The 72,089-nt window shown below is 41.9% G+C and overlaps 1 protein-coding gene across 1 annotated transcript; it reads left to right on the top strand.

Annotated features, from left to right (window-relative positions):
- The first annotated feature begins 502 nt into the window (after positions 1-502).
- NUAK1 (NUAK family kinase 1) lies at positions 503-47,176 on the top strand. Its single transcript, XM_053978441.1, has 7 exons — positions 503-805; positions 23,692-23,812; positions 34,094-34,245; positions 35,542-35,607; positions 41,413-41,532; positions 41,837-41,969; positions 43,041-47,176. The coding sequence occupies exons 1-7, from the start codon at positions 503-505 to the stop codon at positions 44,192-44,194; spliced, it is 2,049 nt and encodes a 682-aa protein (XP_053834416.1). The 3' UTR covers positions 44,195-47,176.
- Positions 47,177-72,089: the final 24,913 nt, after the last annotated feature.

Consider the following 72,089-nt stretch of genomic DNA (forward strand, 5'->3'; position numbering starts at 1 on the left):
GTTTTCTGGAAAAACTTTCCAGATCTATATTTGGTGCAGGCTCTCTCGAGCCCCTGCCTGCCGTCCCTGCAGGTGCACACGCCAGACCCGCGGGGCCGGGCTGAGGCGAGGCGGAGCACCGGCCCCGGCCCCGGCCCCGCGGGGCGCAGGGGCTCAGCCCGGGGCCGCGGTGGCACTGGGCTCGGCCCCGCTGAGGCGCGGCCCGGGAGAGCCGCCGCGGAGCCCCGGTCCCCCCGGCGCACAAAGGATCGCCCATCGCAGCGGTCCCGACAGCCGCCGCCCCACCCGCGGCTCTCGGGCGGGGCGGGCCGGGCGGAGGGGCGGCCCCACGCTGGTGCCGCCGCCGGGGCGGGCGGCGGGGAAGGGGCGGAGAGCGGGGGCGCCGCCACCGCCCCTCGGCCCGCCCCGCCCGCCGCGCCCCGTGGTGCCGGCGCGGGCGCGGGGCCGAGGCAGAGGCGGCGAGGCCGGTGGGGCGCTCACACCGTGCCCGCCGCCGCCGGGCATGGAGGGCGCCGAGGCGGCCGCCCGCGGCAGCAGCAGCCCCAGCCCCGCGCAGCCCCGCTGCTCCTCCTGCGGCCCCGGCCCGCCCGGCGGCGGCGGCGAGGCGGCAGCGGCGGCGGCGGCCATGGAGGAGCCGGTCCGGGTGGCTCCGTCCCCGGAGATAACGGCGGCGAGGAAGCAGCAGGGGGTGAAACGGCATCACCACAAGCACAACCTGAAGCATCGCTACGAGCTGCAGGAGACCTTGGGCAAAGGCACCTATGGCAAAGTCAAGCGGGCCATCGAGAGGTTCTCTGGCAGAGTGGTAAGGCAACAGAGCGGCTTCTCTCTGCCTCTTTCTCTTATATATACTTTTATGTATACAGGTATATATAAGATCACATTCCAACGCCGATTTCGGAACAGCCCCCTCCTGTGCGGGGCTGGCGGGTGGTGCCGAGGCGGAGACCCGCTCAGCATCCCACCCGTGCCTGTGGTCCTCGGCTTTGTTCAGAGTGCCAACCCTGCAGAGAGACTTTCATCTGGGAGGAGTGGTGGACGTACTGTAGTAGCACATTGGTACATTTTGAAGGGATGTGTTATTATTGGAAAATTAGGGTGACTTACTGTTATTTTCTGTTTTCTTTACTTGCGCATCCACTGTGACTAGTTTTTTCCCCAGTGGAAATTCACGTTTTGGAGAAACCTGTCACATCCCCTGGCTAACCAGCACTGCTCACAAAGTACTGTCAGAAGGGAAAACGTTTGCTTCTCTGGTTAAAAATGCTGTGATTTGCTCATACTTTTGTGAGCTGAACTTTGCTGACACCTAAAAAAATTGCAGGGACTGCAGCCCACCCCATTGGTTTTTATGATCCATTTCACCACTCAGCTGTGCCGGCTGGCTTGAGACTTCAAGCAGCCCGGGGATTGTCCAGCAATAACTCAGCTTCAGCATTTCCTCACTGGTGCAGTGTTCCAGCTGGGCACAGAAATGCACTTGAAGCAATGTACACGTTAGTCAGAATTATTGTCATTTTTCCTTCCCAGAAATACGTAACAATCCACAGAGGGCAGACGATTGAGAGGCAGGCATTGTTGTGTTAAAGAAATAGGGTGTTTTCTACAGAGGTCTTTGTGCTGAAGTGCACTATGTGAGTTTTCACTAGACTTCCATCTAAAAGCAAGGCATTTCCCCGGTGACGTTACATTTACCTTTCCCTTTTGGTTGCTGGGGAGCTCAACACGCACCCAGAGGCAGAAGGATCTGTAAAACAGAAAATGAAATTTCAGATGCTATGACTTTAATAAGGAACACTTACTTTGCAACTGAATATCTTTGTGTCGACAGTGAAAATGAGAGTTCCAGCCAAGTTGTAGAGTCATATCATATATACTTTCAGTTTATTAGCTCATTTGGAGGCTAGCTAAAGAGAAACCAGAGATGGACATCTCTGCACATGCTCACTCTAAGTCCATGATTTTTAAAGTTTGCTGTCTTGGCTGTTTTACAACTTCAGGCTAACAAAAGCTTCAGGGCTATATTATATGCTAACTATTATTTTTAAAGTAGATTAGTTTTGAGTTGCATTATAAAATGTAGTAAATAAGCAAATAAGAAAACATCTCTTTTCAAGGAGTTGAGAAATTAACAAAAAAAGGGTGGCAGTAATGTACCATGAGATTTGGCTTTGGAAAGAGCTCTCACAGAGGAAAGGATGTAGAGTAGATAGATGTGTGTCTAATCTAACTTAACACGCTAGGTCTTCCCGTATTTTGCTAACTGTCAAGCTCTTCAGCTGCACAGTTACAGGATACTTTGATGTTATGGTCTGAACTGAATTCATATGGCTAATGCCATCTTGAAATGGAGAGAGTGAAAATCAGAATACCTATGCAATCTTAAATGCAATAAAAATGTAACATTTGCTGTATCAGCTGGTATGTAGAAGCTGAACAAGTCCTTACCAGGGTGTGAGTTTTTTTACTGGAGTAATGCAAGCCTTGGCGTGTGGCACTTCCTAATTATTAACTAGTCTGCAGGCCAGCTCTGGTGTAACGTGTCTATTTGAACTGTAACATCTGTGAGTGTATGTAAAATATCCACAGTTTGTCTGCTTGCAGAATAAAAGCTAGTTGTCAGGAATCCAGCCAGATCTCAGTGAATGGAAAACGCTTCTTGTTTCCTGACAGTTCCCTTGTCTGGCTGTTACAGTGAACACTGATTCCTTTCCATGGGTGAGATAAGAGAACTGATAGGAGATGACTGAGAGGGGCAGCTTTTCTTTGTTTTTTCCACCCCTCTTTCTCTTCCCTTTCCTCTTCTCAGTTCTTATTAGTGGCAGTGTTTGCATTATCCATGAGCAGGTTGGACCAGATGCTGCCGTGTCCAGCAGGGGATGCACGGAGCAGGGGATGTGGGTGGCACTGCTAGTTGCACTATATCCAATGCCAATCCTATTGCAACCGGCAGCAAGAGTCCTAAGGGTGCTCTTGCCCAGGCTGTTTGCTTCCTATTCTGTTACTGGTTTAGCTGATCATCACTTTCTTTACTCAGTGGTAGGCAGGTATTTGAAGCTGTATGGTAACAGATTGCAAAGCTGGACCTTGTGTTCCCATTCATCAGTGTTGTTCAAGCAATTCTCCTGTTTAGCCTTTCCACTTCTCTTGTCTGTCAAGAATTTCTTTAGCTGCAGGGAATTTAATAAAGAGGTTTGCATGATTAGCCAGGCTTTTAATGTGAAGCACAAACTTTGCATTTGTTGTCATCTGTATAAACAGAGTTTAGAAATTAAGTAAACTGGCAGGTTTGGGTAAATAAAGTAAAACCAAGGTGAGAAGACAGTTCAACGCAAAGTACAGATGTGCTTTAATCCTATGCCATTGGAAATCAATAGCAGGATTTCTGTTGACTTTAATGAAAGTAGTATTTGGCACGTGTTAGCAGGTTACGGGTTTATTCAAATTGTTATTCCTCTTAACTTTTAACTTTATTGTCTTTCCTTATAACACAGTGGAACGTGATCATAAAGTTTCCTGCCATAAAGCTCTGGGGTAGATTGTATGATACATTTGGTTTGTTATTGGAAACAACTTAGATGAATTTGTGCATTAGTTACCACAGTGACTACAGACAGTATTGCATGCTGCATGGAGCAGTTAAAATATTGCCCAGTATATGATGTATGAGGTGCCTAATTTTGCCAGCAAGGTTTCTTCATTAGTGCTGTCTCAGTATACACAGTTCTAACTTACAACATTTTAAATTAAGGCACCTGTTAGCAAGTGGAAGGAGGAGGAGATGATATCTCTAGCTTGTGAAGTAACACTCATGTTGATGTTTCTGTGGGTGTTTTTTCCAGTTGTCATCTTGCACATGTTAAACCAAAGAATGGAACTTCTGTTCGTGTTATGTAGTCAATGTTTGTTAGCCAAGAAATCCACAGTTATGCTTATTTCAGCCTTATTTAAGGTGTGTATTGACCACCTCTGGCTGATTCTGTGTGTGGTGCACGAAGATGGTAAATGCTGCTGGATTCTTCTTTGAGTAAATTATTCCACTGGAGTAAATACTCATTAGAATGCAGATTTAGATTACAGATAGGCGTTTTCTGTTTGCTGTTTGCAAAAGCCAGGAAGTTTGTCTCCCTTTCTCTCCCTAGGCTGCACTTGGGAGGCAATGGGGAGTAGCTGCAGGAGCCTACCAACCCTCCTCCTTCATCTCCCTCTTTCTGCCTGAGCCACGACATCTTTTCTTCCTCCTCACCAGCAGGTGGAGGAAGCACTATTCTCCTCCAGCCGTTCCTCCAGGAAGTTAATTATTTTGGGAATTGATGACAAGCAGCAGCCCAACATGAAGAACAGGCACGTGGTGCATATTTGGACAGGCATGTTATGTGTGGTGGCTGCCATGTGTTATTTATCTCTTTTGCATAATAAGTGCAGGTGGAAGGATGTTGCCAAATGAAATTGGTTTCTGGATCAAAATCTTGTGAAAAACCCTCAAACTTTAAAGCAACCAATTTTGTTATTTACAACTGCAGTGCAAATCTTTGCTTTGAAACAGGTCTGCTTCTTGATGAGTTTGAAGGGTTACACAGGGTCTTTGAAACCTGGAACAGCAACAGATTACATGAAAGGAGGACTTTTGCTTTGCTGATTGTATTTCTCCATATCATGACAAAACCAAAACATGAATATCAACAATGATAGCTCTGTCATGTCAGTAATTAAGACCCTGTTGACCATGCAACCACTTGTTTGGAGTGTGGTTTTTAAGGGTTCCTTTTAACAGGATAATAGTGTACTTGTGATTCACTGAGAGCAATGAAAGCCAGGTAAAACATTTGTTCTCTCACCTGTGCTGTCAATATCACAGAAAATGTCAGTATCCCTCTCAAGCATGTAATTTTTTTTTATCTTTAATAATATATTTCCATTTTTTCCCCTGAGAATTTCTTCAGTTAGCACTTAGGTCACTGCTTCATATTTATTTTTATCTTGATTGCACGGTGTGCATCTTCTGCAGGATAATGTCCAAATCTGACACAGAATCTGTTTATTTCTTTTGAAATTCTTTGCTGCTCTTACTAAGACATCTTCCTTTGTGGCAGACGTAGGAATAAGTATCTACACAATGCTCCTGTGATGTGAAGTGTCTGTACAGTACTTTGCTTAGCAGGTTCCCGATTCATGAATGTGGCTTCCACAGCTCTGATAATACACTTCAATTATAGTAACAGTAGGTTGTATTACTACCCCATTTTATACATGAGAAATGAAAAACTTGCCAATTCAAGCCAAAATCAGCGAAAGTTTCAACTAGTTTTGAGTGCACAACCAAGTACCTGATTCGTCCAGACATGTAGACTATTTAACATCAGGGTCCTGTGGATGACACCCTCCTCTTGCAGAGCTCAGCCTGTCCTGCCTCCTGGCCTCTCTCTTTACCCGAGGCTTTTGTCCCTGTGTGACATCCTGCATCGGTCTCCATTCCTGGCCCTTTTGTACTCCGCTGCCTCCCGCTTTGTTGTGTGTGCCAGAGCGGTGACCCGCGCAGGGCGTGCGGCTCTGCTCCCTGCTCCCAAGCTGGCAGCTGCCAGCAGGATCTGTGCAGCCTGTGGTGGCTGCTGTGGGCACCTCTCCTGCCATGCTACACTCACATGGGGCCAGAGGTTCTTCAGGGCAAAAGGGATTTTTGCAAAACATATCGCCTAAATCTTATGCATGTATGTATGTGTGTATGTATGTATTTATTTATTTCTTTAAGATGTTTAAACTGAGTTCCTTTAGGGACTCGTAATGTGACTAAATCTGGACAGTGTTTTCATGGTGCTGAAGGCGTGTTAGTGAAACTCGGATCATCCTCTGCATGCATGGAAATTCTAGATCTGGAATGAATAGAAGTTGGAAAGAGTATATGGGTTTGAAAATAGTTTTGCTGGTAATTTGTTATTTGTTCCACCCTTAGCTAGTGGATGTGTTCTGAGATTGTGTTTAAAAAAAAAAGCAGCAAATAGAAAGAAACACACGGAATTATTCTAATGTAATTCACAGTGAATATTTTGGGCTTTATTACCATAGGAGTTACTACCTGCTTGTATCAAATTGCTGCAGTCTTCATAGAAACACTTGGATAATTGAAATGCCAAAGACCACCTTAACATTAAGGGGTGCAGACAGAAAAACACTGATTATAGCATGAAGGTCATCAGGAGAAAGGCACTAGAACAGATTACTAGTTTTCTGCACTGATTATTTCTGTTGGAGAAGCAGATTTGTTCAGGGAAGTATGGGTCAGTGGTATGAAAGTCTGAATTAATGACTAGCCAGTAAGGGGTCATCTGAATATATTAGTTTGTCAAGTCTTTTACCAAATTAAAGAACAGCATGTTCTTTGAGCTTTGAGTGAAGATCAAGTGATATCCTTTCAATGATGTTGCACTTCCTTACAGGTGAAGAAATTAAAAACTTCCAAGAGACTTGCCTTATTTTTTTTTTCTCCTGCATTAGATTGAGCAATTTTAGGCAGATAATTAACTTCCTGTGTCTCAGTGTATTCCTTTCTGGAAAGGTTAATATGAGAAAGTTAAACTAATGAACAGGGCTCATTTTGGCTTGATGCATACATAGTGTGATTCCCTCTACATGTGAAATTTCACAACAGAATTTGAGCCAATGTTTTTAATGCAGCTTTCAGCTAAAAGCACTATAAAATGCCTAAGTGTTTTTACAAATGGTTTCATAGCACTATGTGCTAGAGAACACAGGAGAATTGAAATTGCTTGTACAAAGTCTTTCATTAGATATTGCTAAAATGTACTGCATTTTTTAGTGGCATGTGTTCTAAAAAATATTATTATTTTTTTAGGAACCACAGTGTGGATTTGCCATGTGGAGACAGTTATTGTATATATTGTAGTTCAGGGTCATACATGTTGAATAAAACTGTGTGGAATGTGCAGTTCTTGTGAACAATTGTTTATTCTTTACAGAACTGTAATTGTAGTTAGTCTGTGTTTTGTCTGGTAAATAAGTAACTAGAGTCTCTGCTGGAGTGAGGAATTGGGAGGAGGTGCACAGTGGCCACAACAGTGCCAAGGAAGAATGACACGTGTGGGTTGAAAACCAGCTCTGGATGTATCAGCCCTGAACACCAGCAGGTGAACGTGTGTACAGCCATGGTTATCCAGATGTAGAGTCTATAGGACACGTTTCCAAAAGCTGTGTACCAGGCATTCAGAGACTGGTTGATGACCTTTGGTTTGACACAAGCACCTGCCTGGTTCTAGTCTCTCCCTCCTGTACCACACTAACGTACTCCCTATCTACATGAACTGGGATGTTGATGTCAAAGAACCTCCTCTTGCTGTGCAACCGTGCTCCTCTCAGCAGGACACTGTTCTCCTTACTGTTGTCTTGTAAGTTTTCCTCTAAAAAGCGGGACCAAACGATGTTTTCTGCCACAGCTCTGAATGATTCTCTGAAGCCAGAGGTGCAGGTATGCCTCCAGGCTTGGGGTGGGATAGGAGCTCACAGCATGGATAGCAAAAGCCAGTGGTGGCTCCTCAGTGTGCTGGCCAGAGCCTCAGCATCTCCTGACCTGGGTTAGGCTGGAGGCTGCAGCCAGTGCCGATCTTGGATGTTCTGCATTGATGGTTTGCACGCCATCAGTGATGGGCACGTTCACATGGGAATCTCTGACCTACAAGAGCACGTCCTTCTTGCCTCCTCAAGTCAGGATTTGCCCCTAAATTGCCCAGGTGTGCACCAGATACTTTATAGAAAAATCTCTTGTCATTAGCACTGATGGGTCAATGTACTTAGGATATTTGATACGTCAGAGGAAATGTCTCAGATGAAAAGGTTTCCAACTAAATATGTAAATGATATTTGTCAGTGTTTCCCTCAAATACCTTCCAGCAGATGTGAGTACCATGTGTGTCCATTTAATAAACTAAACTGAAAATAATTTCCACTTTGATAGATATATGGGGAATAGCTGGGGAGGGCGGGGAGTGAACTACAAAGCAAGGTAAAAACTGCATATGTGTGTTGTTATATTTGATGACCAATTCATTAAAGCCATAAGTGCATCCAGGCTTTCAATAGTGTTCTCCTGCTGTTGCTTCCTGTACTCCCTGGCTACAAAATCAGTTTCTGTGGCTCTCATTTGTCTTACCCACATGAAAGACTTCGAGCATCTGCAAGTTATGATTTGAGAAGTATCTGCTTTTAAACAGAATATATTTTATCACCATGTCTTCACAGGCAGCATAGTACGTTGTATAAATTAGAGGATCCTAGACCTTTGAACACTTGGAGGCTGGGTGAGGTACTCTGTGTGTGTACTCTGTCTGGCCATTCCCCTCAAACATCCTGGACACACACCAAAAATGCCAGATGTTCAGTAGATGTGGAGGCCCTCCTGTAACCTTTGCTGTGTGCTGCAAAGCATGGAGGGGGAAAGGTTGTAACCATCACTTCCATGGTTCTTGTACTCTTATTTGAGCTCCATAATTTCTATATTTTCAACTACAGACCATGGGCCAATCCTCAATTCAGTCTGTTAAACTATTGCATGGTATAAGCTCATTGTATCCCTCAGCTCTCCAAAGATGGATGGGACTTGCTTAGCTCTGATGGTTTATGAACCATCAGTCCTTAAAGCTGCCATTGGTCCATGCTGTGATGGAAGTCCTGGGTCTTACTCAAGTATGGACTTTTCCAGGCTCTATCCTTACCAATGTAGGAGATAATAAAATACTTTAATGAGTTGTTCCATTCACTTGAAAAAAGCCCAGTCACAGAGCAGCTATGGGACAAGGGGTTGGCGTGGCTGGCATGTGTGAAACCATCCCAACCAGTTGTAAGTGAATGCAAACATCACAAAATAAATATAGGTCTTGTTTTTAATAAGTATTAAGAAAACTGCAGCTGAGACTGCTGAGCTTAGCATGCTCCTAATGTAAGTGTTAATTTCTGGATTCCTCCTCAGCCTTCTCACTGTCAGCATTTCCCACTTCACCTCACCACACCATCATCTTGGTGCCTGAGAGCCCTTGCTGCTGAGTCCCTGGACGCCAGCCTGGTGAATGGGAAGGTCTGCTGCGCCTTGTGTGGGGCTGACTGCCTCTGCGACGGAGCATCGGTGTTTGGCAGGCAGTGCTTCCCCTGTTGCCTTGCCTTTCTGGGGAACGTTGGTGATCCCAGAACCCCTCAGTGACTCTGGTGCAGCAGCCGCATGTGGGATGACTTAAGGCTGGAGCAGTGTCTTTGTTCTGAGGTCTGGCGGCTTGAGGGACGTGCAATTATCCTAATGTCTGGCTGGGCTGTGGAGCTGAGTCAGCATGTTTGGCCTTGAGCAGCACTGCCTCAGAATAAAGACACTAATTAAGGGACATTAGGCTTAAAAAAAGAATGATTTATTGTTCCTGTGAAAAGATACTAAGTTTAGGGACGAAATTTAGCTATTCCTTGGTAGATGAGAAAAATTGAGGTCCTGCTGTTGATGGAGATCTCAAAGCCTTCCTATCATGTTTCCTGTACACAATAAGGCATTTGATCTCTGATGGTATTTCTAATCTCTATTAAATGCCTGATGGTGAAAGATATCTCCTTTTATTTGAGGTACAAGTGTTATTTTAAAAATGAATGTAAATATTTTTTAATCACAAAAGATAGCAGTAAGGGTTGGGTAGAAATACTTTTTTGAGCTGTGTGGTAACTAAGCAAATGTTTCTTTTTGTTAAACGGTGCTTTGTTGTTGACAAAAAAAGGTTAAGTCCTTTGCACACAAGTCTGACACGGGAAGACAGCAAAGCATTTGTTAAAGAAATAGCTTCCAAGGCATATGTTCAGAGCTGTCACTTATTTGCATATTTTTGCCACTCTGCACAAATCAAACATTATGGCTTCCCCAGCAGAGTGCAGCTCAGGAAGGAGGAGCGAAGGCACCTGGAGATGCCTGGGGACAGCTGGTGTGGTGGATTCCGCAGGGCAGAGCTGCAGGCTGTTTTGGTGTAAGAAATAAAATAGCCTTTGGGAGGGCAAGAGGGGAGAGTGCAACCTTCCCATCTGGTATGTGCTCTAATGCCATGTGGTCTGGAACCTGGAAAATTCCTGTAAATACCTGCTGGAGGCAATGCAGGCTTAGCTGACTTGTGTAGGGATGTAACTGAGAGATGTTCGCATTGCCCTCTTGGGAAGATACCTTTCTAATCAGGACTATACATGAGCAATAGCATCCTTCATGCTACTCTTTTGTCATGTTTTTCTCTTCAGGGCACTAAAATGAGGTGAACCAATTAAATGGTGATCTGTGGGTTTAAGCCATAATTCCTGTAGGAGCCAGTTGTTACAGCCATGCTTTGGGCTTCCAGAAGGGTGAGTGGTTTCCTTGAGGCTCATCTAGAAAGTCTGTGGTGGAGCCACGGGGAGAGAGCTGAGGTCGGCCACAGCTCCAGCACTGTGTTGAGCCATTCCTTGTGTGGGTATAACCATCTCAGAAAAAATTGCTCTTAAAATGAATGTCCTCTTCCATGGCTTTAGTCACACTTCGAAGTGATGGTGCCAATTTTTCAAAAGCCTGCCATCTCTTGTGCCTTGGAGACAGCTCATCACTGTTGAGCACCACCTGATACAACTCAGTTGCCGTTGTGTCAGCACAGCCTGGGAAGAATGAGGGCCTTTAGGCTGGACTGTGCATTGCATTTGCATCTAGGCCAGAGACTAGCCATCCTTTTCAACTGCAGGGTTTTTTTCTGTATACAGTTTGAGAGTTTTCTACCAGTGTTTCAGTAAAACAAAGTATTCCTTCTCTCTGTCTGGCATTTTATTATGTATATGTGATAGGCCTCATTTTGGGTTATGCATTGCTCACAAGGAATTCATCAGGGAGAAGGATTTCATACTGTACTTCAGCCTCTTTCAAGCCTTTCTTGGATGAAAGGAAAACCCTGCAACTGTGAATGTAACTGGTTATCATTATTGGATGTCATTACTCACTCACTCTGAGCATAAAACAAAAAAATTGCATCCCCTATGATGTACGTGGGTAAAATGCTGCTCTCAGTTGCGTTAACACTTGTAAGCTGAAGAGTAGAGTTTGGCCCTTTGTTTCAATTGAAATATTTGTTTAACACAGGCAAGGACTAAATAATACACTTGAAAGTGATTTGTGTTATTGTCTGTAGAGCAGAGCTTGTATTTTATGAACTGGCTGATCATAAAGACAGCATAAATCATGTAAAGCATTCTCATTTGCCTTTTCTTTCTTTCTCTTTTTTTCTTTTTGCAGATGGGGCTTGTAGAGTAGAGTTGCAGTCAAATGTCTGCTCCAGGAAATTTTAGTTGAACTGTGCGAGTCCATTAAACAAATGTAATGGATTTTTGGAAAGAAGAACTGCATGTTTCAAACCAAATGTTTTACACAGAGAACATCTGGTTAGTTCTGGACATTTGTATGTAGAGCACATCAGACAGCAGCCGTAGTGAGTTCATCTGGGAGGTTGCCTGGGATGTAGTTGTAGGATATGACAGTTCAGTTGTTATGGAGAATAATTCCTATGAAGTATTGCCATAAACTGAATGTTTGGCACAAACAGCTGTATCTTCCTTTTATTTCACACCCAATTCTTCTTATCTGCCCAGCAAAACTCTAGATGCTGTTTAAATGACCCAGTAAATGCTGGCACCTCAGAGCTGTATTCAAGCATGCCCAAGGAGGGGAAATGAAGCTTGCTCTGTGTTCAGGGAAGCACTATGGATTCCTGCCGTGGGCAGTGCAGCACGAGTGAGCAATGAATGCAATATGTGCAAATGGTTTGTGGGGTTGAGTTGGAAATGATCAGTATTCCACTGGTATTGTGTGGTGTTGCTTTGAGCAATGTGAATATGCAAAACTGGTGAAATGCATGTAATTAGCTTGACATTAGAGTTTATTTGGGCTACTGGCAGAACTTTAACCTGGGTAAATTAGTAAGTCTGCTTTTATTTCACAGCATCGGAAATAATGTATTTCCAGGAAATGTAGGAAATGTAGAAAAATGTCTTATTTGGGAGTTAGTTCTTAAATTATTTCTGCAGTTTAACTGAGGAATGTGTGGTTCAAATGAGATTAAAGTTGTAATTTCCAAAGTAGCAACGCAGCTTCCCCTTTCAGGATTGTTTAACTAAAAAGTTAAACAAAGTGGGTTAGGCAGTCTCTTGGTCCGGTCCCTTGTGGACAGCAATTCACATTATGCAGCACTGCTTTAATAGTCCTGCTCAGTCTGACATGATTTGTGGTATTTGCTGAGATGAGTTTCTGGACCGAGCAGCATGAAAGGGAATTGCTCCTCACTCTGAGGAAGGGGGTATGTCCAAGTCTGTGCGAAGGTCACTGGCAGGGTGAAGTGGGAGGCCTGGGCTGCTGTTGTTACACTACCTAGCAGCTTAGCTTCTGGCAAGGGGATCCCAGAAATACGAGTTCTAACTCTCGGTTGTTCAACTGACTCCAGCTAAAACCCGTGCCAAAAAAGGTGTTTGTGCATGTTGAAGAAGGGGGCAACAGTCCTGGAGCTCGCAGGGTCTGGGGAAGTTCTTAGGCAAAAGCTTTCCATCCTGAAAAATAATTGCTTTGTGCTTTTTCCCTTCCAAAGTTAAGTCTCCTCATAACTACTTAGAACAACTACCTGCAGTTGTGAACTCCTCTTCTAGCGGGGAAAGCTGGAATTATGCATTTAAGGCTGCAGAATTGCTCGATCACCAGCCACTTAATTGTAGGAAAGTGTAATTCATTCCTCACCCTCTCACATCCATTCCAAGCCCAACTAGCTTTAGGGAGCAAGAGTGTTCCTGTTCCTGTGTTAGTCTCTCTCCTGAGCCATTAGGGTGGCCCTGGTAATTTACTTTCAATAAATAGAAGGGCACAACAGGGGGTTCCTCTACCTTCAGGGGTGTAAATATTTCTCAGAAATCAGAGACGGATGGGGAAGAAATCTTAGCAAACTCCTTTCCTCCTGCTGTAGTAATTCCACCACATTCCGTCATAAATTCTAAGACAGTCCCTTCCCAGAAGGGACCATTAAATAGGCAATGTCCAGGCAGAACAGTGTAATACTGAAGCACTGTGTTAACAAAAATGAGTTTAATATTGCAAAGTGATCTGTAAGCCCTGGAGCAAAATAATCTGGGTGAAGCTTTGATACATGATTGCCAATCTTTTTGTTTTCTAAGAATATTTTTCCAGATAGGATATGGATTTATGGTTTGCTAGATTTCCACTAGGAAGTGGTGTTTATATTTTGATCCACCTTAGATCAGTTTAAGAAAGTATACTAGATACAGGTGCTTCTGATAGTTCCACGTCATTAACCATTCCAACTGTGCTGTTTAAACATATCTGTGCACCCTCCATCATATAATTTCTGTGGCCCACCGTTTTTGCACAATGCATCCTTGCTCATCAATGTAAATCAAAAAGACTAAAGTCTATAAATTCAGCTTTAAAAATCTCTTCACACTTAAAAATTCCATTCTGTTAATTAGGAATTTCAGGTGGTCAAACATTATGGTGTTGGGTTTTAATGAGTGTTGTGGTGCTTGAAAGTGCAGACATTTCTTTTAAAAAATATTCTTCCCAAGTTTTTTCCTTGTACTGTTGTAATTCTTGTGGTGAAACAGCACTTCCCTTTTTTCTCTGAAGGACTGTAGAACTGGAGAGCAAAATCAAAAGATCCACACAATACCAGCTGACTTCACATTTCTGGTGGAAGAGGCATTGTAAAGATGTGCAAAGCTCTCAATGATTCTGAGGTTTCTCTGAAGTCACAGAAGCTTCAGTGAAAAAGAGAGAATAATCCAAGTTACATTTATTTATCCACAACTTTCTCAAGCAGAACGTACCAATGAATGAAAATGTGCTGCGAGGTGGCTTCTTGGGAAAAAACTGGTTCTAAGAGTTCAAACAATGTCTAACCTTCTTCCTTGTTTAATGTGAATTACAGCCTTGCACTGATGTAGTGCCTTTCACCTAAACCTGTAAAATCACTTCAGAGACTCTGCTAACTGCTAAGGTTACCATTATTTAGCAACACATTGTAACAGTTTGCAGCAGTTGCTTAGAGGGTGTGAATAACCCCATTTCCAATTTAAATTATTGGAGGAATTACAGGAGACTGTGTAATTTTCAAACTGGAACTAGATCCAGGCACCAGGGCTTTATACCTGTCTTCTTAAGAAAGACATAAAGGCTTTTTTAAAATGACATAGCCAAGATCTTGGTTTTGTGTTTCATCCCCAAATTGATGCCTTGAACAGTGTGCGCTCCTACTTTGGAGGATTACTTCAGTGTGGTTCACTGCTTATTCACAATGAAAAAACAACATTGAATTAAAGTCCCTCTCTGCTGCCTCAGGTTAGCATTTTGCATTACATCAGCAGCTGTGGTAGCTGTGAGATCAAGCCCCAAAATTACTGTGAAATCTATCTTCCAGTTTTTAGAGAGTGGATCTGTAATACCCATGTAACATTGAGAACAGTGAACTTGGGGCTTGTGAATTCTTTCACTCCTCTTTATCCTGACTTGCCAGTAATTTAATTAGTGCTAAACAGTCTGCACACAGACTCACAGAAGTTAAAAGACTGACACAGGATTCTCTTTCAGGGACTTTTCCTCTTTTGCTCATGTGCTGGATGGAGCTATGCTGTGTTTGGAAGTCGATCAATAATGATTGCACAATTCTAACCTCATTTAAACTATGATATAAACAGACATGATAGAAACGGATGCTACCAGTTTTTTTCCTACTTAAAAATGAAGTCAGCTTTTTTTTTCTGCCTTTTTCCCCCCTGCCTCCTTTTTTCCCCCTTTTTTGTTCCAACAAAACTGTAACCTGGAAGAAAAGCAATTAGATTTTGTGAAATCCCAACTCTACACTGAGCATTTGGCTTCGGTAAATGTGGAAGCCAAAAATAAACATCTGCTTGGCAACTTCACTAGAAGTTAACTGTAAATGCAGTTTTCATCTTTTGAGTGAATGTGGCATTCAGGGCTGGTTAACATCTATTAAGGAGAATGATCCATAGTTGAGGCTGTAAAGCATATTTTTTTCTTTTTTTATTACAGTTATGAACCTCCATTGCCCTGGGGAAATCCCTTACCCCAGTTTCTTTCCAGATCTAATTTCTTATGTGCCAAAGCATGAACTTTTCTTGAAAATTTGAAAGTAGTTGGATGGGATATTTGTGAGTTATTAGACATTGGAAAGGAGATGATCTTCCATCAATCTGTGCATGATATGGAGGATATGGGGTTACATTTAGAAATGTATTAGAGTAAATATAAGCACTCTTTTCTCCAAGAGGATGAAGTCTGCACATGATAGGCACTCTCCCAGGATGCCAGACCAGCCTTGGGCTCCAGTCCTGACAGAACCACAGCTGCAAACATCTTTAATAACCTGGTCATGTAAGACCTCTTCTTTTCAACAAATCTTCTGCAACCTCTGCTCCTGCCACAGCAAATTTGTTGTACTGTGGTTAGGGAGGATTGAAGAGGATGCAGATTTGTGCTTGCATGCTATTGGGACAGTGGGGAGGGGTGAGAAGGGGCAACTTGAGGCATCACTAAGTGAAACACATCATTATTGCTAGGGATGGTGGTTATTTGTAGGATGTTTCTTCTAGAACTGAACAGTGCTATGACTTAATACTTGAGTAATGTGGTGTAAAAAGCTTTTGGGAAGGGAGAAGTTTTTCAGTATATTTCTGACATATATGACTTGAGGCAAGGATTCTCAGCATTAAATGAAGAAAGGTCTGCCAGGAAAATTTGTCAGAGAATGCACAGTGTAAATATGCCAGGCTTTTTATACATAGCTGAGGGTAGTGGGTACCAGACAATGGAAGGATGCAAATTTCCCAGTAAAGCAGTAGTTACTCAGGAAATGTGCTCACAAATCCTGATAACAAGCACCGTATGCGGGGGTGAGGAAAGAAGTGAAGGAAGGGTGTTGTATGTTCCTCCTGGCACCCACTTTATATATGTACAGTATAAATGTGTTCATCTGGTACCTTCTACTGCTCATAAAAACTTGATTCTACAAATATCTTTCTCTGTGAATAAAGGGGGAGCTAGAGGGACTATATGATCCCCTTGCTGAGTGTTTGTGAATAGTTAATTCCTCTTCTCCACTTGAGAATCATCATTTATGATATGATAGCAACAACTATATCCAGCAGAACCAGAAAAGGAAAATTAAGGTAATCATACCTTCATTCTCCCAGAGACAGTGGCACATTGTGCCTCAGCTTATACAAACCGAATTTTGATTTAACATTTATCACACTGACTTGGGACTTCTAGTGCCTTGGCACAAGAGTGAGTTTCTCTACAAGTAGTGACATCAGCTTTGTTTTTTAGAAATATAATCTGCCTGGTACGTTGTGAAGAGGGGAATGAAACAGGGAGATGCTGATGTTTGATATCTGCTGTTACCATGCAGAGTGAGGCAGCTGTAAAAAATACCTTTATGTCATACAAGCACATGGACCTGAGAGGTGCATCGAGGCACGTGCATCCTTGCCCTTTATGTGTGCAGCTGCTGGCTGGCAACAGCAATAACAGTGCTTTGTCCTTGGTAACATCCATGACATGAACAACACGTGATGGAACAAAGTAATGAGCAGAAGCTGAGATTTAAATCAGCAAAGGCTCACTTGGGTGCAGATGGCACCGGTTACTGCTTTGAGCAACTCTCCTGATTACTGCATAGTTTGCCAGCATATCAAACAATACAGTTGGGCTGCTGATAAATAATTAATAAGGATTTTGTTGAATGCTTGTCTCCCAGGCAGTATCACCATGGAGATGATCTGGCTTTTAGGATGTGAAAACTAACAATCTCTGAAACAATGGCATTGTGTCAACCTTACTCTTTCCCTGAAAGGGAGAGCTCTCAGAGATGTCTTAGCAGATTGCAAAACGCCAGGCACTAATTTTGCTTATACTCACAGTGGCCTTTTGTCAACTTTTCAGTGACTGCGTGAAATGTTTTCCATGACTGTGCAGAAGCTTGTTCTTAGAATTACATGTCCTGCACGATGCTCTTTAGTGCTGCATCTGGCTCACGGCTGGAATCTCAAGATAACTTTTTTTCAGCAAATGGACACAGCAAAGGTATAAATCATGTGGTAGGAGGCTTGCAAAAAGAAGTCCTCATGAGCACACCTTTTCAGAACCCTTTGGATGCTTCATTTCCCCATAGGAATATCTGTCCATGGATCCGTCTTCCCACCTGGAAGGTCCACAGGCCAATTAGACAGTTATTCAGCCTGCCCCCTACGTTTCCTTTTTCTCCTTTGCGCAACCTCTGGAAGTGCCATTTCAATGCAACTACATTATCAGCATCCCTCTCCTTATCATTTGATTGCAGCCACCTCAGGGACCACATAATTTTGTAGCTTTGTTTCTTTTCCTCTTGAGCTGGTGACGTCTGGGCCAAAAGCCATAGGCAGAGACTCCCCTGGAAAAAACATTATGTGGTGCCAGACTTTATTCTTTCTTACTTGACTCTGTGAAGCTGGAGAGAGAACAATGTACCTTTTCTCTCCCCACCCCCAAACATCCTCTGCTCTCCCTTTCTCTTCCTCCCCTGGTTGATCAACCTATTCTTTACCTCCACACCCCATTGGCACTTGGCACATTGCACTTCCCACCTTCGAGTCTCAAAGAAAGGAAGCAGAGCTGTGAAACTGGCTGGGCTCACCCACTTCCCATTGCTGGGTGGGGATGGATTCAGTTCACAGCTTTCAGAAAGGAGAGTTTTATGTGTATTTAACCTTCCCCTCCCTCTTCACCCAAAGAAAATGTTTTTTAATCATTTTCATTAAGCATATTTTCTGATATATTGCTCAGTGGCAACAAACTGGTTTCCCTTTCTCAGGGAACCTTGCACTCTATCCTGATGCTGGTTTTTTGACTCTCCACAATAGTATTGCAAGAGCTCATTGGAATTTGTTCGAGCATGGGTGGTATGTACAAGTGCTGGAACCAGCTTAAAAGTCACAGCCTCCCTCGGTGGAAAAACACAGTTCATATCTCACTATGGTCCTAAAAATAGCCTTGGTAGATAATAGAGAGTGGAAGATTGTTTTCAATGGGTCTGAATGTACTGCATGCAGAAATTGCTGGGGAAGGGTCAATGGTTTGTGGCATTTAAGTAGTCAGGCTCAGCTACAGCACTCACTGACTTAAAAATCTGACTGCGCTGTGGCTAGTTCTACCTTTATTTATATTCACGCAACTCAGCTGGAAATGAGGCAAACTTAGGTTCATTAGACTAAAACAAACACATGAACCAACCTCCTGAAATCAAGTGAAACAGATTTTCTCTTTGATAAAAATACAGCCTCTTTTTGCTCAGCTGTAAACGATGATACTAGCAGTGACTCAGCAGACATGGAGATTTGATATGGAAATGGGCACCTACTGCCATGCCCTTTGCCAGATGTTTAGACCTGGAGATACCTTTTTGTACACAGTGGTCTTGATCAGACTCTGTAAAAATAAATTCTACCTGTTTGCTCTGCTAAGCAGCCAAGAAGCTTGAAAAGGAAGAGAGACATTTCTCTCACAGCTACGACTGAATGTACAGAAACCTTTACAACCATCATACTTTTGAAGTATTTATAGTTCAATTCCAGTTATTTGTATGAAACAAAAGCAAAGAAGCATGAAGTGTGTTGGAAAATACTTTATAATCTCTCCACACCAGTTCAGGGAGTGAGTATAAATCCTCTTTCCAGCAAATGGAAACCAGTAATTTATTGCAGCCTTGAAGAAAGCAATTTATTTCTCTACACTTCCTGCCCAGCACAATCTGCAAGCTGACTCATGGAGGGATGGGAAGCCAAAAGCTCTCCTCCCTCTTTCCTATCTGCTTCTGGAAGGCAGAGCAGCAGTGAAGCTGGGGCTGTGCTTGTGCAGAACAGTTTGGAAGCGCCTGGCAGCATTAGAGATTCACACCCCCTGCCTGTGCCATAGATTTTAGAGAGGGTATTCTCTTTACCTCCTTCTGAGCAGAGACTGGTACCAGAACTGGCAGTGCAGGTGGAGGTGCTTTCATTCCATCTCTGATGATCTTTCTCTCCCCCTGACCCATATGTGGGACCATGCAGCCATCAGAGTTGCAGAAGATACTGGGGATGGTTTTGGTGCACACAGCCAGTAATGATTGCCAGAGGGAAATTTCACATGGCCTAATTTTGAGCTGTGACCTTGGTGCTCATGCATGTATTGAACTTTGCATGTGTGAGCTGTCCCGCATGTGTGAGCTCACATGTGTGAAGTTAGGCATGTGCTGAAGTGTTTTGCCAGATTGAATACTGTGTCTATAGGGGCTTTGGGTGAACCTGAACCTGTTTTGTTGGGGTGAGAGGCTTTAGATTTCATTATTAGGAATTTGATATGTTATTCTCTCTGAGTGCAAGGTCTTGGAATTATCTGAAATTCTCATTAAGACAAGAAGCTAGGAAAAATACAAATTCCTCCACCAGTAATGTTACTAAAAATACTATAATTAAATTATCTAAGTCTTAAACCCAGTAAAATATATTGAAAAGTGTGGTAGAGGTATAAGTACAGTGTTTTGAGAGTACCAAAGGGACTAACAGCACTTTCCCTGCAGATATTGAGCTGGAATATTTGGAGTAGTTAATATAGCTGATGTAAAAAAGAGTGTTGCTTTTTCTGTACTCTTGATTCATAGGCTGTGACCCTTAATAAATTTTGATGTTGCTCACAGTGAAGCCGCTGCTTTCAGAGAAAGCAAGAAAGCAGGCTAGAAAGAAAGAAAGAAAGAAAGGAGCCTTAAGAATGAACAAACAAGTTCTTTCATAAGGTATTTCTCAATGGACATTATTTCCTATTATGCTGAAGTTATTCAGGTCCATCATGCAGCAGTCCGGTAAATGGGGTTTAGAAAAATTGAGCCAGCTCTGTCTGGTATTAAAAGCATAAGCACTCTTTGAAAATGTATTTTCTGGAAGATATTTCTGAAAGAAATGAATTTCATGAAAGAAGTTATATTATTGATATTTTAGAATACCTGGAAGGGAGGCTTGTTTTATGGTCAATACCATAACATACAGCTAGGGGTCTTATTTTGCGCAAAGATATGAAAACAATGAAACATGTAATAAATACCCGGAATGTGATTGTGATTTGTGATGTTTCCATGAAATACTGAATAAAACCCAACTGGGCTGCTCTCTTGTTTGTGTTATTTTTTTCATATCAGTAGACTTGAGCCCAACTATTCTTGCTGACATAGTCTGAGCAGACTGGTGTAGCTGAAAGACTTGACTGGCAGAAATCTGTTTCTTAGAAGGGAAGAGCTGGAATGAAGGCTGTCCTGCTCCATTAATCCTGCTCTGGGATGCCACCTCTGACAGTGACCGTCTGCTGATAGTGATCACTCACTGTTTGGCCTTTAGGAGCAGGTTACCAGCAAGGCTGTGCATGGCTGGTAGCCTTTGAAGTGTGGAACCTATCCACTTGGGGATTGTGCAGGCCACCAGGCAGATGACATGTGGTGAAAAGTATTTTTTGAGATGCCTTTGACCCTTTCACTTTCCTGACACCCTTTTTGAGGAGAAAAAGAGCAATTGAACATGGGGAAAGGTATCAGAAATCATCCTTTAATAACCAGATGATTTATTGAATAAGGCACTTCTGTGGTGTGTTGCACAGTTTGGGAGGAAGAGGCAGGCAGCAATTTCTGAGATGATACTGTCCTTGTTTCCTTTAGGAGTCATGTTGCCTTTCTGTTTTGATTTTCTCATCTTCTGAAAGTGGATAAATTGTGCTGTTTCACCACTTGCTTATCAAGGTTTAACTAATAAATGGTTACAGCTTATGTGCTGTGCAAATAGACAGTGATACTACTTTGTTAGTGCATGTGAGTAAACCTTTCTTACGTGCGAGTGCTTGCACTGGTAACGTACAAGAGGCACTGCCTCCAACGCAGCGCTCTTGCTGTGTGTCAGGATTGCAGGGAATGGACTGACCGTGGCCAGGTGGATGCTTAGAGCTGCCCTGGCTCCACTGACACCACTGGAGTAAAGATGTTTCACACCTGCCAATTGCCGTTCCTTGTTTCCAAGTGCTGGTCACTGTGATGTGAAGGAACTGAGTGAGGGAAGAGAAAGTCTTGAATGTTAAAACCCAAGAGATGTGTTCAGCATGTATTCTTTCCTTATACTGGGATGAGACGTTGCAGCCTGGATGTCACTGACAAAATCCCAAGTACTTTGGCTGGGCTGTTGAATTCTACCGCTGCAACTGGGAAGTGATGCTTTCAGGAGAGCTTAAGTACCATCTTTGAAATTTGGGTAAACTTTTAGTAATAGCCTTTATAAATTAAGGTGCCTTAATTTTCAGCATGGGTTGTGAGAGTGTAAACTCTCTGGTCCTGTTAAAAAATAAGTTCCCAGGCAACACATCTGTTTGCATTAGAATATTGATCCAAACATATATTTACAAAGTGCTTCCAGACTTTTCAATCATGTTTGCATTTTTGTATGTAAAAATATGTTTTCTTATATACAATTATTCCACAGAGGCCAGTTACAGTAATTATGGGTAGATGTGCAAAAGTCCTGTCTCTGAAGCTCACAGTCAAGTTATCAGGAGATTGGCATGTCCTCTGGGCTGCTGTTATTACTTTACCAGCCATGAATGGGGAAGAATTTGCTCCCTGTTGTATATTTGACAATGAAACCCTTCTTAAATTCTTCCTCAGAGCCAAGTACAAGGCTGTCTTTTAATAAAAAGTGTGTTTTTACCCATGTCTATATTTATTTCTTGTAGGAATGCACATACTGCTCCAAGAGCCACCCACATCCTTCTGTATGCAGGGTGTATTTGCATTTGCAGTCAGTCCCAGTGCAAACATGGGAAGGGGAAAAATCCAATGTCATCTTTAGAGTTGGTTGCCTTTTCCATCTCTAGAATTACTTGGAGGCTATGTTGGTCACTCATTCAATTAAGATCTGTTGTATTACCTTTTCTAGAAATATGTGCCATGTAAATAAGACTATAGCTATGTTGATACTTTTAAAATCTCTATTCCAAATGTTTAGGTCAAGAGGAAAAAATAATTGTTTTGGTTTTAACATGCAAATAATTTTGTCCCTTGACTTCTTTTTGTTCTGCTGTCCCAAAGTAGGGGAGCACTTGAGCAAGAGCTTAATTTTAAGCACGTGCAGCAGTCTTTGGGAATTCAAGGGGATGGGGCATGTGCTTAATGCTTTTTTGAACAATGTTGCTTTTCAGAGTTGAAGGCTTTGTAGGAAACCTGATCCTTTAAACAGGCTCCTGTTTATGTACATTTCAATTTTATAATATTGTAAGTTTTTCTCTTCTTTCCTCAATATCCTCAATGCTACATCATATAATGAAAACAATACTGGTCATGCCACTTGCAATTACTGAAGTAGGCAGTGAATTTTTTTTTTTCTAGAGTAACTGGGGAAATAATGTAAATCATAGATTAACAAATGTTTTCCCAGGAGAAGTCCACAGTAGTTGGCTACAAAGAATGACACAAGTTTGGTTTACCCATAAAAGGGTGGTCATCTCAGCAGGTCAGTGATGTTTTTCAAAGACATATTGTTGATTTTAAACTAGCTGATAATTTATTCCCTGAACTCTGGCTTAAAAAAACAATGCAGGGTAAATATTGAGTACAATAATGGCCATGCTGCCATTCAGTTTGCACAATGCCCTCACCTTCCCTCTCCCACCAGCTTCTCTGCATTGTTGCTTTCTGCATTTTTCATAGGGCATGAGATGACCTCCACGATTATTTATGGGGGTGTTCAGATAAGCCCTTTTTTCACAGGCAACACACATACACACACTCACAAGGACTGTTATAATTTGAATTTATATTGCAAGTTCAGCTATCACTTCCTCTGTTCCCACCCTGCCTTTTGGAGAGAAATCCAGTCACATGATATGCTTGTGAAAAAGCCTGCTGATTGAAGAAGGATGCAGGAAGGATATGGTTTTGCAGTGACTGCATAAATGTTGTGTAGGACCTGAAGCCTTGGGTTTATATGAGGACGAGTTTAGATGTGAATTTCAAAGATTTATTTATTCTGATTTTTGAATAAGTCATAACTCCTGAACAGTTTGCCTGCTTTAGAGAACCATGGACTAACCTGTGTCAATGGGATAGTTTATGTATTAACATGGATATCAACACATAATCAGCACCCTGGATTTCCTGCCTCTGTTCCATCAGAGATCTCAAAGTTTTTTTCAAAGAAATTGTCTCAAAAGTTTCTTTTCAAAATTGTCAGATGCAATCATGTCTTAGCAAATGTACTTCCCACCAAAATCTCCTGGGGAGTTTTGCCATTTGCATAAGGAGAGTACTTAGGCTAGCACAGAGATCTTTCCAAAAGATGCTGTGTTCCCCCTTATTGAAGTCCTAAGACCTGAAGAGCCAAAAACTTCATGTCACCCATTACACTGTAATGACAGTGTATTTATTGTTATACAGTGAGGGAGCTGGACCATGGAGGTTTGTATTTTAAGGGTTTGTTTTGGTCATTCCATGTTCTGCCAATATCTAACATCTGTATTTATTTTTTAACTCTTCTTAGTGGATTAGATGCATCTGTTCAGTTCCAAGAATAATGCTTGATTTCCTGCATTTATAGGTTGCAATAAAATCCATTCGTAAGGACAAAATTAAGGATGAACAAGATATGGTTCACATCAGACGGGAGATTGAGATCATGTCATCCCTCAGCCACCCTCATATCATCACCATATATGAAGGTTAGTGAATGTGATTTTCCTCCCTGACTGTTCTGTTACGTTCTTGCAGACCTGATGTTCGTGCTTCTTGAGATCGTGCACCAAACCAACCCTTACTCCTTGTGTAACCCATCCCTTACCAACGAGACTGCCTTGAGCACTGCTTCCCCTCTGAGCTACCAGTGTTTCACAGATGCATAAACCTTTGCTTGGAAGAGCTGCTTCTTGTGTGAGTTCACTGTGTCAGTCACAGGTGGGAGATGGTTGCATGTATCACCTCATGTCCTTGTTCCCACTGCACAGTTCAGTTTCATTTCACCCTCACTCATGAATCAGTCTGATGTCTGTTTCTGTTCCCAGCCCATTAACCAGTTTCCTTATTTGCTTTTTTTTCCCTGGACTGCACAGACTGCTCTTATCTGTTCTAGGACTTGGGTCCTCCCTACCAGCCAGTTCAAGTTGCTAGTTCTGTCATTGCAACTTTTCCCCCTGAATCCCAGCATCCGCTTCCTGTCCATCTCTGCACACTTTCCTGTCAGTCTGGTGGCTGGCTTATAATTCCTGTTTCCTTATCCTGTCTTCCTCCTTTGCCTCCTTTCTTTCTGGGACACGGCTAGGAAGATTTGCCAGTTTGTTTATGTCCCAGCACTAGCTCAGCAAGTCAGGCCATGTGCATGCTAAAAGACACCAGCCAAAAGGCCTGTTGCTGCAAGGAGGGAGGCTGCATGTTGGACATGGGATGTAGATTCCAGAGGTTCAGAGGGACCTGGGTCAGGCAGCCTTGTCCCTGGGGATCACCCTTTTTCCTCTGTGAAGAACAGGAAGCCTGAATTTAGCCCTACACATTTCCATAGCTGGGAGGTAAATGCAGAAGGTGATGAGATGTATATGGCAGCTCTGCTCTGAGAGTTGATATGACTGATTAAAACAAGGACTGTCTTGGCGTACTGTTACACTATCGCATATTGAGTTATTCAAAAGCATGTTCTTGTACTTGAAAAGAGATGAGTATCTGTCTTTTTATTGAATAAACTCATAAAAGGATCTGGAAACAGAAAAGGGGAGGGATGCTGTGTCAGCATGTGGGTTGCAAATGGAACAAAAGTTACTTCAAATATGGATGGGAACTCAGGAAGAAAATAATATTAAGTATGCTGTGGTTCTTTGACCAGTTGCCCTTCTCATCCTTTAAATAGTTTTTACTGAGTTAAAATATTTGTAAAAGTGAAAAAGATTACAGCATTTTTAGGAAGCAGACACTAAGTCCTGTGGGAGTAAAACTTCCCTCTCTGGCCTTGCGGAGGGAGGAGCAGTGCTTCTGCAGTAAGAGCAAGTTGAGCTTCATGATGGAGAATTCATCTTGTCTGAGGAGGATGAGCACCTATGTCAGGTTCTGGTGCATATTCCAAGCAGTCAGAGTCAGTATTTGGCCTGTAGCAGCCAATGCTGTAACTTAAGATGTGGTAGCACTGGGAAGATGCGTGGTTGTGCAGCTGAACCCACAGGAGCTGCTCAGAGGTGAGGGTGTGACCTCAGGGACCCTTGAGTGTGTGCTTCTCTTGAAGCTGAAGAGTACTTGTTGTGAAGTTAAGGGACTACTACATCAAGGACTGAAGTATTTGTATCCTCTCAAAGTTGGACTTTAAACACATAGATTTTCCTCTTGAGTGATGCATAAAGAGTGATAATATTGCTATCCCTTGACACAAAATGTTGAAATCAGTAAATCCTAAGAGATGGGCTTAATCTCACTAAAATTAAGCAATCCAACATTTCTGCAGTTGGTGTATGCTACAAGTCTAGTGTCCCTCTCTAGTCAAGAGAGTTCAGCATCTTCCCAGGGTGGTTGGCTCCCTCCTGGGAGACGTTTTTTCAGATAAGTGGGATAAATGACATATTGGAGGCTCCTGTTGGAGTCTAGCTGACTAACTTAGATCAGATGCTTAACTTTAGGACTGAAGCCACCCTAGAGATATTTTACTCCTATCTCACAATTTTTTACTGCCACTGCAGTAAATGTTTCCTGACTGCTACTGCACGTTGAACACCTCTCTCTATAGGTGCCAGGTTGCACAGATGTACGTACCATGGACAATGCTGGATATCCCTGTAATAATCTTTGAAAGCTCTTTGTACTGCATATACAAACATGTGTTTTCCTTAAGTAGGGTCTTATTTAGGTATCCTTTTGACCTTCCTGCTAATAGCAATTAACCTCTGAATTTGTCTACTTGATGTAAAGACAACCTTATCTTTTTTTATTGATACCAAGCAAATTCAGATGTGTGGAAACCAAGCTTTCCAATTTAAAGGTACTTCTTTGTAACCTAATCATAAGGCATGGACCTTGCCCATTACTGCCAGGGCAGATGTACAGTTGTGACTAAAGAAATTCCATCCTCTCAGCAGGGCTGTAATTGGCAATCTGTCGAGTGTGGCTGTGAGGGAAGTGCTCCTTTAAGTGACTTTAAACTCCTTGAAAGGAGCCGGATAAATGAAGTCAGCTTTGCTGGCAGTGTTCTGATTTCAGCACATAAATTTTAATTTATAGAATAATGCCTCTGTCCATTCATCTGTCTGTCTCTCCCCTGCCCCTCACCCTTCCTTTGCCCTATTGCTTTTTTGCCTTGAAAACTCCAGCATTTTATAATAAAGCCTTTGAGAGCTAACATATTTTTCCAGGGGTAGCTTGAGTGCAAAGTCTACCTCATCTGGCAATACTTTATAAAAGTTAAACCAGGGAAGGAACATTCTGCAAACATTTAAACATGTGTTGGGCCAATCATGAGGGTGAAGTTACACTTGATACATTTAGGAGTGAGCTCTTGAGTCTTTGTAGTGTGAAGTACAGTTGTCTGCACGACTGTTTCTGTGCTGAAAGAGTTGTCCTTGGTCAGCAGAATCATACAGAAAAATCTGCCCTTTTGCAAAATGTACTTAAAGGTGAACAGACTATTAACTAACATGTTTGTAGAAATAGTTTACTGAAGATCTTCCCTGGAGAATGAATAAACATTAGGATCAAAATTTGGTGCTCGTGGAACATGATGGCATTAACATAAACGAGTAACTGAAGGAAAGTGTGTGCTGAAGTGCTCTACTGAACTGGGGCCAGGATGCTTATAAGAGTGCTGCACACTTTACATTAACAAAGCACAAAATATGGATCTCCCAAGTTAGATGTGCTTCTTTTTTCTTCTAGGTTGCATTTATGGTACTCTTAAGAGAAAGCAGAGAGATTCTCCATCATATGTCTGCCAGTCCACAATGGCTTGAGCTAGGTTGCATGCTTAATCAGGAGACTGGTTCAGCTCTACTTTCAAACCCCAAAGGCAATAGGAGATAATCTGACAGTGTGTAACAGCAGTGACATAGTATTCCAGGATACTCACTGCACTTGCCAAATACATGTTCAATCTCACATTTTGTGCCAGACGTCATGCAACAAAGCATAAACACACTTGGTGTCTCACATAGGCAACATAGGCCTATCTCCAGTATGGGAAGCTGTGTCAGTCAAGTCACCGTATCATTAGCAAAAACAGCTGCATTGTCAGAAATCTGCCTGTGTGGCAGCTGTTAAAGGTGTGTGGACACAAGCCATTGCTGAGGAACTGCATCCCTGCAGCAGCACTGGCTCAGACAAGTGTCTCTGCCATCAGCTGCGTGTGGACCTCAGGGTGGGGCAGCAGCCGGGGGCCAGGGTGGCAAAATAGTCACCTATCTCAGGCTGTGACAGTTCAGAGCAATCCCAGCCTCTGTCCAAGCCTTTGCTATCTCCTGGTTTTCTGACATAATCAAAATAAATTTTGGTGCCTAATGACCCCACCCTTTCTGTGTGCAAAACACCTGAAAAAGCCACAAGTCCCTTTAAACATCACGTGAATGACTGGGCTTTAATCAAAAATGTTGGAAGTTGGAAAGCTGAAATTATTCTTTTTTTTTTGGCCAAGAGAAAGTACTTCAGTAGTGATACTTTTTAACCACATTTCTAATTGATTTCCTCTAATTATGTAGGCTTTTGACCTTTGAGTACTTTATTCTCATTGTTTTCAGTTGATAACATCCAAGAACATCAAGTAATATTTCAAGTGTCTGGAGATGCTAATGAAACAAGAATAAACAAACTTAACTCTTTAGTTACCATACCCCAGCTTTATGAATTTCCTGCCATTGAGGGTGATCACCTAAACAGCACTTCATCGGACATGACATAAACTCAAATGTGTGAGATCATGGGCAGGTCCGGTTTAAATGTCAAACTGATTGCCAGCAGCGATGGAAATTTATTTCCATCTTCCCATTTACACAGTCCTACCACAGCAATGTAAATATTTGCTTCTCTGAAGTTCCTTGACAGTTTAAATAATATTTAAATAAAGGGGAGTTGGTGCTTGTATTCTTTGCTGAAACAAAGACAATTAATGTAACATGTTACTGTGGCCAAATTAGCAGCTGTCATTTTTCCTTCCTTCTAAAGAGCAAACCATCATAATCGGCATATCCTCAGTCTTGCTCTGTGAGAAACAACCTCACCAAGGATAATAGTTCCCATTCTGAGTTAATCTCCTCACTGGGGAGTAAATTATGGCATGCTGTCTGATTTAAAAAGATTATTGCATGATCTTAACTACATTCCTTTAATTTAAAAAGAGATGCAATTTGGCTGAATAAGGCTATAATTCAGGAAAATAATTTAACACAAGTTTAGCATTAGAACACATACTTTATGTCTTGATATCTTCAATTATAATTAAGCATATGCATAAATTTATGTGTATGCGTATACATGGTTTTCTCATTGGACCTGGGATATTTTCATGTCTGCTATATGCTCTGTTAAAAACAGTAATAAAATACTACTACTACTAAAAAAACAGCTAAATAAAAATTATGCCAAGGGGCTGTAAAACAGTCAAAAACACAAAAGCTGAATCAGGCTGAATTTCTAAGGTAAAGGACAGTTTTCAGTACTCGCATGGCTTTTTGAAGAATAATTCAAGGCTTATTACACAAGTGAGGTAATTGGGTCATACATGAATTTTCTGAATGAAAAGGTTATTCTAGTCTGCATCTCCAAAATTAAAAACAAACTCGCTTGTTCTTTTGATTTGGCTGACCTTTAATAAAAGAGCATTTTGTAGCAGTGGAAAGGTACTTCTGTCTGCGGCTGTTAGGAGAGTAATAAAAATACCACTGAATGGAAAGACACCAGATGGAAGGAATGTCAACATACTGGAACTAATTTAGGAGATTGCTCTGATAGAGAGCAAAGGCATGAGGAGAATTCAAATGGTTCCAGTGCAAAGAGATTGGCCACCCCTCTTAAACTAACAAACTAAAATCCTTACCCTAGGGTTACATGTAAACCAAATAGAATCAGCCCACAAGGAAATAGTCCTTTTGGGAGGAGGGGAAATAATCCACCCCCCTCAGCACTCACTCTGACTTCAGTATTCTATGAGCTTGGAGGAAGGGCAAAAGCCTCCTGCTTTTTTTTTATTTTGGTAGTAAGTCAGTCCAAAGTGAGCTGTCCTAATAGAGAGGTGTACAGTGTACCATTAAATCTTTCTGACTGATGTTTGCAAAACTTGCCAATCTGGGCTTTCAACAATTTTACGGTGAAGCACATCTTAGCAGAGAAGAAATGTAGTGAGTGTGTTCATTTGGTGTCAGACTTGTCCCATGAGTTTCAGAGGAGGTGACTTTGGTGTAGCTAGAGGGACAAATTTGGCAGTAGGATTGAAAAGAAGAGTGCTGATGAGCAAGAGGTCAACCAGCGCTATTTGGAAAATGGGAGGCTGTAGATAGAAGCTGAGTTCATAATTTCACAGCCTCTAACTATAAATAAGTGGAGAGATTATATGCAAGAGCTATTGCTATAGTAGAACAACCTGCGAAAGAGGGACAGGTTGTTCACATAACAAATTGTACTTTGTCTCAGATATGTCTTTGATAGCGAAAAGTGAAATTCTTTCCCAATTTCACATTTATGTTCTTCAAGGAACTTTGAAGTCAGCAGATTTGGTTTCAATTATGAGCCTGGAGGTATAGACTTTTTCTGTGTCACTTTTAAAAAAGAAACAAACACATTAGACTTAAGGGCAGGGTTTAAAGAAAAGTAAGAAATCTTTGACCACTGTATCTTAAGCACCCTTTGCTGCTTGGGTTCCCAAGGCTTTTGGGGTGACCAGGCCAAACCCCACAACCTTGTAGCCCCCTGGAAAATGCTGTTTGTCCATGTTGCTGTGGCCAGTGTCCTAGTCCTTTGCTCATCTCCTGGGGATACAATCATGTTGTTCCTCACACCTTGAGGTTCATGCTGTTCCTGCTCCTGATTCCTGATGTGCTCTCACACTGCTGTCCCTGCTTCCTCCCCTGTGGCCGCATAAAGTGCGGTCATCTCCAAAGTCAGTCTTTCAGTTGGCAGGCTCTGTCTGCTGAGGAGTAGTAGTGATTTGCAAGCACTACTCTGCAGCAGTACTTGGCCACCATGGCTGAGGCAGTGCAGCAGCCCTCCAGCTACATCAAGGTCTTGTTGGAGCTCTCAGAGTAACCCAGCTTGCAGAGTGGTGAAAATAAACACAGTGGCTCAGAAATAGATGACGCACAGCCGGTAGCGAGCATTTCTCTTGCTGCTGTCCCCTTTAATAGGTGAAGCTCGTGCCTCTGTCTAAGCAACCCTCCTATCTTGATTCCTAATTGACAGGCCATCTCCCCTGCTATCCACGTCTGGGTGTTGGTACTGACAGTTTTTTGCTTATCTAATTTGGCTAGCCATTTACAGAGTATTGATGATTTGAAAGAAGCTAAAGCACCCCACCTTACTCATACACGGTCTCCTTCCCTTGACCTTGCTTAGGGCTGAGGAGCAGGCTTATATGACATGACTGTCCCAGAAGTAGCAAGATTTGGGAGGTTCCTGGGGTTCAGCATCCTGCCAAAGCCATGCTTCTCTGCTGGAAGTAGGTGCAGGCATACTTCTAGGTGGGGGTGAGTTTCAGAATGAATATGCAGTAGGATGGCAGGTAATAAATCATCTGCAGCAAAAACAAAGAGTGAACCAAGCAGTCCCAGAAGCTATATGGAGGCAACCCGTCCATCATCAGCCCACAGGTTACAGCCCAGGTGCTAACAGGGCAGTATATTTGTTACCTCATTATTCTTTGCAGTAGGTGAATCCAGCCTTTAATTAATGCCCTCTTCTCTTCCGCCAGCCATTGGCCACAAGGCTTTCTTGAGCATATGTTTATAAAACTACATGCTGTGCTCAGAAGGGAAATTCAGAAGTGCCTGTGTGAAACCTGCCTGACATCCTAAATACTACTGTGAAAATTCGTGGTGTACTTGGCTGATAGTGTGAGACTTGCCAGAATACCACCTTGACACTTGCCTGATAGTCTTGACCACTAAATTCCTCTTTAAGGCTGTGTGTGTATAGACATAAATCCCCACTGCCTTTCAACCTCCTCTTCCTTCAGCTGCAGCTCTCATTTTAGATATTTTGTCTGCTGTTTAGTTCCCTCTCTGTGGGAAATAGCTGTGTGCCCACTCCTGAGGTTCAGCTGATACAGTGGAGGTGCTCTGACATGAAATGACGCAGTTGTAAAAAAATACCTCCCTATTCACCTCTGCTCCTGGGTAGAGAAACAATTTGCTGTTTAATTCTGTAATTGTTCAGCTATGGTGATAGTGAGGAGGCCTCTGTAATGTTACCTAAGTTTGAGGGTAGTTTCCCTCTCAAAATTCTCACTCATGAAGAAAAATGTGCCAGTAAACTGAAAGCCAAATACGAGTTTCTGGAACAATTCTGTACTCATTGATTCTAGTATGGCTTTGTGACAAAAGTTTGAAATTTGGAACAGGGATTTATGCTTTCCTAAATTCAGCATGATGGTATTATGTCAGTTTCCTAGAGGGTGTAAGAGAAAATTTGAAATGGAAAGTGCCTTTGAATGCACATTCCTCCAAACCAAATGCTTTCCACCTCATTTCTGTAGAAATGTTGGAAAATACATCTGGATCAGGACTTGTATTAATATGGCAAATTTGAGTCCAAAATAATTTCATTTTAAGATTTAAAACTTCAGAACATCACGGATGATTTGAGAAAACTCTTAGGACTGAGTGATGAAGGCAAAACTTTCATAAAAACACAGCCTGGAAGAATGCTCTATCGTGGCAGGGCTAGTATTGCTGTTACTGTCATCAGCAGCACTGAACACCTGGTGGGATATCAGCTTTTGGAGGAGTAGGGCAAGAAGAGCCAAGGGCAAATGTGCCTCTGAGCTGAAGGTGGTCCTCAGTTGGAACTGCTTGGGGTATGCATCTCCATGAAAGTACACTAAGATCGTTTGTGTCCTGTGGCAACTTCACTTATATGTCCGTGATACAGTAACCCCTAACTCATGGACTCAGCTGGGGTTTTGGGGGGAATTTTGTTGTTGTTGTTGTTGTGTGGTTTGTGTGTTTGTTTTAAATCATATCTCTTATATGAGAGAATTTCCAGTGATTTGTCTCAGCTTACTAAAACTATTTCTTTTTGCCTTCTTAAACAAGCCTGTACCTAACAAGCCTTTCCGAGCTTAGAGAAGCGAATGTGCGCGTTACTGTTTTACTGTTTTATTGGTAACACATCACAGCACCTCCCTGAATGACACGGGGCAGATTCAGTTTTTCCCAGACAGTATCAGTCTGTCGTTCTTGGAGAGGGCACTGTATGTATAATCCATCCAGAGACGGCTTTCCCAGTTTCCAAAGTTCATTGCTAATGAGGATGCACATAGGATGTAATCGCTGGCAGAGGCCTCTGCTTCGGGGTACAGTGAGGCCAGCAGACAAGTAAGCAGCCAATTTTATCTGGCTGTTTGCTCTCTCTTTTATCAGAGCTGTTTGGCTGGGATTCAGGGGTGTTAGAGTGAACTGCAGAGGCTTTGGCTTGTAGATTTGAGTGACAAGGTGTGAAAGGACATGAGACAAGGCCTAAGAGAAGTAAATATCTCTGTGTTAAAAGAGGCAGCTTCACATTTCACTGCAAAAGCTGAAGCTTAATTCTGTTTTTTTTTTAATCACCAAAGACTACTGGCTGAGCTTTGATAAAGAGATATAGGAAGGCATCATTACAGTAGGGCTGGACAAAACTAGCATCTGTTTATAATAAACCCTTAACCTCATTAATTTATATACTGGCCTTGCTGCCAGTGTGACCAGTGCTGCCACAGATAAAAAGAAAAGGAAAATCACCATGTTTTCATAGAGCAGTGGTTACTTATGGCAGGTGCAGAAAGTTTCCAGTGGGTTGCAATGGATTTTTGGTCACAAAAGAGAAGAACTATTTAGCAGCCATGACATTACAGCAATTCCAGACTATTAACAGCCTGCTTTACTAGATTAAATATTAGTTATCAAAGCGAAGTCCTTGACAGCATGTGACACAGCAAGCTCTCAGCCCTGAAGAAGAGTCAGGCTGTGACATGTATGAGATGATTTTCCTTGCTCTGCTTACGCTGGCGTTGTGCATTGCTGCCGGCTCTGCACAAGCGACAGAGAATTACAGAATGCAGTCTTGTGACATGCAGTGGGACACGTGGTAGGGGCAGGACATAAGGAAGCTTGAGGAAGAGTTGGTTGCATGAGATGGGGTACAGAGCCACACTGACAAGAGCTGTAGAGCTCTGGAGGTGTTGCAGCCACAGCAAGCTCAGGTGGCCATGCCCGCCATGCTGTCACACAGAGCTGGGATGGAGGAGGACACATCTATCAGTTCACTTGTTGGATTTTGGTGGTAGGTGAAAGCCAACCAACCGTCACTGTAAGCCAAATGGCAATCCTGTATCAGTTACTGAAGACAAGAATTTATTATGCCTTCTGTGAACCCTTTCCAAATGATATGAGGGCTCCTGTCTGCTTCTGTCCTCTGGCCTCAAGTGGGCTACTTGTATGAGGAATTCTGTGCTGGAGCAGGAGCTGGTTTACTGGCACAAATGTCCACCTCACCTCACTAGAATAAGTTGACTTTGACACCTTATGACCCCACATTATTTGAGACAAAGAGGTTCATGTAGCCATTTGAAAGAGAGGATAAACTCAACTTCCTTCTCTTGGTCTAAGATGTTGTAATCTTCCTCTGGCAAAAAGCAGCTTTGGAACTTGCTTTTTGCAGTGGGATTTGTTAGTACATCTTTCCAGCCCGCACTGGTGGTCTAGGATGTGATCAGACATCCTGACTCTTCACTCTTTCAAGTGTCAATTTTCATATGTACTGAATCAACTGTGGTGTTTTTTTTCTTTTCTTCTTTGCAGTGTTTGAAAATAAAGATAAGATTGTTATTATCATGGAGTATGCAAGTAAAGGAGAGCTGTATGATTACATCAGTGAGAGGCGGCGATTAAGCGAAAGAGAGACGAGACACTTCTTCCGACAAATAGTCTCTGCTGTGCATTACTGCCACAAGGTGAGCAAAGGATTTAATGGTAAAAAATGCTGTTTCAAGGCTGATTACTGGCATATATTTCAAAGCATGTCTGCGGCAACAGCATTCATTATTAAGTATCAGAGCACATGATTTTATCAGTTCAACAGGAGATGTTCATTAAAAGCACTACACTGAACTAGTGCTTTTTAAAGACTAATGATGTTTTCGTGTGCTATGACAGATACCAGACACACCCTTACTTTAGGCCTACCTTGCATTTTTACATTTAAAATAATTCTCCTGACATTTAAAAACTCAAAAATTACAACATCAACTAAAGAAGGCATCCTATATAACCTCTACAGCATTAATATTAATGCATTCAAACAAATGTTAGTTTGCAATTTGAATATACTAGTGAACAACTTTAGAATAGGAGATATAACATATGAAAGAAAAAGCCAAGAGAAAGCTGTGAGGTTTATGCATGAGGTTTAGTACATCTCATTCTGAATAGGTAAAAGTAACTTTACCAGATGTAGCAGGAAAGATACCATTTGCTAATGACCTTACCCATCACAATACCCACTTGGAATGACAAGTCAAGCAATTAAACCCAACGTAGCTGACTGGCTGTCATCATGGACCTTTTATACCTGTTTATGAAAAAACTGCATAGAGCTAAAATTTGTATGAGGCTAAAGGCAATGAGCAGCTAACACAATTTTAATTTGAATTCTTAAAATACTTAAGTCTCTACTTGAATTCTGATAAAAAAGGGGGTTTCTCAAAGTCCTCACTGCATAGAGCTGAAAAGCTGCAGTGCCTTTCCTGATGCATTTAATTTTCCCAAGTTTCTGTAAAGAAGGCTCTGACCTAGACCCAGTCTGTTTGCTTCCATCCCTAACATTTACAATCCTTTGGGATTCTAACTCCCCCCATCCACATGGCTGCTCATTGGAGGAATGAGGGCTTTTGTAGGGGCTAACGTCATTGACAGATATTGGTTTCTGGTGCCTGGGAAGAATATCCTGCTTTCACACAGTGGGGGCAGGATCCAGGATGAAATTAAGTTCTGAAAAGATACCCCCCAGTCCTCCACCCCCCACCCCCCTGCTGTTTCAGAGTGTCTGTGGGAGGACAGATTCCAGTCATTCTTCCCTTAACCACACACCAAGTGACTAATACAGCGCCTGCCACTAGTCACTGGGCCATGAGTGTTATGACAGTGAAATCAGCCCTGAAATGTAGATGCAAAGACCACCCTGCCAGCTCACCTTTAATTTTCCCAGTATTTTCTCATGCTCTTCCCCGTTTTTTTCTTCCTTGTTTCAGAATGGTGTTGTCCACAGGGACCTAAAATTGGAAAACATTCTTCTTGATGACAATTTTAATATTAAGGTAGGATTCTTTTTCTCAGTTTCTCAGAATGGATTTGCATGTTTTATAACATTTTTACCCAAGGTATTAGAAGAGCCATTGTTATGGTAACAGCTACTAAGCAACAGCATCTGGGAAGAGGCTCCGAGGTTTGGAGGTTGGGGGAAGACACCACTGATTCCCAGTAATACACACTAAATGAAGCTTTGCATACTTTGGAAGAGAAGGCTCTGTCCTGCCATGCAAAGGTCATGATTCCCTATGCAGTGTCTTCCCACTGGTAGAAAAAAGCAGAGCATTTCATGCAATTGGGCTTATTGTACAAATTATATTATTGCTGGCTACTTCTGGGGCAAAGAAAAAACTGTTCTGATCTACAAGGTTCAAGTGCCTCCTACAGAACAGTCTGAATGTTCTTTTGATCATGGCTGGAAAATAAGCAAATAGAGTTTCAAAATAAACCTAGTGAAGCACATGTGCTTCATTAGGAAATGGCCTTGGAACTTCAGACACAAACGTATACTTTGGATAGTGATGTAAGTGATGTCATTTCCATACCATTTCTCCCCAGTGAAAGCATGAGAATGACCTTTTTTCCTGTCTTTTTCTTTTATTGTTTATAGCTGTAGTACAAAGTTAAATAATGCAGAGATTTAATTTCCAGTGTAATTTCCTATATGTATCCTATCTATATTCCTCTATAAAATAAGTGTAATCTCTAGGTGGCTGAACCTGTTTTTCACTTTCAACTTTGTTCCTCCTTGGGTAGCTGGATGTAAGGGTGGCTGGATGTGCTCATCCGTGGGCAAACAAGCAGAGGGAGGAACACCAAAGAGTTTCTGCTGATACTTGAGCATCCTTATTTAATTAAAAAAGTAATCAAGGTGCTACTTGCGTAGCCCAGTACCTAAATAGCCTGGGTCTTCCTTTTGTCTCCTCTGAAAGCCCTGGGGCTGTAGGCACTGCCCTCTGTGCTTCACACTGGAGAGATTGTCTTCATTTCGAGCTGATGTGCAATGGAAATGGAAAGTAACATGTGGTAGCTGCCATCTGTATAACGCTGATGACAGAAGCTAACTTGGATCAGCTAGTGGCTTAAAGGCACATAAATATGTGGTTTCCAAAAATAGTCTTTTACAGAAGGCCCATCCAATGCAATATTTGGATGTTTTACTGTTAGCATCCAGTGTTGGAGCAGACCTCCTCTCTCCTGTTCCTACAGGGCTGCTGTCTGCAGCAGCCAGAGCCATTCTCAGCAGTGCTGAAAACAAAAAGTAGCCTTTCTAGGACATTGTATACGAATCAGGCTTCCGCAGGCAGGATGACCTTTCTTTCCACATTACATGCCAAACTATCTTCCCAGCTAATCAGAGAATTCTTGAGAGAAAAGAGGAATTTGTGGAATTTGTTGGCTGTGGAGGGCCGGTCCTCATATGCAAAACCAATCACTTCCTCAAGCCTCTGGGGAGCTGAGCTTTGTTAGACAGCTCAGCTCCTGCCCCTCTCTCCTCTCTCCTTTTTCTGTGGGTAGAGCGGAAGGATGGGGCAAGGACAGGTGGCTTTGTCTGGTCCACACTTGGAGCTGACTCAGGGGCTTCAGAACCACAGATGCATTTCAGCTGCCATAGCAAGTGGCACTGCTGTGGAAGAAATTCAGGTAGCTCTACCTCCTCACATACCTTCCAGTCATTTGGACATCTTTTTCTTGAGGGTTTCCCTTTCCTGACTTGCATTGTGTTCAAACTGCTGTAGGTATTTTTTATATTTCCAGCCTTTCCTCAGCTACATCTCTTCAATGTTAAGGCCTCTGAGCAGGCAAGGCTGCCTTGGCGTGGGCAAGTGGCTTCTTGGCTGTCCCCTAGTCACTACTTGTGCAAAGGGTCTCATGAAACTGAAAAACAGACTGAACTCAGGAAGGTATTGATATTTCATACATCTTACAGTCAATAGTGTTTGAATTTGGATTGCTTCAAGAGGTGACTTCTGGTATGTTTTTTTTTTCTCTGTGCTCTCTTTTTTTTAAACCTTGTGACTAAGGTCAGCTTTGAATACTTAATGTTAAACATACAGCCACTATTTCCCTGATGCTGAAGCTTTGAATATGTTGCTGTGGTTTCTGTGTTACTTGCACAGAATTTAACTTCCCACTTTTTCTTTGTTTCACTAAACAGTAACCGTTGGCAAGGAAACACATATGGAACTGTAAATTATTTATTAGGAGTAAATTTATCAGGTGCTCATTCTGAGAATATTTACATGTAGTTTGTTCAGGCAGAAAAAAAATGCAGGGCTTTGGTATTGACTGAAGGCTTGAAATACTCAGGGGAAGGTATTTTCTAGGAATGGATTGATAGTCTTATCTGTACTTTCCTACTATTTATATTTCATTCAGTGGATTACAAGCACAAAATTGGCCGTTTGATTTTAAGAATGGGAAAATTAAAGGAATCCCTTGTTCTTGGGTGCAATGTCCAATTACATACATGTTTCTGAAGAAATCAGGAATCTATGCATTATGATTTACAAAAACATGTCATAATAATGTGAAGAAAAAATAGGATGTTGTAAAAATGGATTCCTGTATAGCAGCTTAAACAATACTTTTAAAACAGGAAATAAAGAGGACAAGTAATCCATTAGAAATTATTATCCAACCTAAAAGGGCCCCAGGCCATTTTACTTGTTATTACACTAACTTGGAAACCATTCTTAAGCTTTAGATAATTAAATGAAGGTCATAAAGGAGTGTATGGAGACATAAAAAGGGGTCTTTTTTTGTTTTTAAGAGTTGTGATGGTGAGTAATAATCTCTGAAAGCAGAGTCATGTTAGAATACAGCAACAAAGAAACATCAGTGTCTGGAAGCAACAAAAAGTACACATTTTGAAGAGTTCTGCATATCCACAGGCCAGAGTGGAGTGCAGTGAGAGGAAAAAGGTGATCCAATCTGTGGTGTACTACTGGGTTTTTCATGGACTTGTATGCAGTACTATTTCCTGCAGACTTTTACTGAAAACCACTAAATGCAGCAGACATAAATGAATCAAATGAGCTTTAAGCACTTGTGAGACTGAACATCCTTGTTCACAGTAGGGACAAGAACAGTTCCTGGGCTGGGAATTGCAGCTGAAAGAGATGTCTAGCAGAGGTTGATGTAACGGTATGATGAAGCCCAAAGTGATAGAAGAGTAGAACAATGCAAGTACAACAGTAACATAATCCTGCTAACTGCATATTCTCTTGGGCTGGTAAGGGGACACCAATCAGACTAACCACTAAAAACCCACGAGGGTTTTTTGTATATACAGACTAAGTATATGGAATTGGGATTTACTTTGCTGGAAGTCTCACCAACTGCACATATATTTCATTTGCTTTAGGAGACCTAATTATTTCTCTATCTGCACTACAGAGAGACAGATTCTTAAGCGGGATAAAGCTGACAATTTCCATGAGTGTGAACTTTGTGGAATTTATATTCCACACTTCAACAATAACTTACATCTGGTTTATCATAGCTAACAATAAATATGAAACATATATTCCTGAAGCAAGAGGAATGGAAGTCCACTTTTCTGCTCCTCCCAATTTAGGAAGTTTTTTTAACTTTTTTGACTTAGTTCCATTTAAGTGCCAAGAACATGAAGTAATGTTGGCTTCTATTAATCTTGTTTTGGGGGGTATGACAATTTTAATGGGAAAAGCTGATAAACATCAGTCTGTGAGCATGGGAGTGGATTGTAACATAAATACTCTTTTCCTGAATGGTCAAAATGAAAACATGAATGCCCAAGTCTGAGAGTTTCTTAGAGTGAACAATGGTATGTATCCCTATTTATATATATATATATATATATATTCATGCACATCCACATGCATTTTATACATTCCATGGTGTTAAGGGAATGTATTTTCATAAGGAATCACACTGTGCAGTGTTTGTCCTTGTCTTAGCTGCATCCTGAACTAAAATAAAAATCAATGACCAGCATGAATTTTTAACACTGAAATGATCCCATTCTTCCCCTGATTGACAGGGCACACTTCATAAGGCTTAAAACCAACTTCCTGCAAGCCAGGCAAGGTGACTTGATAAGAAAGTGGAATTTAAGGCAATTAAGTGCAATCTGAGCCATGAGAATATGTTTGCAGACTGCAATTCTACACCAGCTGTTTTCAATGACATTCCAACCATACAATGAAGATTTTACAAACCGCATTTATTTAAGGGTTGAATTTTATGCTGTGGGTTGATAATACGCTGTCTGAGGGACTGAGTTCAGTCTTATGAATGAATATATTGAGATGAATTAAAATTAATGAACAGAAGTCAGCTGCTCTTTGAGCAGGATGCATACAGATTGTCAGTGAAACACCTGCACAAGCAGAACATCAAAACAGGGAAGAGTGAAGCATGAAATCTCATATTTGACTTGTGACTTTAAAAATTGTGTCAAAAGGAAATATTAAAAAAGTTTGTTTTTATATATCTATATATACTATATATCTATTTATATCTGTTTAAAAAGCAGATATATGTTCCTGTTTTGGTCTCAACTGTGTAGTTTTTCAGTGTAGTTGTACCAGTTGAGGTAATAGAGATAAAGACTACCTCTTCCAAGAGGTCATTGAACATTGTAATTCAACAAGTATTAGAGGCATTGATGATACACATTTTAGAAAGCCAAGAGTGAATTATGGTGCTGGCAAGTTCTTTTTTTTTCCTACTCACTTTGTGTTTTCTTGAATTTTCTCTGGTGAAAATTCCTGGGATTTAATTTCTTTCTGGTAGAAAAGAAATTAATAAGGTGAAGAAAAGCCAGAGAAAACTCCTGTCTTTTATATCTACAATACCTTTTTTAATGCCTGTGCTTTATGTCTTTTATGTAGGCATTATGTTGATTGTGTGCAGTAATACAAGTATCTCTGGGAAGCAGAAACATTTGGGTTTTAAACAAGATGAAAATGAGATGTGTTGCCTTGTGCTAGAGAAACAAAGAAAATGCAGAAGTTGTGGGAGTATTTAGTGTTACTGTCCTCAGCCTTTGTTTTGTAAGAACAAGAACAGAGAATTGAAGTAAACAAAATATTTGGACCTGATCCTGCAATTCCTACATGGGCAAAATTCCCAACAATCCCAAGGGAAGTTTTGTTTGTGTTGGGCAAGCCGGATTTGGGCCCATTGTTTCCAGTTAGGAACCCGACTTGTGTTTATTATCTCATGATAGACATCTCGTGGGCTTAACAGCTCAGATTCCTCAGCCCCATGTCCCTGAATCTGGAGGAGTGAGTGACTGCCTCACTTTGCCCCTCATTCAGGTGTAGCTACATTGCAGATGATTTCAAAAATCACTTTTTTCAGTAATGCTTAGCTTCCTGCAACACTCCTGCCTCCCTCCTCCTGTTGAATTTAAAGGTAATGGCTTTTGGCTCGCATGTGAGTGATAAGAAGGGTGGTATTTTCTTCTTGCTTTCCTCTGGTATTAATGACTATACAAGATGAAGAGCAGTCAGTGGACAGCAGGTTTCCCAGTATGAGATTATCTTTTCAAGCATGTGCAATTCATCCAGGATAAAATTACTAGCTGATGGTTGTGCAGTTGGTGGCCTCTCTGTGAATGGACCCAAAGCATCCTTGTTCCTAATCAGGAGGACTTAACCTGGGAACCCTTCTTCTCTGAGGGATCTTTAAAGAGAAAAGTAAAGTCCACATTGAGTTTTCCCTATGGCAGAGACAAATATAGCTAAGTCTTTCCTGATAAAGGTTTTTTTGTTACTTTAAGAAATCATTAATATTACAAATGCCTTTTGCAATTCTATTTACAGATTGCTGATTTTGGACTCTCCAACCTTTATCATAAAGACAAGTTTCTGCAGACCTTTTGTGGAAGCCCTCTGTATGCTTCCCCTGAAATAGTTAATGGACGGCCTTACAGAGGCCCAGAGGTAAGAAGGGTCAGTTTTTCTGTGGTGATATGGGGATGTCTTTGATGATAATGTTCTTGAGAGGGAGTCTTAATACAAATATTACTGTACATGTGAGTTCACTTGGGTCTGTTCTGTATTTGAAGTTCTTAAGCTGCTTCACTTTTGTTTACACTGCCTGGTGGGTGGTTAGTGAGATGTTAGATACCATTTTGCCCAGCAGTAGGTGCAGCTGGACATGATGCTGCTCTTGTGGTGCTAACAGCATGGAGAAGGGAAAGGATCAACTTCCCTGGGCTTCACATGTGTTGTGTCTGTATTCCAGGTTGACAGCTGGGCCCTCGGTGTATTGCTTTACACTCTGGTTTATGGAACGATGCCCTTTGATGGCTTCGATCACAAAAATCTCATCAGGCAGATCAGCAGTGGAGAATATCGTGAGCCAACACAGACCTCAGGTATGAAAAAGGAGGGAGAGCCATGTGCTGAACTGAGAGCAGTTCAGAATGGAGCATTTTGTTTGGCCCCTTCCAACATGTTACAGTGTTGTATTAGAATGATGTACACCAAAAAAAAAAAACTTCTACTGAGTTCATCTGCTATAAATTCCCATCTGGATACAGCACTTTCCAAAAGCCTTTTTGAATTAAAGTTTTGTAGCAGATAGATTTTGCTGCCTTGGGGAGCTGTAATGGGTTTTTTTAAGTAGATCTGTGGCACTGGAAGGTATGTTAGCTATTGCAGGTGAAATTGTTCAGACAAGCTGTAAACTGGTACAACATACTGGTACAGAACAGTCCTCTCACTACACTGTGGGCTATCACAAGCAGAGAGAAGGTGAATGGTCGTAGCAACACAATCTCTTATTAAAGAAGACAGGCCAAAATCTGAATTAATGCCACTGTGTTCACATTGGCTTTTAGGATAGCACATTAAGCAGTCACCTCACAGAAGAGTAGCAGCTAAGTCTGACTTATTGATTATAATGACTCCTTCTAGCCTTAAATATCTATACAAATATTATATTTAAATTAATATTTATCTTGTATTGGTTGTTTGCCATTCCTTTCAATTTTCTGTCTTCTCTCTCTCTATATGGAAATAAACCTTTACAATACACAGAAGACTACATTGTGTATGGAAAAAAGTAAATACAGAAACAATAAGGTGTAGATAATTTAAAATATCGCAATTTTGTTTTATTTCCCTCTAAGTTTTGTCATTAGAGTCAATAGATTGGTGACTTCCTTCAGTAATATGTAACTATTCACTTTCTAATGCAGTACAAACATTAATTTATTGGAGAGCCCATAGTTCATTTTCCAGAGTGAATCATATTCTTCTGATAAAAATTAGTGCTCAGAGGTATTTTCCATCGACTGATGGTCAAAGCCTTGTTCCTTTTCACTTTCTCTGTAGTACGAAGCATTATTTTTGCTCATTTTATTGTCTTTATGCTTTCAATTTAAACTGACAAACCTAAGAATGCCCATGTTCTAAAAATGTTACATGCCATTCTTCACCCATAGATGCTCGTGGTCTTATCAGGTGGATGCTGATGGTGAACCCTGAACGCCGAGCAACCATTGAAGACATTGCCAACCACTGGTGGGTTAACTGGGGTTACAAGAGCAGTGTTTGTGACTGTGATGCCATGAGGGACTCTGAGTCCCCACTGCTGGCAAGGTTCATTGATTGGCATCACCGTTCTACTGGCCTCCAACCAGAGACTGATACCAAAATCAAGTGCCTTTCTAAGCCCAAAGGTCCTGAAGTCACACTAGAGAGACAAAGGTCTCTGAAAAAATCAAAAAAGGAAAATGACATTGCACAGTCCATCCAGGAAGGAGGAGCTGAAAATGCCACCAAACCAACCTCCAAGAGACCCAAAGGCATCCTGAAGAAAAGGAGCAACAGTGAACATCGCTCTCACAGTGCAGGTTTCATTGAAGGAGTTGTCAGCCCAGTGTTACCCTCTGCTTTTAAGATGGAGCAAGAGTTGTGTAGGACTGGCGTGGCCATTAAAAGTGTTGTAGAGGGAGAGATAGCAGGCAAATATGGCACTAAGCAGTCTTCACTAATGCCAAAAAAAGGAATCTTAAAGAAGACGCAGCAGAGGGAGTCTGGCTATTATTCCTCTCCAGAAAGAAGTGAATCTTCTGAACTCTTGGACAATAATGATGAAACAGTAAACAGTGACACTTCTCCAGGGGTCACAGAACCATCCAGAAATGGGTCTTACAACCATTCCTGCAGGCGTAAGGGCATCTTGAAACACAACAGCAAGTATTCTACCAACAGCACTGAACCTGCTTTGATTAGCCCTGACACACCAGTGCTGGAGGCCATGGAAGAAATGGTCTTGCCTGGGGATGCATTACCTCGAAGTTACAGTCGCCCTTCCAGCGTAATTAGTGATGACAGTATTTTGTCCAGTGATTCATTTGATTTGCTTGATTTGCAAGAGAACAGGCCAAACAGGCAGAGAATACGGAGCTGTGTATCTGCTGAAAATTTCCTCCAGATCCAAGACTTTGAAGGACTTCAGAACCGCCCACGGCCACAGTATCTAAAGCGTTACCGCAACCGTCTGGGGGACAGCAGTTTTTCTCTTCTCACAGACATGGATGATGTGACTCAGGTCTACAAGAAAGCCCTAGAGATCTGCAACAATCTCAACTAGCAAAGGGAAGATGGGAAAAGGGAGGGAAGGGAGTTATTCTGTGTACCTTTATGATGGAGTAAGCCAGGTCACTGATTTGCTGACAATGGTAGGTTTTGATTCAGAGGAGTTAACTCTACCTATTTAGCTGAACTCCGAGTAAAGTTACCCCAAAGCCATCTCACACTTCTCTAATTTTGTGTCCTCAAAATATTTCCTACCTGACCAGAGAAAAACCTTTGGTCTTTGTATCTGTGATGAAAGCACATCAGGAGCTAGCAGACAAAAGCATCAAGACTTGATGGCTCAAAGTCAAAGCTAGACAGAATTAAAACTGGAAGTGAGGGACACACATTTTGAGAGGTTTGTAATTAATATTATATAAACTTTTTGAAGAGATGAGCTGAACTCTTCAAGATAGATTTGGATGCCTTTTAGGAAAAGAGGCTTTATTTCCCTCTGAAATTATTTGTCTAGGTACAGTGATTGCTCAGTGGGAATCTTTGGCTTGTTTTATGCAGGACACCAGGTGAGGTGGTCACCATGGTCCTTTCTACCACAGTGACCTGAGAGGTTGTGAACATGTTCTAAGATAATTTGAGACACTTGCCCCAGAAGAACCTCATGAGGTGTTTGTGGACAAGAAGTGGAGCAGACATTCATATCTAGACCTCCCACAGTGTCCAAAGCCATTGCTCTTCAGTGAGTAGAAAGTTCTAAAATTGTTTCCAACTACCAGCAAAAACAGAGCCGCAAAAATTATAATGGCAACTAGAAGGAATGGGTATTATCAGCAACTAAATGACCTTTTAAGGCATTTCAACCCATATGTTCAATCTGTGACTCTTTCAAAATGGCCAGCCAGATGAATGCCCAGACAAAGATGGATCTGACAAAGGGTCTCAAGGGTTAACTGACCCTCCAATCTAGAGTTCAGTCACTGTCAGCAAATGGTGCCACCTTGCTGCTAGCTTGTAGTATTTGGGGGTGACAGTAGTTTGCAACCAGAATGTTAGGTAAGGAAAAGGTTGTAGAATGTAGGAAATGGATAGAGGTCAGAAAGTTAATGGGACAATGCTTTTCTGCAAATGAAAATGTTTCTAGGTTGGTGCTAACGGAGCAGAAAGAATTGAATGATGAAATGATAATGGTAGATTTAATAACAGAGTTAGCATAAAGTTGTGGGCCTGCCTCTATCTAGTGTAGCTGGTACTGAGTGTACAATGATACCAGTTAGGAAAAAAAAAAGGATATGTGTTTGTGTTCTCAGATGTATACAGCTATCCAGACCGAAGGCTTCAACTCCCATAAAGGTACCACATGGGTCTACTGGATTACCTGAATGTAAGCCTATGTCAGAAAGGCACTGTGTGTTTGACAGGCCTGGGCAAACTGGAATCTTCAGGCCCATTTCAGTCTCATTTCCATGAGCACATAGCCCCTGGCTTTCTTGGAGGTGCACTGGTGTAATTAAATCACAGGTTTCAGCCAATGATGTCAAATAATCCACAGCTGTAAAACTTGTATCCACACTCATACCCAGAGCAGAGGGACATGGGGCAAGTTCTGGTCTCACTCCTGCCCTGTAACTGGAACTGAAAGCAGAGTTCGACCCACTGTGTCCCAAATTGTAGAGATGGTGCAGAAACGGAAGAGTTCCTCTGGGGATTCCTTGGGAACAGGGGATAAGTCCATATATCGTTGGCATCTGGGACAGGGAGCTATTTCACTTGCAGATTCCTCTTATTCAGTGTGTCATGGTACTTAAGTCTGCTGGTTCCTCCTAAAAATCAAGTGGGCTACCTAGCATAAAGATGAACCAGCTTGAGTTTCCTAAATCAGTTAATCTGCCTCTGTGGAGAATTTTTACCTTTTACTTATTCACTTACACTGGACCAAATTTGACTCTGAAATAAATGGCGTCAATACCGTGAAATCTCTGAGAGACGTACTCTCAGGTGGTCCAAGTGAAATCTGGCCCACTGTCATTTGCTCAGGAAGGGCAACTGCAGGTCACTTCTCTACAGATGTGTACCTCTCTGTATAATATTCAGATGTCTCATCTCTCACAAGCCCTGCATGTGCTCTTTTACCCCATCCCAAACTGGCACCCCATTTTGCAGTGTGTTGAATTAACAGGTTTGCTGTGGTGCATTTTAAAACAACTCAACGTAGTCTCCATGGTCTTTCTGAAACAAGGGTGGATGTGTCTTGCAGCCACAGCTTTTAACTCGTGCCCTGGGGTGTAAGAGCCGCATCCTCAGCTGGTGTGAGTCACTGCTGACCCATGCAGTGCTATCCAGTGCATCACACCTTCCCTGCACATCTGGCACTAAACCTTGAGTGGTGTTACAGAGGTTTCAGGAGGAAGGGAAGGGAGCTCAGCTGGCCGTGGCAGGGAAGTGAGGAGCACCCTGAAGGCTCCTGTGTCCGAGGCTTTTGCCCAGGCCCGCTTCCTTGTGTACAAATGTGAATGAGTGAGTGACTGCTTGCTGCCAAACTGGAAATGTTATGTAGGGATTTACTGGCATGTTACTGGCATGTTACATGTTTACTGGCATGTTATCATTCCTAGAAGAGAAGAAAAAAAAAACTTGACTGCACATTGTTACTATTAGTGTTGTGATTCTTATTTAATTTTTTTTTGTAATACAAAGTCAACTTTTTTATTTGAATTTGTCTTTTTTTTATTTATTGGTCTGAAAGCCATTTCAAAGTTATAATAATATATTTGGTATAATTTAATTGGTGCAACATTATTTTACAGCTCCGGCCAAAATTGTTTGGTGTTAGTTTTTGGGTTTTTTTTTTTTTTTTTTTTTTTTTTTTTTTTTTTTTTTTTTTTTGTTGTTGTTGTTGTTGTTGTTTTTTTCTCCCAATCCTTGGTTGGTTTGAGCTCTACAAGGCACACAGGGAAAAACGCTGGATAATCACCCGAAGTGTTTGTATTTTTAATCTGATACTGTTTTTTATTAAATAAAATGAAATTAATGTAACTGTGAAGAGTTTCTCTCTGCCCCTTTTCTTTTTCACTGTACATCAGCATGAGCCAATGCCAAATGGTAATGAACTTGTCATGCAGAAATACAGCAGCATCTCAGCACTTTGTACCAAGTTGTTTATGCAAACCTCCTTGGCTCATTTGTGCATTTGAATATAATGTGGGTGGCCACAGAGACTCCCTTGCTGTGAAGCATTTGGCACTGCAAAGCACACAGAGCTTTCAGCTCTAGAGAAGTTTGGTGGAGAACAACTGGCTGGGGGTTTTCTGTTGAAGATAAATGAGGTTTGTGGGCCAGGTGTGCTGTAGGTGAGACAGAGCTGGCTGAGCAGACAGAGCACAACTCATTTGTAGCTCAGAGACAGATGGTCATGGTCCTTTCTCCTCCCCGTCTGGGAAAGGGACAGTTTATTGACAATGTTTTCGTTGGTAAAATTTAGGGGGTTTGAGCAGTAATTTGATCAAAAAAGACTGATGGCCATTCACTGCTTTGAGCGTGTGTTGATTTTGGTCAGATGGCTTTGAACAGAGTAATCAGCTGGTGAGAGGGGGAAAAGGGGAGTCAGTTTTCATTTTTTTGGAATCCCCACAATCACCAGAAGGCTTTGGATTGTTTTTCTTGGAAAGCAAGTGGGCATCATAAGGGAAGCTGGGTGTTAGGTATGCTGTGTGTGCTGGGGACTTGTTAAAATAAAGGAAATGGTTGGCAACGTCTTCGTATTGGCTCTGAGCAAGACACCATTAAGCTTCACCCTTGATGCAGCCAGCCAAGATACCTGTGGTGTATATTCTGCTCTTTTAAATTACAGGCAGTTTGGATTAGGATCCAAGGTTTGGATATTATGAAAAAAGAAAAAGGCTTTAATTGTTCTAATTCATTTTATCTCTCTTGAGCTTTTTAAAACAAGAAGCCATGGCTGTAGCTGCTAGATTAAGACCACTTAAAACCCAGTGGGAATAAAGGGAAGAAGCCAGTGATGCAGAAGGGTAGGCAGGTGTTAATACATTACAAAAGGAATGATTATCTGCTGTGTGCTAATTGAGGGAGGAATTATGAGGTATATAGTCAAAGTCAGCATGCCTGTTCTTGCACCTGAGGTGAATAAGGTCTAATTGTGCTGGTGGTGGAAAATATACTGCAAATCTCTTCTGTAACAGCAATTATGAAACAACTTTTTTTTTTTTTTTTAAACACACTAGTTAAAAAATGAAGCTGAGGGCAAACTATTTGTTTAATTTTAAAAATAATGACTTTTAGAAAGTTCTGGATGGCTGGGCATGCTGCACATTTGATGCAAGCTCTGAGGAGTAATTATGTAGATGTTTGTACAGCTCTGAGAGTGTACAGCTCTGTGGTGGGGTGGGAGCTCAGAGTTTTAATTTTCCTGTTTATTACAGAAGCTAAGTGCAGAGCAATATGCCTCTGCTGAAGTCACATAGTAAATCTGTAGACAGACCTGGTCGTCCTTTATGTTTACTGCATAGGCATTCCAGTGGTTCTCAGAAATTGCTGAGTTTTATGCTTTGGGCAGGACCGGAACAAGGAAACAAGAGAGGAGCATTTTTAGTTACTGCAGACAAATTTGTTATTGACTCCATAAGCATGTACAGTAAAACTTTGCAACAGCAGAGCCTCAGTTATAGCTACAGGGTAAGTCATAACCAGCCTAATGAAAGGAGATGTCTGATACTCATGTAAATTTTGTATATATAAGAAGCATATCAGTTTGACTCAACATTTATCTCAGTGATTCACAGCTCATTTTAATGAGCTGCTTCTGGAGACAAATCTGCAAGAATGCTTTTGTTGAGCCTATAGACACTGATGTTTGCTAGCATCAGCCAAGGTCTCATACCTGTTTGAGGTTTCTCATTTCAGGATTTCAACAGAGAGTTTTACCACAGCAGAGAACAAGCTGTGTTTCCACTGCCATTATTGGTATTTAGAATTCAAGTGGAGCCTTTTTTATTGTCTGGTGGAGCTGTTTTTCCTCCTTGCCAAACCAAGACATCCTTCTCATAAAAGACTGAGTAATTTGGCTGAAGAAGCAACTTTTTTGGATAGATGATCTGAGCATTTTTGTTTCTGGCTATCTCTCTCTATTCCTTACTCCCTGCCCCATATTTCCTGGAATTTTATCAGTGCAGAAAACCCTTTGATTTGCATGTCATCTGGCCATACAGAGCCCTGAACTTTTAAGGAAATTATATTTATTTGCACTGATGCTTAATTGTTCCTTGGAAAAGCATTTTACAAGACAATTCTATGAATCTGCAGAAGACTCCTCATCCCAACTCAAGTTCATGCTGAGTATTGCACCAGGCGCAGGGCCACGAAGGAGTTAGGCAGGTGACTGCTATCAAAATAAGGAAATCCGCTGTGGGTGCTGGCTACAGGTGTACTTCTGGGTCGGGACATCACGCGACTTCTTCATTCAGCAAAGCATCTTGACTGCCAGTGTGAACTCAGGGTTTTTTGACACTGAGCACCTCTGAAAATCTATGCCCAATCTGTGATACAATGAGCACCCTGCACTGAAGCCTTTGCTGTCAGAGACCATTGTGGGAATGTTGGCGTCGACCTGCCTCCCGCCTCGACATTTTCTTTTTTGCCTTTTTCCCTTTCACTTTATCCTATTTACTTAACACAAATAAAGCCTGTCTCTCTCTCTCACATAGTCCAAATCCTGCTTGCTGTCCTGTTTAGCTTTGCTCCATAGACTGCATAAATCTCCTGTCAGGACAGTGGGTTGAACTTTGTTCCCAAGGTCCTTTTGCAGCTCTAACCCTGGCTGTGCCATTGTTCGGCCTCGGAGGCCGTTGAGATCTCTGCAGTGGTAGCTCCAGCACAGGTCCTTTGCAGGAGGTAGCTTTTCTTCCAGGATGCAGAAACTGTGGATGGAGCCCTGAGCTAAGAGCAGGGAGCTCCCTGAAACAGGCACCAAGCTACAGGAAAATTACAAAGCTGGGCTGCCAGGACAAATGGGTTAGACTGACCCAATATAAAACCCTGGTGAGATTATACCCTTCCCAGCAGGAATCCACTAAGAAAACTGTGCTCCTTTCATAGGCTGGGGAGATGCTAATGCATTTAGAAATACGAGGAAGGAATAACTGTAGGACTGTCTGAAAAGCTGTGGAGGAGGGAGAATATTTCTTGTGGCTCTGCAGTACATAGAGTTTATTAAGAAACCCTTCCAAATTTCAGCCTCAGAGATAACAGGACAAGACATACTTTAAATAGAACCAAAATAAATTCATAACAGATGTTAGAAAATATGTAAATATATATTTGTATTTACATATAAAGTCCTAGCCCTTGCTTGCCAGGCAAGAATGCTAGGACCAGAGCATGTGTCATCATCCCAGCTGCACTGGGAATTATCAAAAATATTTCTTTAAATGTTCCTTCAAACTCTGCTGTTCTCTTTAGCTGCACGTCCTCACAGCTTGACAATTTAATCAGAAGATTTCTTGAGACAAGGGATCTGCTGCCTGAGAAGAGATCTTTAAATTTCCATACAACTCAGTGCCACAGGGAATGTTCAGTTAGCTCCAGCCCTGAGAAACCCCAAGGTACTTAAGCCCCTTGCATTCCCAGGACACAATTTTGTCAGGGTAGAAACAGGCAATGAGTAACAGTCAAGTATTACATCCCCAGATGGTGCAAACTGATAGTGACCCAACCTGGACAAGCATCCAGCCTTAAAAATCAAATTCCTATCATTGTGAAACTGTGACTGGATTGAGTGGGAATGGCTTCCAGCCCCAGGTGCTCACCATTTGACCCCTCCATATGAGGAATTCTGTATTTTCAAAAGCAGTGTTAGAAATACCTGTTTCTGAGAAGCCAGTTTCAGCTACCTACACCTGAATTTTTGAAACTGATGGCCACCACCTGCTCTCTGTGACCTCAGCCTTGCTGGACCTCAGGCTGGACATTTCAAAACAGTGATACTCTGAAATCTTGAGCCTTTCCTTAGCTGTCTGGGGTCTTTCAAAACACTGACACACCAGGGGATTGTAAAATTTTGGGGAAATTGAAAAATTCTTCAGCTGAAAAGGAATTTTATCATTAGTGGTGATTTTTTAGGAAATCAAAATGTTTTTAATTTCTCAGGAGTGTATGAGTGTGAGTACTGCATAGAAGACAGGAAGCTTCAGCTCCTTAGAAAAACAAGATACTTGCAAAGCTTTCAACAGCCCAGAACTTGAGTGTTACATTTCAATAAATCTGTCCTTTCCTAAGGGAAATGATGCTTTGGTCAAGTTTCTAGTGTGGTCTTATCCCAGGGTATCCTACCAGACCAGTCTGTGTGGGCATGGAAATTGACCTCTTTTGACATTGATAAAGAAGTCACAAAAAGCCCAGATGAGTAGCACGTGAACAACATCACCTGGCCTATGAAGAAGTAACTGCAGTTGCTTTTTACTAGAGCCAGTATGTTGTTTTCTGAAAAGTTCTAAATTATTATCCTGATCTAGCAATGACTTAGGCAGCTAACTCTGGAACAAACAAAACTATTGATGATTACAGAAAATGTGGCAGAGTAGGGGCAACATTTTTTCTTGGTGAGAGAATAGAGGGATAATCTTCTCTTGCACTGGATATGAGTGAATAAATTAATTTCTTCCTACTGTTTCATACTGAAATTGGAGCAGATTTTTTGGACCCTCCCTAATTTCTTTTCCCAGGGCAAGTACAAGTAGTTAGGTTTGCTCACAAGAGATACAGATTTGTCCCTTGTCACCATTTGCAGCGGGATCACAGTTGCACTGAGAATGGGATCCTGCTGGCTGACACGTTGAGGGAGAGCCCTTAGAGCCCCTCCTGGTAGCCCTGGGACAAAGGCAACTTTAGCGTGAGAGAGGGATCAGAGCCATTAATGTGCTTTAATGGGGCTGTCAGGGACAGCTTTTGTTAAAGTTCTGCCATACAAACAAAGGAAAATTTGCATATTTTCCCCTCTGACATCAGCAGCTCCTAAGCACCTGCAAAAGCACCCTAGCTACAGAGGGCATCTCTAAAAATACTTCAGAAAATACATGTGTTGAGAGCAGACCTGATTGCTGCAAACAGCAGAAAAGCCTTTTTTGACAACACACTCACTAAAACTTAATTAAAGCTGTGCTGTTCCACCACAAAGTTATCTGGCTTTTCTTCTGGCAAAGCTGGTACTGAGACAGGAATTCCTGCATTAGTTTATCTGCCTTCTCCCTTTAAACCTTTTCTTCTGAAGAAGACTCGGCCAAAAGCTGAAGCAAAGGTCCTCCAGTTATAGAAACTAAGCTCAAGTCAGTTTGAGGAATGGAACAAAAGTGACATCAGTTTTGACCAGTCCAAGCTTGTCCACACTGCCTGCATGATCATTCCACGTCTAGTGCCAAATTCCCAGAAATACTGTGAGGCCATACTGAGTAACTGCCCACTAAATGAAAATGTGTTGGAAGCATCAGAAGGCTCTAGATTAATTAGCACCCCCGCCCTGCTATATACGGTCCTCACCACACACAAGCACTTGGTTAACTGGTTTTTGAGAGGACAGTAGAAAGCCTGCAAAGCTTAAAGGAGAGATTTGGGTTTTCACCACTAAAGCATCCATGCTCTCCTTCACATGCATGTGAATAGAAAGCCTTTGTTCAGATCAAGCCAAGAAGAAATAAACTGTTGTTGAAAGGTCATTTCAGCTTGTTTGAGGGGTGAGGAAGAGCTAGAAAAAATAAACAGATGTGGTCTTCTTACCAGTGATTACAAATACTGTCTTTCATCAGAACAGGCAAGGTTTTGTTAGAAATAGCTCTTTTTGTGTTGGACTAATTCATTGTAGGTTCAGGCTAGAGGTTTTATAAAAGCTTTAGCTATCACAGTTCCTGAGTGTCCCACTTGAGGCACCCTGGGAAGGTTTGATTTTTAGAGGATGAGTGGTTCCTATGAGGACACAGCAAATGTCGGTGCTCATCTGCCTTGCAGGTCTTGGTGGCTGCTTCTTTGAGTGGTACCTGTCAGCATTCAGGAAATTATGAGTTCAGCTAGCTGTTAGCAGAGGAAAGATCTCCATTAATCTGTTCTCTATTGAGATCTGGAGGCTTTGCTTGGATTTCATATTCCACCATAACAAGAATCTACCACCACGTTGGAAAGCAACCATATTAAGTCCATCTTCCAGTAAAGCACCACCACTTTAATTAAGAAGAGTTTTGCTACAACTAATGCATTCATTTTAAAAGGAGGGTAGGGAGTGGGCCCATGTGACATTTCAAATGTAACTGTGCCAGGATTTCCTGTAGTTTAGTTTTTTAAATGAAATTTCCCCCCTTATCGATCTCATATGAACCCTGATTCACTAAATTGCTCCTATAAATAACTTTCACATGTTTAAAGGTAGGCCTGCCTGTTCCTTGCTGACTCAGGACCATGGCTTTCTATTTGAGAGTGAAATGCTGCTCAGAAATCCCCAAAGGTCACTTTTCAGTATTATTTTTTGACATTAACTCAAAACGCTTGGCAAAAATGCTTCAGTAGTGGTTTTCCTAAAAAAACTGAGCAATATTATATATCTGTCTTTCTGCAAATATGAAGCTTTGGTACAAACCACAGCTTGCCTGGCTATGTCCTGATTTCTTCTTCTATTTTGAGTATTTATTTCTGCAGATAAATGGCTTGCAGTACTCTGTCATACAATTGATCATTAACAAATCAAAGCTGGAATTTTCAAAAACAGTCAGCATAAGCCTAGCTCTACTCTTGTTCAAGTTACTGGCAAAACCCCTAGTGATGTTTTTTGTTTTGTTTTCTTTGATTTGTTTGTTTGTTTGTTGGGTTTTTTTGTGGGTTTTTTTTTTTTGTTTTTTTTTTTTTTTTTTTTGGTGTGGGTTTTTTTTTTTTCCTACAGATAGCCCCTCATAAGCCTATCCTATATTCAGAAGAGTATTTCCCCATTTCTGGTAGAATCATTATAGGAATGAACATTTTGGCAAGATAATAATGATAACCCTGATCTTCTTTTATATAATTATGGATTCAGAAGGAAATAAATCAGCAAGCTTAGTGATGGAGAGAAAAACTGAAGAGATTGTTCCAGTACATCCAGGGTCACTGTCATATTTGATTTTGTAGCCCATAAAATCTCTGCTGTAGTGGACACCTAAAATGACTGGCTTTATGTGCTGATTTTTCTTTCCCAAATGGCATAGGTAGGCTCCTTAGGCTGTGGTTTAAATTTTTTAAAAACCCAAGAAAAATAATAAAGCTGACCTTTAACCTGCTTAATTTCTTTTTAAGTGCCAGAATAAAGGGAATAGTCTTTGAGGGAAAGAATATGCAAAGTCAGAGCTCAAAGCAAATGGATATTGTAAGGAGTCTTTCCTCACCTCTTTCCATACTGGGTTTCCCTGACCCCCATGGGCTGTGCAGCACTTCCAGCGCCGGCACAGGCTGGGCACATCAGCAGCAACCTCCCCGCAAGCCCACACCTTGCTCCAAAAGTGCCATCACACCCAGGAAACCTCTAGGATCCCTGTTGTGTTGTCCCTTGCAAATATCCTCTGCACCACACACACCTTGAGCTGAATGACTTCAGGGATCCCCTGAAGTAATTTGTATCTACTTCCACCACTGTTTTGGTTTTTTTCCCCTTGAAGCATACCCTACTGCTGCTCGTGTTACTCAAGGGCCAGGGTGCCTGCACCATGTGTTTTCCTCCAGTTTGTTCAAGCTAATTTGATTTGTGGATTTGCAGAGACAACATCAGAAACCGATTCTTAACTGGTCATCCCACTCCACAGTTCCTTCCCCTTAGACAAAGCTAATTCACACCTTCTCCTGGAACAAGCAATTTGCTTTAAAAGTAGATAACCAAGCTCAGGAAGAAAGGAGTGGCTGGGGGGACTGGAGCAGTTGGTTTCTGTGTTGGGAATCCCTGCCACGCTGAACAAAATCTCCCCTGTTTGCTGAGCAAGAAGGGAGAGTCACTTCGGGTGCCTCAGACCTGCACTAACCTGCAGAGTTGGCAGGCTCCGCCCGCCTGCTGCATCCAGGTGGACTTCACTCGGTCGAGCGTCTGCTCCTGGCTGCTCATTCAGCTTTTTTCCTATATGTAAAAAACAGTAATGTTATTTTTATTTTAAAACATATGAACTAAAAAAATCAAACTGAAGCCTACGTCTCCCATGCTCTTTGATGGCTGCTGTCTGTGTGGGGCACACTGCAGTACATTGTGGGAGTACAACACGTACACAGCTATGCAATTTTTATGTGCATGTATCCCAAAGACTTTCTCTGAGCACAACTCTGATCACTGATGTCATGATTACTCATGTCAGATGTCTCATGGTGGCTTTCAGGCCTTTTGTTCCACTTTCATGATGACTATGGGGAGGTCTTGCAAAAGTACCATCATCAGCCAAAGAAATGAAAATCAGCAATGATTTTGGCTTCTGTCAGTGAGCAAAATCTGCAGTTCAGGAAATTTTGAGCTATTGTTATAACAAAAGCAGCTCCCTCTCATAATTTTCATTTGCTTGGACTTGGATCTTTCTCTCAGCTTTTCCACACTTGAATTCTTTATGAATTTACTGTGAGCTAAATCAGAGAAACTGGAGACCTACATAATGTTATGAACAGTTTCCAGGTGTTCCCCAGAGACACGGGCAGGGCTTTCCTAGTTCCCATAGCAACACTAAAAGAAAACAACTAACTCTAGCTAAGTACCGATATTGAAATGCTAATTAGCTAATTGCTCTGTTTGTTTTCTCTAAACTACCTGGCCTCCCACCCCTCCACGCTGCCATTCTGGGACTAACATGCAAATAAAAACCCCTTAGGATCATGGGAGTATTTTTAGGAGATAAAAATGAATATAAATCAAAAACTGAACACAATAGAGGAGTCTAGATAAATGCCCTAGCTGAGGAAGAGGGAAACACATCCCCTGACTGGCTTTTAACCGTCGCCATCACCTAAGAGAGAACAGACTATATTAGGCTCTGAGAAGCAGGGAGATAGAGACAGAGAGCCCTGGTGCTGCCACCATGGAAGGAGCGGGGACAGCTGTTGTTCTGGACTTCAGCAACAGACTCTGCACACCACGCCTCCTCATCCTTGGGCCACCGGTGTGCCACAAGGAAAGGAGAAAGGACAGCTGCTGCTCGGGACTCCAATGACCGACTCTGCACGCCACCTTCCTTTCGGCTGCCTGGGAAAGCTACGACCGCGGGGGCGAGCTCTGCGTCGAGCCCCCTGCCCAGCTGATCTTTTTAATAAAGAGCTGAACATTAATAAAGGCATTAGCCCTGTTCATTTCACATAACACAATCACTGTCTCAGTGATTTTGGGTACAGACACATTTTCATAGGAAAAGTTGTGAAAACACTATAAGACACTGAAAAAAGAAATTTTTTCCAGCTTCCCTTCAATTTATAATTAGAGCACTTAATATAAATTTCAAAATACCAAAAACTTCAAGCAGGCATGCAGATCAGTCATTCTGCAATTGTATTTAGAGGAGACTTGAGAATTTGTACATAAGAGGCCTGAAGAACAAAGACGTCTGCCCTCAGGAAGGATATTAATATTGAAGGAGGCCTACATTTGAGCATGCTTCTATCCCTGCTTCAGGGGATTTTCTTCCAGCAGGGATTTTCCTGCTTCATTTGCTAATTTCCCTGAAGACATTTTGACAAGTAGGATGCCTCTTTACACTTTTTGTTATAGCCATGGTATTTGAGGGAGACAAGTGAAAATCTACAAATCTGCATGCATACAACAGAGGAAGGAGGTGTTAGTATATGCTTAAGGGCAGACAAAGGATTATATTCTAATCTGCTCATTTTGCTAAACAGAAGTTGTACAGATTTACTAGATATTAGTTGTGTCTGTTTAAATTACAGTTTATCTTTTAAAAAGTAACCAGCCTTGGTATAAACATTCCAGCGGATGAAGAATCAATCACATTCCTTGGGAAATTGTTTCAGTCATTTATTACTAATACACAAAGCTGAGATTTTCAGAGTCACCTTGAGAAGTGGGCAAACCAAGACCTGGAGGCAGTTCATCTTTAAAATCTCCGTATGGAGGAATTTCTTCAGCCTTTTGATAGTGTACTTCTGGAGCCTAGCTGAAATTAAAGTGCCATTAAGTTCTTGAAGTCTTTTGATCTCAAGGAGAAATTTTAAAATGGTTGGAAAATTTGAACACTCAATTCATATTTGCTGTGTGCATTGAATCTCCTGTGTCTTTCTTCCCAAAAGTTACATACAGACATATATATACATATAAAATGACTGAATGAGTAAATAGAAACTGCCTGTGTCCAGAATCAGTAAGTGCAAAACAATGCTCTGGTTAAGCTTCCATCCAGTCCTGTGGGATGCATATGATGGGAAATGTTTCCCTGTTGTTTACATGGATCTGAAAAATGGGGTTTTGGCATCCTGTAGCAAATGCTCAGGGAATGTGTGCTGGGACATTGGAACACTTGTTTCTCTAGTGCCAAACAAACAAAACCACCTGCCCCCCCCCCCCTCAAAATTACTGGATAGTATTTTCTAATTGTTTTTGGAAAAAAAAGTATTTTTTCCACTTCAGTTAACACATTGTCATGACAGGTAAATTTATTTCCAGCAGTGTTCTACTGTTCCAAGTCTACCCACAGAATGTGCACAAAATTCTTAATTAATCTCTTACAGCAATTAGCTTTGAAAGTACTCTACAGGGTTTGAATTTTGTGAATATTGACTGATATAAAAATTCAAAGGAAACCCTCAATTATTTGACAGTGGAGCTAAGTCTGTGTTACAAAACGCAAAAAATTGACCTGGACTAGAAATCATCCCTGACCTACTGCCTGATTTTCTGATGCCTCTTTCTTCTGGTATCAGTGATAGCGTGTGAAAAGTAACCACAAAATATGTAGCTTCATCATACCAAAAAGACACGTAAGTAGGAGAAGGGGACTGGATTTCAAGAAAGCAAGCTGGATTTATGGAGGAAGATGAAAAAAGCAAATTATGTTTAACTTGGCTGACAGACAGCTAAAAAAGGGGATATGATAACTGCCTACAAATATTTGAAAGATGCATAATACACCAAGGAAAGAGGGAAATAGTTCGAGACAAAGTCTGGTAAAGCAAAATTTAGGCTGGGTAGAATGCTAACAATGAGACCTGTCAGACTGCAGAAAAATTTCCCGAGGGAATTAGTCAACACCTCATTAAAAAAAAATACCTTGGACAGCATGCATTGAGGGGGATTGCAGGGAATAATCCTTCAGTGAGAAAGCCAGGGACCAGGGAGCTTCATAGGCCACATTCTCTCCATTATTGCTCCTGTTTTCAATAGCATATTACTTTAAAGATTTTCCCAACAATGTTTTTGAGGCATGAGACTTTTATTTCCTCCCTGCCAAACAGTAGATGGAGGGAAATTCTCTTTGAGGGAAATTACTCTTTTTATGGAAAAAATTGAAACATCAAGAGAAAGTCACTGTATTTGGAATGGGAGCAGTGGAACACACCAAGATGGTGTTGTGCCAACCTTCCTGTCCCCAGGAAAGTTTCAGTGCAGCTGACAGAAGTGTTCTCATTGGAGTGCTGTAGAATTTGAGACAATCTGGCTTTTGGATCATGCATGTAGCTCCTGTTCAAAATAAGCTCTGTGGTGGACTTGCACTTGAGCAGCTTTTCTGTGTCAAAAGGCAATCTGCCCTGAGTCTGTCTTTTTCTTCTAAATCAGCTAATTTGATTTTGTCAATCCAGCTCCAGAGCACTTCTTTTTTTTTTTTTTTTTTTTTTTCAATCTATACCTGCCTTCACTATTAGGGGTTACATTTCTATGCCAGAAATACCAGCCTATATTTTTCCCCAGGACTGAATCCCTTGCATGATCTACCACAGCTGAGACTTAACATAGCTGGAGTGGAGCAACTGTGAATCTACTTAGCATCAGTGTTATGAAAGTCAGTGGAAACAGCTGATGCCTTAAAATGAGAAGGGAACCAGTGTTTCACTGCACATTTATGCCGATGTAACTCCTCTGCCTCATACTAGGATAAACTGAAGCTAGGCAGCAGTGAATCAGACCTAATATATTTAGTACTTGTATACTAAATTTATGAGGCACCCAGTGACATTTGCCTTATGTATAATGGTAGCAATCCCAGCAGGATGATCTAATCATTCATGAGGAATTATGGTACAATGTTGGAGTTTATTTAATGTTTAATGTTCACAACAACCTCCAGCATTGATTTTAATCTGGTTGCTGCTCACATTGTGAAACAGATCTCTGAGGAGCAGCAGAGGAGATCAACCACATCCCATGCAGCATGGCATATATCAGCAGTACAAGGCTGCACTGTTTGTCTGACAGGCAGAGGAAGCAGAATTGATTCACACACCAGAACAATTCCTCTCACCAAGACATTTAGGAATGCATCAAAGGAAACTGGTCTGTTTCTGCAGGCTTCCTCTGAGCAATGGGCTTACTGTAAATCAAAGGCTAAAAAAATAGCACTTTTTAAAAATGGTGCCCTTGACAAATGGAGCAGGAAAACCTGTGAAAATTTGGATGCAGAAGAATGACTTTTCAAGGAGTGCACGCCAAGGTGTTAATTTTGCAGTACATCCTTAGAGTGGCACATTTTTCTGCTTCTAACATTGTATTCCCTCCAGGAGGAGATCGAAGCCAAGAAAGGTTTGCCACCTCCAGGAGATAGACTGTCTCTTAAAAAGAATCAATAATAGAGGAAAAAAGGAGGAAAGAGAACTTACATCCAAGTTGGTTTCTCAATTTCTAAGGAAAATGTTCCAAATAAGTGAATGAGATTTTTATAACCAAAATCTCCTTCTGGGGTCCTTCCAGCTTGGTTCATGTTCCCTTCAAGCCATTTTAACAGCAAATATTTCCTGAGCAGGAAGAGCAAATTGTTCTGCTAGTGGAATTTAGTCACAAGGTTTTAGGGAAATAAAATTAATATTCACAGCTGTTGTGTCAGTGCCACAGAGAAGAAACAGATTCACGAGGATGGCTGGTTTGTATCCTGTCCAGCCTTCATCCAAGATTGGCGAGCTCATTTTGCTAATTTTCCCCTAGAGAGATCACTATTTTATCCCCTCAATGACTTCTTGAGCTACTTGCTTAAAAGATGTATTTACATGGCATCTGTTTGTGTGATTGATTGTTCTTATGACTTGTTGCTTGGTAGCGGCTTAAATACTGCATTAAAAAAAAAAAGAAGCATAAAAAATTCCTTCCTAGTAAGTTAAAGTTACATCAAGGAGGTTCTCACATTTAACAGTCCTGTGACCACATGTGACAACGTGGTGAGCAACTGGACCCATCCAACTTGTTTGTCTTGGGCTGTCAGAGAAACAAATGACCGTGGACTTTTCTTAAAGAAGCTTATAAGCAGCATTTTAAATGTCATGGGGCAACAGCCAAGGCTCTTGTACTCTCCAGACAAAAGCACACCGCCTGTGAGCACTACCGACACAGATCCTGCTTTCTGGCTTGGAGGAAAAGCAACCACACTGCACCTCCCACAGCCATTGAAACAGCTGGCAGAATAGACAGCCTCATGTGGATCCTCTTCCCAGCTGCCCCATATTTGCAGCACAGTCTCCCTGCTCCCCATCACATGTTGCTTGCTCAATGAAATGGCCCTCAGTGTGCCACTTCTAGTCAGGTCTCTGTATGTGCTCTGGCCAAGGATGCTTTGAGGTAGGGGACATGAGCCCTCAGCCCAGCATGGGGTGCTAAGTGCCCACCATGAACTCCCCTGAGCAAGAGACCAGACTGCAGCTGTGTGCTGGGTTTTGTTGTGGAGGAATAGGGACATCTGAGAGTGAGACAGAAAAGGGAGAGGATTTACACATACCAAGAAGTTAATGAAATTAGAGGGAGTCAATCTATGACTCTGCATCATTTATTTCTGGGGTAACTCTAACGCAGCTCATGGCACAGAACATTATTGGGTACCCTATGGCTTCTCCCCCAGGAAATCTTGGAGGGCTTGATCTCACCATTGGTAGTGGCCATGGGACTGTTGGGAGAGATGTCCCTGCAAGCCTGGCAGATAGTGCTAATTATCAGTCACTCTGCAGATGATCTGCAGGGCTGGCTGTACAAGCTGCTAAGGAGCAGTGCTATTATCGGGTACCATGTCTGGTTACCTTATAAACCCAGTTAACAAGAAGGGTGGGGGGGGGGGGGGGGGAGAAATTCCTATATTGTGCAGAGGACTCTTTTCTCCCCCCCTGTTGTTTGGATCTTTGCCACTGTTTAAATTTAAGCAGATTTGCTATCCCAACATCTGCAGTTTGATTATTTGACTATTGCCTGGCTCAGGGTCAAACCACAGCAGAATACACTAGTCTGTGATTTACAGCCTGGGCTGTGATTATAATGGTTTTATTTTAGTTGGACCCCTATTTACAAGCTCATTTGTATTAGTGCACAGTGTTGTAATAACAATGGTAGAATTATTAGGTCTCGCAGAAACAATCGCACGTAGTAAATGGCTGCAGCTCACAGGGCGCTGCTTAAGTGCTCCAGCAGCCCTGCGATGTCTGCAGCACAGAGGTTGCCATTTTAATAGCAAGGTGGGGAGGGGAGCGAGGACAGGGCCGGAGAGGGGGAAAGAGCCGGGGAGAAACGTGGTTGTTATTCATTCTTTTCTAAGTAAATAGAAAGGACGTGTGTTTCCTGGATTAGCCACTGAAAACAAATGCTGAGAAGGGAAAGAGCTGGTGTTTCCCTCAGCAGGGTTAAATAAGGTACTCTGCCTCAGCGCTGATGGCCGACGGCTGCTCCGAGCCGCTCTGCGTGCCATGAGGGATGCCACAGTGGCCTGCCGAGGGAACCTGTGGTAGTGGGGAGGGTCCTGGATGGCCCTGGGTGTCTCGGCTTGCCCTGGAGAACCCATGGCCACTCGCGGTGGAAGTGCCTGAGGTGCAGAAGCTCAGCCCTGAGGGCTGCCTGCCACCTGGCAGCAGATGGGTGGAAGGACGAGGTGGGACCGGGGCTTTCGTGGCACCTCTGAGGGGCCATGCTGAGGCCGGCCCAGAAGGACCGGTGTGAGCCATCGTCAGGGTGTCCTGTCACCATGCAGGCCTGTGCCGCTGCTCCACGGGCATTTTCAGGGCTTGCCTTGGGACCCTGTGCTGTCTCTTTTTTCTTCTTGTGGAAGCAGGAAGGATACTCAGGGTTTTACCTGGTACACCACAGTGCCAACCCCACCATGCCTGAGTTTAGCCACACATGGCTGGAGCCGACCACTGCCGCACACCTCATGTTTCACCTGCCAGTGTGAGGAGCACTGACAGCTCCTGCTGGAGACTTGCAGGTGTCAGGCAGTTCTGAAAATTAGGTTTTTTATGTGATTGGTGGCCCTGGGGGGTCAGTGGCAGGGTGGACAGGATGGAGAGGAAGCTGGGCTTCAGGCCCTACCGCTCTCCCGCTCTCCCTGGGGGGAGCAGGGAAAGGACAGCTTTATCTGCTCTGTGGCAATGCTGTCTGAGGACTTCCACCTCCTGCCCCACCACTGGCTGAAAAGTAAATACTAAAAAATGATGATTATCTAGTCTCAGGCAGGAAAAAAGCATCTTCAGAATCAAATAGAAAAAAATCAAAGGAAGAGTAGTACCAAGAGTTATTATAATTCATTGTGAAGAATGTAAGACAAGGAAACAGCCCTGTCCCGACTCACAGGGCTTAAGTCCTTTCTCTGATGCGACTCCCTCAACCATCACCTGAGTCTGCACATGAAGAACAGGTGAGCTGAATCATCCTCTCTCCTGACTATGAAAGGATCATAGGCCAAAAAACACTTCATATGGATGTTTCAGATAAATTACTCAAGATGCCTGAGATTAAATGAGATTTAAGATATCCTATTTAAGATGATGGTTATAAAACTATGTGTCCTTGAGGCCTGTCCTGTGCTTAGCTACCCTTCCTCTTGCAGATGTTGTTTGGTATTGCTGACCAGCTCTGTTCAAGGGTAAAACCCTTCAAAGCTAAGAGAAAAAGTAGTATTTCTTTCTCTGGCTGACCTCTGTGTGTGTACCTCTCTGTTTAAAAGCTGCTGGTTTCCTAGGTGTTTTGATCTTTTGGAAAAGAACCTTCTGACTAGAACTCTGTATACTGAGAGTTTTTAGGGGTTTCTGCAGTCTCTTTGTACTAATTGATTCCCCAGTGCATTAGCATCACCAAAGCTAGATTAATCTTCTTTTCATTTCAGTGCTGAAATCAATGTCTCTGTCAACATAGTTTATTGAACCTGGTACAGTTTTACTACTTGCATTTACCCCCTCTAAGTTGGCTTTTCTCTTAAGTATGTCCTGAGAAAAGATCCCACTTTAAAACTCCCTCTGGCCAAGCTGCCAAGCAGAACTTGTCTCCTCTGGGGCACAATCCACTGCCAGAATTCCTCCTGCTTCATCACAGGTGCAGAATTTCCCAGCAGTTGGCATGTCATCCTGTAGCTTTAGGAATTAAGCTGTATCTTTTTGTCAGAGAGAAATTAGGATGGACTCCTCCGCTAAAGGGAAGGACTAGCAGGAGATAGTTTGACACAGGCTGTGCTGCCTGGGCTCTTCTCATGGACATAACACAACAGTTCTGCAGTACAAAACTTGCTTTCTGATGGAGTCAAATACCTTCCTTGTATTTTTCAGGAGCCATTGAAGAATCAGGCTGAGAGGTAATTCCTATATAATTACCCAGCCTTATAAAAGAGATTGCAGAGAAGAGGGTTTATAGACGGTCTTGCCTGAGCTCATTTATATCATGCCACAATAGTGTGGGAAAAGCAGTCTTTCTGCTTGGTTTTGTGGATGGCACAGACAACAAAGGGTCCAGCCCTGCCCTTAGCACTGTGCCTGCTGAAGCTAAAATTGCTGCTGAATTGCCACCAACTCCAGGCAGATGAACATGATCTCCTTCAAATTGGGTTTGTACTGTTTTCTCTTCTCTTGGCTTAAATAAGGATTAGTCCTTGCAAGCTTTCTGTGCATCGACTGCTTCTACTAACCTCAAGGATGCATTTGAGAGGATGAAGATTATTTCCTCATATGTGGCTTGCAAGATTAAAGTCAAAGATGCACAAATCTTGCCTAAGAGGGCTGAAACAGAGCTTAGCTTGCTCATCTGCTTCTGTCACATGCAGTGAACCTGACTTGTAGCTCTGCTCTGACTTTAACATGGTGCTAAATACTTTGTAGCACAGCACTTCCCAAAAAAGCTGGGAACCCTACATCTGCAGGGAAAATCAAACAGATTGGAGAAATTAATTGTAGAGTTCCCACACAAAGCTCTGCATTTAAAGTGAGTGCAAACAAATAGGTCCGATAAACTGGGCTACTTGAAAAAGAAGTGAGCAGTGCAAACCAGAGAAAAATACATTTGCATTGGTGATATTTTAATCACTTATACTTTCATTAAACAAAATACTTAAGTAGGTCTTATGCTTGAATGAAGTTGAAGGGACTTGAGTATACTCTTTAAATCCTGTAAGTGCTTAAAAGTGCTTCCAAGCAAGGATGCAAGTCCTCAAAGTGCTTGGGCTGAGAGTATACTTAAATGTTTTGCTGAATCAGATCCATGGTGTCACAGAGACTCAAAGTGAGCTCAGAGGTTTCAGCCGAGATGAAGGATAAAGCCAAACAGCATAACAGGAAAGTCTCAGGATTTTCCAGAGTCTAGTGTATAATTAGATTAAATGCACAATCCCATTTTGGGATTATGAGTGGGTTTGGGGTTTTTTAGACCACTAAAAAGAGAAGGAATCTTCCTTTGCAGACATGGACAAAATCTATCAGGTAACTTTTCCTATGCTTCCCTAGTATGTGGTATTTCAAAATTAAACAAATGTCAGTGACACTGCATTTAGTTCTGAATAATTAAAAACATTCAGCTTGTGAAAACAATTTATTCTCCTGTGTTCATCTAGGTAGCAATAAATTATTTCCCAAGTTTTCACTGTGAAACTAAGTGGAATGTAATGGTATTGCAAGTAGAACATAACACTGCCACAGCAATTACATCTAAGCTTTGCTAACCGTACGTTTTAGCAAGCAGTTCTTAATTATATACTTTATGGCACAGAAGCATATTTATTTTAATATAAATATTTAATTTACAGATTTAAAATGTTTCCCCTACCTCTGATCTGCATTAGCCACTTCTATTGACTGTAGAAATGCATTAAGCAAATCAGATTGAACAGTTCTGTCCCACTGCTTCATGTCTTCATTCCCCTTAAAATTCTATCCTATTACTTGGCCACAGCCTGATTATGCCCTTCAGCACTACTGAATTTCAAAGAGGTGATAACTGCTTTGAAATTGATGGAAAGAGCCATAAAGGAGACTAAAGACATAAAAACTGTCTGTTACCTTCATGCTGACTTTGTCTGCAACTGCTATGTGATTCCTTTCCATTGTTTGAGTTTATTCAGTCATCCCAGAACAAGTCCTGAAACTGTACACTCTGTCGAGCAAAATTTAATTGGTGTTAACAAAGACAATGCACCTCTAATGAGCACTAGACAATCTCTTGCACTTATCTACGCTAATCTTACGCTTCATTCATCCTGTTTGCTGGTGTTCTGTAACCTCCCCAGTCCAGGGCCAGGGCCCTTGGGGCAGCAATGTCTGCCAGCCCCTGTTGGCTGGGCTCAGATAGTCCCAAATGCTGGTAAACCTGCCAGGAGTTGAGCTTGAATGACCCAGCAGTGGTGGGTCAGAGTTGTGATCACAGACCAGACTTGACAGCACTTTAGCAAAAATGAAAGCAACCCTAAACTGTAAAAGTGGTTCATTTCCAATATGTTGTTGGCTTCCTTTGCCCTTCATACTCCCTGTATATCTGATTGTAAAGTGGGTTAGCAGCATGGCTTAGCATCCAGAAGTTATGAAGATATATGAGGCTCCCCTTGTCCTGCTGTGGCTCCTCCAGGATGTCAGAGCAGATCCATGCAATGTAGCCCAGACTCAGATTGAGCCCCCTTTATCCAGCACATGCAACCCGTGCCAAGGGCCCTCCTTGGGGGTTACAAGCTGGTGCTCTGTCCCAGCTCCTATCTGCTCTGCACACGGTTGTGTAGATACCACACATGTTCCTTTTTCTCAGGCTTCAGCTCCACGGTGCAGTAGCCAAATGCAGGGAAAGCCAAAAGTTGCTGTTTTCTGCTGTCAGTAAATTACTAGAGATGAGCCCAAAAGGAGGTGTGGAGGCAGGTGCAGAACAGGACTTGCATGGTGCTTAGTTGCTGCTGACTGCTTCTCCAAAGGGGACAAAACCCAGGCATTGACTTCCCATATACATCTTTAAAGGCTGACTATAATTGCTTTTTTAAAATGCCATTATATCACAATGGATAATATCTCACCACGTCAGCTTTAAAATCTACTGGATCCAGGACCAGTCAAGATCTAGACCTCCTGTGAATGATAGCGTCCTTAGTAATAAGGAAATTAGCAGCTGGAGGATAAAGGTGCCAAGGAAAATGAACCAAACAGACCTTTCAAAAGCACTTGAGAAAATATCATTGAGATTGCTCAATTAAATATGGATATTGTTTAAAATGAATGGGTGGAGGCAGCAACAGGCAAGGAGCAGCTGTGCCTGTTGAATCCCATCCCTTTGTTTGAGCAACAGCACGAATCCCCACACGTGGGATCTTTTTTATTATCTTTGCCCCCACCCCACATATACTTACCTTTATTTATAGGATCTCTAACAGCATCTCAGATTGTAACCATGATTTATAATACTGGAAACGCTGGCACCACACTTCGTTTGCCTGGAAGTGAGCTAGGTGGATTGCATAGCTGAGCTGTAATGTTGCTGTGAAGAATAGCAGATGTTTAGCTGTTTTCATTTCCACTCCTCAGTGGACAATCAACAAGGTCTGATAACTTCTCTTGCTTGCTGTGGGGTGGCCCAGAAATCTAAGTGGGGGGTCTGGCCAGAGAATAGCACACTGCTGGATCAGCAGAATACCTCCATCAGCATTTACATAGGCAATGACAATAGATAGCTCAGTAACTGGGTCATTGTTTAGAGCTTTTCTTGTACTTCTGATTGCCCTAGGTCTGTTGCCAAATTTTTTGGGGTTGTTTTGCATATGTGATACTGTCCTCTTTTGGGATTTCCCACAGGAGGTCAGGCACCTTTCTTATCTCTTTTCAGGAACTGAAAGTACAGATGAGAAACATTTTCCCCCTAGTAAATATTTTCACTTAAACAGAAACACCTTTATATAACTGTATTTCCCATAAACTCTTAATGAGAAACCTCCTGCTTTTCGAAGGAAAACAAACAGGCAAGCAAAATCCTCAACCCACCCTTGTGCTCAGCAAGTTCCTCCAGGAAGGAATCTAGCCATGTCTGCAAAAATTGTGTTGTGTAATGCCAAGGAAATGCAAGAAACCAACAAACACTCTCGTTCATCCCTCAGCCAAGCTTTCTTCCCACTCTTTTCCACTTGTTTTAAACTAATACCCGTCTAGTGACTGCAGGGGAGCTTCTGTCTGGGAAAGTCATAGACTGCATGATGCAGGGCCTGTGTCACCCAAGCAATGATTTGCACTTGTACAAATAAGTACAAATTTCAGCTTCTCTCATTACTCTTGATTGATCAGATGCATTGGAGCCTCACTGAATTGTAAACCAGTTGAGTCAATCCAATATCAAAGCTGAATCATGATGAATGAGTGTAGATTTATCTAAAATTATCCAAGAAGTGTGGCTACTTGAAAGGGTGTTAACTTCACCAGTGTCAAGGGAGTTACTCTTGTTTTATGCCACTATAAACAAGAGCACTGCTAAGCTGTGAGTCATCACCCATTTCTCTTTTGCTGCTTCTATTTTCAGAGCAGATCTACTGGCTTTGCTGCTAGATGAAGTTGCAGAGATGCTTTTTGGGGCTTCTTGCTGGTTAAACAGGGGTACACTTTGTTCTCTGTGGGAGAGCAGAGAGAATCGAGATGTTTTGACCTGGGAAAAGCTGAAACCCAAAGGCTCACACAGTATTTTTAGTAGTATTATAAAATACAGGTGCCCCAAACCCTAGGTTTTATCTCAGCTGGTAACAAGCATTTGAGGGCAGTCATTCTGTGGCCATACTGGGTTCCCCAAAAAAAATCTTGGCCCAAGCAATTAAAATAGAGGTTCCAGGAAAAAATGATTATGATATTACTTGGACCTGAACAAAGATGCCTGAGGGGTATAGTTGCTTTGAACCCCTGAACTATCTTTGCATTGTCATATGATCAGAAGGTCTTTCTTGTAGGGACAGCTATTTTCAAACTCACTCTTCTGACACAGGCATGCACAGGCAGGATGCATCTGTTTTCTAAGGCAAGCAATGTGGTAATCTGTCAGCTGAGAAACATCTGAGAAAGGGTGGTTTTCCTCAAAAGGAAAATGTCTAAAGAAAGCATTTGGCTTTCAGAGGAGAAATACTTTATTATTATTATTAAAGAGTCCAGTCCCCAAAACATTTTTAATCTGACATTTAGCATTTGAACTGTTATAGCATTGTAGTTATTAAAATCACTTGTTTGCACCTACCAACCAGCAAGTAATTCTGTGGCCAGGTGCTCTGTTCATATCCTCCTTTTCTACCCAAGCTGTCCTTAGCTGTCTGGTCTTGGCTCCCATAAACCACTCATTGCTTTCACCAGGACTGAAAACAAGATGTGGTAGGAGCCACCATAAATTAACAGATCCTGTTTGCCCAGATGGATACCATGACCACAGGAGCTAAAGAGAGTCATGACTTCCATGCTCATATTGCTTTTGGGTACAGTTTGTTCTGAAGAATGCCATGCTGGCAAAGATCTGCAAACTAGGAAGAAACTCTCCCCTGTGTATGCAGCCAGCATGGGGTACGTGCTTTACCACAGTCTCCTTTGAGCTTTATTTTGACAAAGCAGTAATATACAGCCATTCTGTTGGTCCTCTGAAAATGAGTGAATTCCAGTCTCAGAACTTAACTGGTGTCATATTGTTATGAATCACCACTTAAATATTTTCAGTGCTCCTTGGAAGAAATAGAAAACTCAAGCAAAAGCAGAAGAGCTAAATAGGAATTTTGTCTTTACATCAGGAGCCATAAAAATTACTCTAGGTAGAGCCCTGTAAGTCTTGATATAGAATATTCTGACTAGAGTTGCCTCTTTGTTTCTTTCAGTCTACATTTTCCTTAATTTTCAATCAGGCTGAGTTGGGCTGATTTGTGTTTCTGTGCTGCAGCCCAGCAATCTAACAAAATAACATACCGTGCTAGCAAACATAAAGAGAGCTTGTGCACTGCAAGCTCCAGTCTGGTGTGTGTGCAGGCATCTGTAGATATGCCTGCTTCAGAAGAAATTGGAAGAGATCCTCCCACCACTAGGATGGGTTGTGCTGCTATTGTGCCCAGGCATTTTCTTTGCAAACCTATTGACCTCGGTGGAGTTATTCCATCCACATGGCAAAAATCCCTATAACAGAACTTGGACTATGGGAAGTCAGTGGGAACTATGCCACATCCATTGGCTTCAGGAGGAACAGGGGTATTGTTGGCTTAAAATTAGTCAGCTTGCAATTTTTATTTCTGATTTAGGAGGGAAGGACCTAAAGAGGAAAATGGATAGAGAGAAACATTGATCTAAAAAGTTTGAGACAACATCATTATGCTTTCTCAGAATAACAGGAACACAAAATATCTCCAGAAGAATGTAGACTGAAGTTGAATTACAAGATTTGTAGATTTTTCCTTAGGAAAAATGCTGTGGTGAAAAATGTTAATGATTTTTAAATAATGCTTCATTTTGCAGAGAACAATTTTCCAAGCAGTCTTTGCCTCTAAAGCAATTGCTGACCATTTAATGACATAGTAAGTATCAAATACTGGAAGAAAGTGCATGTGGTAAGGACCATATAATCACAAAGTAAATTCACCAGTATTTTTGCCTTAAAAACCAGCACACGTGTTAAATGATATTTTTGGGTCTACTGTGTATAATTACCAAGCATTGTACACTTTGGGAATGCATAATTTTATGTATATTTCTTGCACAAGGAGTATACAATTACTTCCTGGACATCCCTTGGATGCTATGACTGTCCTGCCTGAAGGGCCAAGCGTAAGCCCAAATATAGGACCCTTAGTGACCAGGACTTTGGAGACTGTCACAAAAATAGCCAAGTCAACATCTTACCCTGTTATGGTTTCCTTGAGAATACTTTGGGAGAGGCCAAGACCTGAAACAAATGCTGCAAAGGAACTGCAGGCTGGTTTAGTTACTTTAGCTTTATCACAAAGGTGCTTCATTTGTCTGTGTCTTCCTCTTGCCATTGCATTACTGCACTGAACAATGCTGTGCCCACCATCAAAAGGAGCTAGAAAGTTTAAAAATAGGTGCAGGAAGAAGAATGACACTGCGGCTGGAAAACATGCCTGACATGCAGACACTTCAGGCATCAACAGGAAGTTCAAAGGGGTGACTGGAGAAAACATCGAGTACAAAATCAGCTGAAGGTACAACAAAATGGGTGCAGGCAGATTGTATTTATGTATCTGCTTGAGGTTAACTTCTCAGACCCTCCACCTGTGCAGATAACCCATTACCTGGAAGGAGAGTGGTACAACTGCCAGCCATGCAACTGCTGGAGTCCTTGAGGGAAGAGACGGAGAGCCAGCTCCTGGGCTGAGCAACTGAATGAATCCCTCAGGGATGCTGCTTGGTGCTGTGGATGTGATTGCCAGTGTCAGTATTTCACAAGAGAGAGAAAACCAGAGCTATAGCCAGACATGATATCACACCAGATTTCCAGAGAACGCACAGAATGATTAACTAGAATAAAGTATTTTGCCAGAAAACTGCCAGTTCTAGAAAGCAATTTTCTATTGACTACAAATCTCTACAGACCTGTTAAATCCCCTTGGTGAGGAAGAAGAATCCCTTTTATCTGTAAGAGACAGAACTAGCTGATTTTCATTTGATATCTTTCAGTCTTGGGAGTGTTCACTGAACTTTTTTTCAGCCAAGTTCCCAAAGCACTGAGTGAAAATATTCTATTTTTCTTTTGGGTTCCCGCTTTGAGATGTTTTTCTTTCTATGGTCAGTAGCTAACAGGAGGCCACTTGTCATTTGAGGAAAGGAAGAATATTGCTTGAGCAGGTGAATGTAACCACAGGACTATAAACCCAAGTCACTAAGACTCTACTATCCCTGGTGGTCCTGGTATATCTGAGGCATGTCCTGGCGCCCTCTTTATCATTGTCTCACGAAGTACTTCATGCCTGAGTTTGAGAAACCTTTATTAGTCAGAGCTGTGCTGTATTGTTAGAGGTAGATAAGGGCTCCAGGTCACTGCAATTCAATGTATGCCAGGCTTGCCTAATCTGAAGCCTATTATATGAAGGAACAATAATCCTGATTTTCTCTGTCTTCACATTTGTACTCTGCCATCTAGGGATCTCAAAGCAAATGCTGATTAGTAAAGCTCTCAATTTAAATTTAAAATGTACTTTAAAATGTACTATAAAATTTTGAGAGAAAGATTAAATTTTGCTTCCACAAATACACTCCCCCTAATCCTAACCAAATCCTGCCTGTTCATATTTTAAAAGTCTTCCATATAAATATCACAAACACAAATTATTTTGCCATCAATTGCCAGTGGAAACCAACTGAGAGCTGCTTCAGTGTAAAGCATTTTGCCATGCATCTAAGTAGGTGATTTAGGAAACCTCAGGCTAATGTCAAAGGTCCAGATGGCTCAAACACTTTCAAGGCTACTGCACTTTGCACTGTCTGACGTCTGCTGTGCCTCAGCTGCAGAGATTTGTTCGGGATAATGCTTGAAAGTATTTCCTTTGATGCTTGATAGCATTAAGTGAGTAAATGAAAAGGAAAAAAAA

Source organism: Vidua macroura, chromosome 5, assembly GCF_024509145.1.
Source record: "Vidua macroura isolate BioBank_ID:100142 chromosome 5, ASM2450914v1, whole genome shotgun sequence".
Taxonomy (NCBI): Eukaryota; Metazoa; Chordata; class Aves; order Passeriformes; family Viduidae; genus Vidua; species Vidua macroura.

Coding starts and splice junctions, on each gene's coding strand:
- NUAK1 (XM_053978441.1), top strand. CDS start 503: ATGGAGGGCGCCGAGGCGGCCGCCCGCGGCAGCAGCAGCCCCAGCCCC. Junction 806..23,691: donor AGAGGTTCTCTGGCAGAGTG/GTAAGGCAACAG, acceptor CTGCATTTATAG/GTTGCAATAAAATCCATTCG. Junction 41,970..43,040: donor TGAGCCAACACAGACCTCAG/GTATGAAAAAGG, acceptor CTTCACCCATAG/ATGCTCGTGGTCTTATCAGG.